Source organism: Meles meles, chromosome X, assembly GCF_922984935.1.
Source record: "Meles meles chromosome X, mMelMel3.1 paternal haplotype, whole genome shotgun sequence".
Classification (NCBI taxonomy): domain Eukaryota; kingdom Metazoa; phylum Chordata; class Mammalia; order Carnivora; family Mustelidae; genus Meles; species Meles meles.
The window spans coordinates 60,556,984-60,627,134 of record NC_060087.1 but is presented as its reverse complement, the minus strand read 5'-3'; the positions used below and the strand labels follow the sequence as shown (position 1 = coordinate 60,627,134).

Here is a 70,151-nt window from a genome sequence, read left to right as displayed (position 1 = left end):
CAAGTAGGCAGAGGGACAGAGAGAGAGGGGAAAGCAGGCTCCCCACTGAGCAGAGAACCCAATGCGGGGCTCGATCCCAGGACCCTGAGACCATGACCCGAGCTGAAGGCAGAGGCTTAACCCACTGAGCCACCCAGGTGCCCCTTATGCATTATTATTAATGCAATAGTCTACCTGCACTACGAGATTGTGGGCCATATCAGAAAATGTGGAAAAGCATGGAGTCAGAGCTAGACATTGATTCAGAGGCAACCATTTCAACTCCTATTTGTGATTTCTGGCATAGTGTAGTTTGGAACACTAAAAAGGAAAAAGTGGAAGTGTCTTTCGTCTTCCCTGCACTCCATCAGCCCTGTGTATAGGAGACTCTATATTCTCTTGCAAAGAGAGGTAACTCTGGGTTGACCTGACGTAGGGATCCAAACCAGTCGCATCATGTGTTGTATTAAGTGGCTGCAACATAAAAAAAAAAAAAAAAAGTACCATTCTTTTCTAAAATGTTAGTGGTTTGGGGGCGCCTGGGTGGCTCAGCCGATTAAGCGTCTGCCTCCAGCTCAGGTCATGATCCCAGGAGTCTGGGATCGAATTTCGCATCTCCCTCTCCCTCTGCCCCTCTGCTCTGCTTGTGTTCTTCCTCTCGCTCTATCTCAAAATAAATATCTCAAATAAATAAAATCTTTAACTATAAATAAATAAAAATAATAAAAAACAAAAATAAAAAGTAAAACGTCAGTGGTTTGGGGGGCACCTGGTTGGCTCAGTCAGTTAAGCATCTGCCTTCGGCTCCCCTGCTTCACAGGGAGCCTTTTCTCCCTATGCCTGCTCCTCCCACTGCTTGTGCGTGCACTCGCACCTCTTTCTGTCAAATAAAAAAATAAAATCTTTAATAAAAATAAAATAAATAAATGCCAGTGGTTTTTGATGACATGTTAATAACCACAAAATGTACAATAAAATGATTTACTTTACCTTAACATATATTTATTCTTTTTATTAACAAAATAAATGGCTTCATTTTTAAAATTCCTTTTGTTCTTTTATAAAATTAAAAAAATATATTACCTATGGGGCACCTGGGTAGCTCAGTGGCTTAAGCCTCTGCCTTCGGCTCAGGTCATGATCTCAGGGTCCTGGGATCGAGCCCCGCATCGGGCTCTCTGCTCAGCAGGGAGCCTGCTTCCTCCTCTCTCTGCCTGCCTCTCTGACTATTTGTGATCTCTGTCAAATAAATAGATAAAATTTTAAAAATACATATATATATTACCTAAAGGTATTTTTGACAGCTTGCTGCTAATTCATCTGCAAGACCATTTTCTGTCACTTATTTTAATCTAAACCTGCATTATAGTTCATGCTCTTTATCCATAAATACATTGCAACTTTTCAAGGACTATGTGGTCAAATAAATTTGGGAAGCTCTGACCTGGTCTCTTCCAGTTTAGCCATCTATACCATAACCGTGTTTCTCAGCACTGGTTGCACATCAGAACCACCATGGGATCTTTTACAAATCCTAGTTCCTGGGCCTCATCACCCAGAAATTCTGGCTTTCCTGGTATGGGTTGGGGTCATGTGTTAGTAATTTGTTTAAGTTCCCCAAGTAATTTGGATTTGTAGCCAGGGTCTATATTTCTGGCTGTAATTAAAAAATGGGGGAAAATGCAACCAGCCAGTCTACCCAGGGAGGTGACTGAAGTTCCTGGTGGTTTGGGCATGTTGTAGACACTACCGAGTTGTGTTCATGACCTTGAGGCTGCCTGGTCATGAGATCAGGGCTTACTCACTCCGTATCCACACTGGTAAGAGACAGGCCTGTTGGACCCTCGGGCAAACTGCCAAATACATCACTGAAACCATCTTAGGCCCCGTAAGTTTCTTGTGAGGTGCTTCTTCCCCCATCAGGCAAGCTGGTTCTGCATAACTGGTGCGTAAAGCCAGGAGCCACACAGACATCCCAAGGGAAGAGGTGAACCAAACCAGCAGGACGCTTGCATAAAAGCTCTGCCCGAGGCAGGCGACACTGCCCGCACCCGTCCTCTGCTGCTTCAACAGAACCCCTCGTTGGCGTCCCAGCCTGGCGGGTCCTGTGGTCAGCCAGCACCACATATTCTCGGTGACAATAAACACTTCATAGCTGCCAGGACTCTTGGTGGTGCCTCGGCTTCAGTTCCAAAGAATGCTTTCCCCCTTTGGTTGGCAAGGCAGGGAACAGATGTCAGTGGGGGAGAATGAAGGGAGGGGTCAGAGGAAAGGAAAATCTTTGGGTTGGGAGAGATGAGCTGACAGCCTCAAAAGCTAGATGCTGCTCCTCCATGGGCACACAGGCATTCTTTACATATTCTGGAAAAGGGAAGAATGGCTGCAATTCCGAGCTGTCTAGGAAACATTCTTATTATAACTTCATCTTGACAGTACCCCCATCCATGGATTTCAAACAGCTTCATGGAACGTTAGGTCCGTAAGTTGGTATTTAGCGATCATGTGTGTGATCATGGTGTAGGCACCAGGCAATTTACCTACGTTATTTTGGATCCCCACAACAACCCTCTGAACTGGGTAGCATTAACCCCCTTTTACGGATGAGGGAGCGGGGCTCAGAGATACCAGAGTCAGCCAATAAGCGCAAGGCTAGTGGGATTTCAACCCACAGCTGCTGCTTCCAAATTCCAATATTCTCTTCCTTCACATGGCACTCACTGGGGGTTTTTTCCTGCTTATTAAAAGCAATACACATTTGGGATGACTGGATTGCTCAGTTGGTTAAGCATCTGCCTTTGGCTCAGGTCCAGGGTCCTGGGATAGAGCCCCACATCAGGTTCCCTGCTCAGCAGGGAGCCTGCTTCTCCTTCTCCCTCTGCATGCCGCTCTTCCTGCTTGTGCCCTCTCTCTCTCTGACAAATAAATACTTATAATCTTTTTAAAAACATTAACACACGCTCATATAGGACATTTGGAAAAATGTGGAAAGGTCCAAGAAAAAAAGAATCACACCCACTCTCATAATCTCATAAAGATAACCACTGTTCCTTTTGTTATCATCGTTATCACCCCGAGATAAGCATTGCTAACATGAGGGCCTACACCGCTCCAGTTTCTTTTTCATATACATGTGATTTGTTTTGGAGAATACTGTACAAGCCTATTTTGGATAATACCATACATGAGACTTTATCCCCAGCCTTCCCATTTAGCACTATCACCATACATTTGGGGTTTATTTGTTTTTTGTTTTTTTTAAGATTTATTTATTTAGGGGTGCCCGGGTGGCTCAGTTGATTAAGCGTCTGCCTTCCGCTCAGGTCCTGATCCCAGGGTCCTGGGATCGAGCCCCACATCAGGTTCCCTGCTCAGCAGGGAATGTGCTTCTCCCTCTGTCTGCTGTTCCCCCTACTTGTGCGCGTGCGCTCTCTCTCTCTCTCTTTGTGTCAAATAAATAAAAATCTTTTTTAAAAAGTATTTATTTATTTGTTTTAGAGAGAGAGAGAGCGTGCACGTACACATGCAAATTGGGGAAAGGACAGAGGCAAGAAGGAGAGAGAGAATCATAAGCAGACTCACCAGTGAGTGTGGAGCCGCCTTGGGGCCTGATCCCATGACCATGAGATCACTACCAGAGTGGAAACCCAGAGTCCAACGTTTAACCAACTGCACCACCCAGGGACCCATTGCTATACATTTGTTTTAACCCTGATTTTTCTTAGCTATCTAGTATTCTATCATACAGACCTGTCCAAATTTAGATAACCATGCCCCTATTGATGAATGTTTAAGTTACCATCATTTTTTTTCAATTGATATAAATAGCCAACAGATGCAGGGAGCATCCTCAAACATCTTTCCCAGAATATCTGAGAGCGCAAGGCCCTGGAAGTGGAATTTCTGGATCAGAAGGGATAAGAGTACAGGACACCAGTGCGGGAACTGCTGAAACTGTGATACATGGCCTCCTCCCAGAGAACAGAGAGCCCAAGGTCTGTTGATAAAGGAGACCTCACTCCCTCCTCTCACTCGGGGCCTGCTAGCTAGGGAGGATAATATGAGTTTGGCTATTTTGAAGATACTTGGAGTCTGACTGTAAATTGCCAGGAAGTTAACTATGCTTGTTCTCCGAAGCAAATTTCAGTCAAAATAAAAACAGCTGAATCATTTTTTCACCTCATATCCTCTTTGAGTCCGTTTCCCCCCAAAAAAAGTATTCTTCTGATTTTCCTCCAGATGAATCACAGGCCATTCTCAAGAACCTATGCTATTTAGAAAGAAAAAATAAAAGACACAATCAAACCTCCCATGTCCCCACTCACAAAAAAAGAAGAGGCCACGGAGACTCTAGAATTTTCTCCCTCTTTCTCACTGTGGCTTGGAGCTCCTCCTGGCCTGGACTTCTTAGGGAGGTACCCAGGATCTGGCTCTGCGAAGCAGGGCTCATCTGCCCAAGGACAGTGAAAACTTGAATGCAGATCACGAAAATCCGCAGTTACTCTTAGAACTTTGCCTTAACCTTCCCAAATCTCTCTAGTATCAGGTCCTTGGCCAGCAAACAGGATGTGAGGCCCTTTCCCACCCAACCTCCCCACTAAGGCCTCATTCTGAGTCAAGAGGCTCCTTGCACCCTTCTCCTCCTGAATCACTTGAGTTAGTTCCTCCCCCTCACTGGCCCTCTCACATCTCCTAGGCCTTGCACCGGCTACTTCCTACACCAGGAATTTCCTCCTCCTCCTCCTCCTTCAACTGGCCCGCTCCTGATCACCCTTCAGAACTCAGACATCACATCATCCCGGAAGATTTTACAAGCCTGCAGGCTGACTCAGGTGCGCATCCTTAGCATTCCCTTGACCCCCCAGACTTGCCTCCACAGCAGTACAACAATTCAATGTTCTCCATGCCGGACTGCAAGGCTGTATTCCACTTAGGCTGTATGTTCCCCAAAACCAGCATGGGGTCAGGCCCAGAATCAGGTGCTCAATAAAATGGGATGGCTCGGGGTGCCTGGGTGGCTCAGGTCATGAACCCAGGGTCCTGGGATAGAGTCCTGCACCAGGAGTCTGCACTTCCCTCTCCTTCTGCCCTCCCCCCGTGCTCATTCTCTCTCTCTCTCTCTCTCTCTCTCTCTCTCCCCCCCGTGTCTCTCTCCTTCTCTCTCAAATAAATATTTTAAAAAATAATTAAGTAAATATGTGATGGCTAGAAAAAAGGGACAAACTGAACTTAATAGGCATTTATTAAGTGCCTGTTAGAGGCCAAGTGCTATTTTAGGGGCTGGAGAAACAGCAGTAGAAACGGATGAAGATCTTGGGGCCCCTGGGTGGTTTCAGCTCGGGTCCTGGCCTCAGAGTTGTGGGATCGAGCCCCGCGTCAGGCTCTGAGCTCGGCAAGGAGTCGGCTAAAGTTTCTCTCTCCCTCTGCCCTCCCCACGTGCATGCACTCTCTCTCTCTCAAATAAATAAATGAGTTTTTAAAAAAGCAGATGGGGGCACCTGGGTGGCTCAGTGGGTTAAGCCGCTGCCTTCAGCTCGGGTCATGATCTCAGGATCCTGGGATCGAGCCCCACATGAGGCTCTCTGCTCAGCAGGGAGTCTGCTTCCCCCTCTCTCTCTGCCTACCTCTCTGCCTACTTGTGATCTCTCTTTCTCTGTCAAATAAATAAATAAAATATTTTTTAAAATTTTAAAAATTAAAAAAAAATAAAAAGCAGATGAAGATCTCTGCCCCTGAGGGGCTCACTTTCTATCGAAGAGCTTACACTTTAGAGAGGGAGGGACAGGGAGCTGCTCAATTGCTCAAACCTCCCAAGTGAAAAGACTGATGCCTAGGGTCTTGATGCATGTTCAGACCCACTGCCTCGCACACAGAGCACCCTGCTGCGAGTCTACTCATTCCAACGCTTAGTTAACACACCTCCTCTTTGTGGCGTTATTCGTGTTGCATTGTCCTTTCGGATATAACCATCCTGGGCGCTCTCACTTGAAAACTTCAGTGAGAGCTGGTCAGAGTGAAATCATGGAATTCTGTGGAGCAGGAAAGAGCTGATAGCTTGAACCATCAAGGTGAAGCTAGTGGCTTCCAATGAAAGAGAAGATGATTCTAGAAGGCCATGGCATTATCCCAAGTCTGGGAGTCTGCAGATCCACCAAGCGTTGTCCACCTACTGAATAAGCACTACTCTGCCTATGTGGAAAGATAGGTCGTCAATTTTAAATCTACAGATTAATGTGAGAGCGCTGCTGAACTCCCAGTAACGATCTGTCACTGCTTGGTTTTTATTTTTGTTTTTACCACAGGGGATTCTAAAAGTCCAAGTTCCATTCCTGGACCCCAAACCAGACCGAATGGAAAATCCTCTGGGGTGTGAACTGCGGTCCTGGTTCTGGCTATCAGCTCTCCCACACCTGGAGGAGGAGAGGACCTGATACCTGGCACCATGTGCTGGTGTGGCAGGAAATGAGATGGCACCCACCCCTGCAGTGGGAGCTTTTTTTTTTTTTTTTTTTTTTTTTGAGACAGACAGAGAGAGAGAGAGAGAGGAGGGACAGGAGGGACAGAGGGAGAGAGAGAATCTTGGGTAGATGCCACACTGAGTGTGAAGCCTGATGCAGGCCTCGATCTCACAACCCTGAGATCATGGCCTGAGCCAAAATCAAGAGTCGGAAGCTTCACCGACCGAGCCACCCAGGTGCCTCCAGTGGGAGCTCTTTGAACAGAGAGACTAGGTCTCATTTGCCTCAGAGTCTTAGCACTCAGCACAAGGGTGACAGGGGGAAAGGTAAGGGGACCCAGACAAAGTTGTGTCCTCTTTGCAGGGCCAGAAGGTAATGACCTGAGGATAGGTTGATTTGAGGCCTCCAGAAAGGGTATATAGAGCAGCAAAGCTAGTAAGCTGTTAAGTTTCTTAAGCTTTGAAGAATAATAAATCCATACCTTGGAAACATGTATGCTAAATACATTTTTGGTAATAATTTTACTTTCTCATTCCTTGGTTTTTAATAAAAGTGCCTTTGGAAATGCCAACCAGTCTCCGCTATAATAACAGAAAATAGTCATGATGTGGGTGTGTGACAAGGAGTGTCCACAATTGGATTAAAAGCTGTAAGGGAAAATAGCGAGTATAAAGAGGACAGAAGGATTACGAGTGAAAGACCCCCACTGGAAAGGTGACCTTCAGAAGTCCATGTCGGGGTCACAGGTCCAGCTGCCCCTTCCCACCTGAAGGGTCTCTTTCTAAGCTATCTCCCACTCAAAGCTTAAAGGAGACTACGTTTTAACAAGGGAGCCTGTTGCCTCACATCTATCCCCTACATGATGCAAGGCTGACCTTCCTTCCTCTTCTCCACCTCAGCTCACCCACCAAGTCCCAACTACAGAAACCATAGTGAACTCATTCTTTAGAACATCCCTCAGTTGGCAAAGGTAGCAGGAGTCATTCATTATCCTGGACAAATTCCAGCTGGAAAAACTGCCAGGGTGGTGACTCTCAGGGAACAATTGATTTTAAACTTAGCAGCACAGAGCACTGGCTTCGATGTCAGGAGGCCTGGCTTCTAGATCAAGGCTTCCTGCCATTTATCTGCTGTGTGACCTAACAGGTGCCACATTCCTCAAAGGGCAGATTAAGTATATGCTTAGGTCCCTGACAACAGGAGTACAAAAGAGAGAATGAAAAAAATCTATAAGCCATTTAATCTCAACATACCTGTAGAACTCTGAGTAATCTCAAAAATAACATTTTATTTATTTTTTTTAAGTAGGCTCCACGCCCGACATGGGGCTCAAACTCACAACCTTGAGATCAAGGCCTGAGCCGAGATCAAGAGTCGGGCACTCAACCAACTGAGCCACCCAGGCGCTTCCCCCAATAACACTTTATCTGAAGGTTTAGCACTGCTTTCATTTGGAATTACATATGGGGAGACATTATAATCTTTGCAGCACTTAGGGTTATTAATGGGCTTGACCCAGCTGGGTACCTTTGGACAGGTCCCTTCCTTTTTCTGGGCCTCAGCGGTCAAGTGTCGGGACACCGACAATGGTTAATGACCGAGTTTTTGGTGCCACACCGTATAAATCCACTCCACCCAAACCAGAGAAGTGTGTGGCAGACGATGCAAATTCACCCCTCTCCTCCTGACACGTAGTCAACTGCATAAAGGTCAAAGTTGAGCCCAAAAGCCGGAACTTGAATTTTCTCCTCTACTCCACTATTCCGTCATCCTGACGCTTTTATCACCTTAGCTGCTCATTTGTCCAACAACAAAAAAAGGAGAAGATTAAATTTCTTGTTTCGGAGGTGGAGGAAATTCTAGTAGACATTTTGGTGTCCAAATTTCCAGGCAAGACGTTTTCAACACATGGAAATACCACGTGGGCAGACCAGGAATTTCATGGTATTTAAAAGAAAATGGGCTTGCTTGCTTGCCTGCCCCACCCTGTCAAGCCACTGTCCCAAGGGTCTCTGGGGATGACAGGTAGAACAGAGACAAAGAGAGCTCTGGCAAGTGCCTGTTCCAAGTCCTGGAATTTCCCCCTGCTCCGTTGAACTCAAGAAGGCCCCATCCCTGCCTCAGTAGCGGTGACGGTCAGGTTCAGGGTCCATTACACTTCATCGAATGGGAAATCTGGCTGCAGTCTAAAGGTGCAGCTCTCATTTTCCTCATCTCCATGTAGATTTACAACTGTCTCCTCCTGCCCTTGAATGATGATTTAAACATAAATAAGCCAGCTGTCCTTTCTGATTTGGAGCCAAAGTTGCCACAAAGCTGAAAAACTAAGAGGTGGGAATTTTACATAAAGATGAAGAGGGAGTTTCCACCATTGACCCAACTCTCCGTATTCAAGCCAAAATAATTGCAAGAAGGAACAGAGCATCTTTCCCCATAGCAAGTTCATAGGCTAGTGTAACACAAGAGCTCCCCAGCGTTGTTAAACATACCTCCATGTATCTAGTGCTTTGGTGACTTCCTTCTTCGCTCCGGAGATATTATACCCCTAGGCCAACAGGTTGATTGCTTTTGTAATGATCATCTAAGCACCTACAAACATTAACTAGATCTCTGAGGGAGGAATTGGAAAGCTTGGATTGACTCAGCATCCGACAGCAGGCATGGAGATATTTCCCTCTGGCTTTGACCATGCCATCCTTGAGATGAAGACCCGAATGCAATAAAACAGGTCACATTCAAAGCCAGTTTCGAGGAGAGACTCCAGTTATAGGCAGGGCCATGCCAAGGGTGTGGCAAAAGCCACAGATCCATAACCTCAGGAGGCTGGTGCAATCCTTCAGCATGCCCTCTCCTCCTTCCACCTCCCATCCCCCACCTCGGGCCGGTTACAAGAGCTTCTAGGGCAGTCTCAAAGGGGTTCAAGTTACCGAAGTTCCTTCAGTGGAAGAGGTGGTGTTGCCAAGCAACCCGCCCAGCCCAGTCCCACCCTTGTAACCTTGAAGATGGCAGGGCTGTGACCCCTGGCTGTAGAGAGGAGCACCTCAGACTCCCTCAGCATCAACTTTCTCCTCCTCTTCCTCCATCTCCCTCCACCCCCCCTCGCTGCCTCCCAGGGGCTGGGTAGAAGCATGTGGTCTGGTCTCTGCAAGCCTGAAGGCTCTGGGCCAGTCTGACTTGCCATTGCTCCTGCAGGTGGCGGCCAAGCTGACCCCTGCAGGGAGGCTACAAGCTGCTGGCCTGTCAGGTGTCATTCACTCCAGTTATGTGGCTTCCAAACCTTCTTTCCTCCTACCCAGTTCTTGCCTGCCCCCGTGATCAAAGAAACAGCTAAAGGAAGAAGGGGGTGGGGGAATCCAGCCAGATGGAGGATACATAGGGTAAAATGTTGACTGAGGAGTGCTGACCACGGGCAAGATGGTCAGTAAAGGAGTAGGAGGGCTAGGAGAAAAGGCACTGGGAAGAAAAAAAGAACAAGACCTGACAACAGTAAAAAAAATTTTTAAAGGCGGGCTGGATATTTATTTGGGGTCAAAATATAATATGTAGCCTGCTGAACACCTTCTTGGTGCGTCTGAGTGATGAGGGGCTGGCCAGATGGTGCACTGACTGCTCCCTATCTCTCCTTGCATTTGGCACTTAATGCTCAGATCATTGCCGGGAAGGCCTAATTTAAGTGATACGCAGTCAAAGCACCTGAAGAGAAAAGTGTGCCATGGGATCCTTGAGGGGAATCTAGGGTAGGGCATTAGACCAGAAATGGAAAGCCAGAAGTTCTTGCCAGATTAAGGGAGCTGGCTTCCATTGGTGCAGAGACCCCTCAGAAACATGGACCTCTCAGAGGCGAGTGGACACGTCAGAGACGAGAGACGGCCACTCTCCCGGCTCCCACGAACTTCAAAGAAACCAAACCAATGCCGTTTCTCCTCAGAATTGTTCCCTTCCTTGAAAAGATATCCATTGCTTCACCAAGTCACCGTTGGGACCTAGACCTCTTCAGTAATCTCTTCTAAACCAGCAGATTACTGAAGAGGTCTAGGTCCCAACGGTGACTTGGTGAAGCCATGCCTTCCCTCAGGTGGAAAAGGCTCTCTGATTCAGGGGATGAAAGGTCCAAGCTGGAAAAGCAGAGCCTCCTTTCTGTCCTTACCTTACCCTGCTGAACTCAGTAGGTGGCTCTCTGTAAGCTATGTGGGCATTCTGAAAACTACTCCCTGACCTGACTTATCAAATTTCTCCTAGGCTAATCCTGGTAGTCAATGGAACCCAGGCAAAAAAAAAAAAAAAAAGAGAGAGAGAGAGAGAAAAGGGGGGGGGGGGAGGGAGGAAGAAGAGAAGAGAAAAGAAAAGAAATCAACAGTGACCTTCTTACCCTCTTTGTCAACTGAGAACTAATCAGACCCAGGGCCCCAGCTCTCTTGGTCCCCCGCCATGCAGAGGTTTCTCGTCCTATGTCTACATTCCATCTGGCAGTCATCTGTGTCTTCCACCTTCCTGCTCACCCAGGACTCAGTTCATTTTTCTCCACTAGTGACCTCCACCATCTACCTCAGAAGTCCCACGCCTCTCTGAAGAGGGGTCGCAGGGCCTCTGACTCCCGTCCTGCCAGAAAGGGTCAGGACAACGTGGTGCCTGCAACTGAGAGGGGCTGGCCCAGCCAATCCTTCCCCAAGGCAGGGGAGTCTTGCACTCAAAAGTCAGCCCGTAGCCACCTTCTGCCTCCATCTGAAACTTTCTGGTTACATTGCGCCTTCTCGCCCCTTTTTGGTGGTGCCAGTTGGCCTTGGTACCTGGCATGCCCCAGCTGTGGTCGCCTTTCCCAGCATATTCAGTCCCCCTTGCTTTCAGCACGAGTTCCACACTCTAAGGGAGCAGTGCATTTCCACCAAGTGAGGATTCCCCATTCGAAATACCGGAGTCCAAAGTAGTAAGGGTCAAAGGCTCGCACAGCCCTGGCACCATCTCCAGGGTGCTGCGTTCTCAGCCAGGGCACCTCTGAGTTTCTCAGGCATGGCTAATTCCTAAACAAATCATGAAACTAATGACAGTCACTTTAAGTGCTCCTCTCAAGCAAATCTGTGCAGCCAGAGACCCTAGGCACACGGATCAGCGAAGCCGAAGCTGGAGGCAGTCCCTCCTTTCCACACTCCTTTCCTCCTTTCCTCCTCCCGCCACTCCTGGAGCAACGACCCTGAAATCGCCGGGAGAAGCAGGCGGGAGGGCGCTCCGATCCTCCTCTGAGTGCGAGCGGCGAACACGCTATGGCGCGAAGTTGCACAGGTTTAAATCCAGCGGGCACCGCCGATAAGGTCCGGGGCCGCGTAGGTGGCCCGCGGGCCGGGCGCGCTTTCCGAAGCCGCCGAGCTCCAAGACCGGTGCAAAGACACCGGCGGCGCGGCCATTTGGTTCCCGACGCCGCGGAGACGGGGACGCCCCGGGCCTGGGGACCGCGCCGAAGCTGTTCCGGACCCAGTGGCTCCTAGGAACCCCGCGGGTCCCCCCCACCCCCGCCTTCTTCCCCTAGGTCCCCAGAAAACGGGTCCCCAGAAGGCACCGGGTCCCTCGGGACGGCGCGGCCGGCTCCAGCAGCAGGAAGTCCCAGAGGGAGAGCAGCGGATGGGGAGTCAGGGAATCGGGATCCCCTCACCCCCGGAGGAGAAGGGAGGGAAGGGAGGAGGAGGGGCAAGGAGGGCCGGGAGGGGTAGTGGGCGCCGAGCCGGGAGCCCACTGGCGCCCCCAGAGGCGGGGTAGACGCGGGGCCGCGAGCCGCCCGGGCGCGGTTTACCTCGCTCTTCGTCGTCGTCCTCCGGGCCGAGCAGGCGGCAGGGGAGGCGGCGGCGGAGACGCACGGTGCGCCGGCACAGGCTGTCGGTGCGGCGCCCCAAGGCCAGCAGGTGCCCCTCCAGGTCCTCGAGCAGAGCCAGAGAGTGGCCGCAGAGGTCGGCGAGCTGCCGGAGCAGGCTGAGCGCGGCCAGGTGGCTCACGTCGCGGAGCTCGGCGAGCGGCTGCGGCGGATTGCGCGGGCACAGGCGCTGAGGCACCACCGTGCGCCTGTAGAACGGCATTCCGGGTGCTAGCGCGGGGAACCAGCCCGGCGGCGCGGCCCGCTCACCCGGAGGGGCGCCCCTGGCCCGAGCGCCCCTGAGCAGCGGCCCCACCTCCGGGTGTAGCAGGCCCCGGGCGCAGGCCCGCAAGCGGGCGGGCGCCGAAGACGCCTGGTGGGTGGGCGGGCTAACGGGTTCCCAGCCTGGAGCGCCGCTCCCCACCCCCCCGGGGCTGCACACTCGCCGGAGCCACCAGTCCCTCTGACTCTGGTTCGCAGGGCTCCTCCTCCTCCTCTCCGCCTTTCTCCACCTCCTCCTCCCTTGCTCTGCTACTTCGGGATCCCCCCACCCACCTTTTTTTTTTTCTCTTGCGGTCAGAGATTCGCAGATTAACGCTTGATCCGGGAGAGGAGGGAAAGGGAAGTAGGAGTAAAAAGAGCGAGCTGGAGCGTGAAAGAAGGAATGTTTGCGTGAGGGGTGTGTGTGTGTGTGTGTGTGTGTGTTTGTGTGTGTGTGATGTTCTGTACAATCTGTGTGCCCGCGTCCTCCTGCGGAACTCGAGTCTTAGTACTGATGGTTAAAAGTTGTGTTCTGCTTTGTTTCTGCAACTTAAACTTTCCCTTCATAAATAATAAAAATTCAAGCGCACCGGCACCCGCACCCACACCAGCAAGTAATCGGTGGAGACTCACCGAATAGTTTGGTTTCCTTCATCTAGCTTTCCTTTCCCAAACATGGGCTCGGTGCCACGCTCGGGCTGGGCTAGGCTGTGAGTCCAGCTTTCTAGCGCCCAGGAGCTTGGAAACGAGGAGGAAAGAACCAATTATCTTATTGGACTGCCAGGAGTGCAGTGCCTCTAGGTACTCTCACGGTGCCTGGACTGATGTAAAAGACTGTGGAATGAATGAATAGAAAAGAAACCCATTCTCTGGAACAATAGATTCAGTTCAGATGGAGGAATGCTGCACCATATTTTATGCAGAAATAGAGCCCAGGGCCACCTCCATCTCTGTCCCCACTGGGCTCCTGAGATGCCTGAGGAACAGGCTGGGGTAGGTATGCTTACATCGCAGGAAACCCTGTAGTCACGTCCTGATATCTCTCTGTTGTAGAAGTTAGAAGAGAGAGAGACACTGACGGACGTCCTCAGGAAAGCAGAGTGCCTAAGTGTGTGTGTCCCTGTGCACTTGGGAAGTTTCCACTCCAACCACTTAATTTCAACACACTGAGCTCCCATCTGATTCTGCTCTAAACCACTTTGACTTTGGTGTTGTTCCATTTCTTTCCTCTAGTAATTCTCTCATCTCTCCTCCTAAAAAATGCTCCCATCCTTATAATCCTTTGTAATCTACGAGTAAAACACCTTGTACAGACTATGTGTGTCTGCACAAATGATCCTGAGCGTGGCCTGTTTGCATTTACTCCTTTACAGAATTGTCCCTTAAGCAGTCCAAGAAGGCTCTACAACCAGTTAAGAGTAATCTGATTACCTTTCTCAGCAAGTATCTGTTCCCTATTTCCAAAATTGGAACATGGATACCAAAAAAGTTGGGTTCTATTACAGTAAGAAACTAAATGGTCAAAAGACCACTCCTCTTCTGAGCTGTTAAATCCGATTGCAGAACGGGGACCCAAAAGTCTGTATTTGGCAAACTCAAACCTGAGCCAAGAGAGTGACTGGCAGGAAGTAGGGACTTGGCCAGACTCTCCAGGGGTACTTGTCCTTGACCTATGGGCTGTTTAGACTGATCTTCATTTGGGAGAAAAAGAAATGAGGTACAAACAGATTGAAAGAGACTGTGTGGGCAGAGCTTCCCTGCCTGAGGGTGGCAGGCCTGGGCTGGGCCTGGCGTCTGAGCTGACCTCACGACTTTGATTCCGGAAGCTGATGAATCTTTCAGGGCTCTATAATAACAAGCTCAACTCCAAGCAAATCAGCACTGGCCCCACACCCTTCCCCCCCAACCCAGCCAAGTCTGTTCATTCCAGCCTCTTCAATGTGCTGGACCTGGCTTTCATCAAGGAAACATCAAGGACTTACAACGGGGCCACCTCAGAACAGAGCCCCTCCTTTCTTCCCAGGACCAGAGCTGGACTGCACGTACTGTAGACGAAGTCAAGGGAATGTAAGTTTTCACCTTCCTTCTTATGTCCAGTATCTTCCCAACAGGAAATCAGAGACCTTGAGCGAGACGCAAGGCTGGATGTAGCGAGCCCCCGGGAAGGAGCTCAGGGGCCCACCTCTGGTCCGTGGATGGAGAGCTGGGGTTCTAGAAGTGCCACATTCCAGCCACACTGGCCGGGGCAGGTAAGCGGCTAAGACCAAGTGTCCCATCCCATACTCCCACATCACCCTCCAGCACAGGATTCCCACGATCATCCTTGCTTAATAGTAATCATAATGCTTTTGTAATAATATCATCTTCTCCGGTTAGACTGTTAGCTCCATGGGGGCAGGAACCATGTCTGTCTCACCCACTTCATATGTCCAGTGCCAAGGCCAGTCACTAGCGCACCGTAGGTACTCAGAAAATGTATGTTGATAAATGAATAAATAAAGCTGGATTATAGGAAGAGCCCAATATGAAGAGCTTTACTAAAGGATCTCACCTGGCCCAAGGCCCCATAGAGAGTCATTGTGGATTCTGGAGCAGAACACTGCCTGATGTGGGGAAGGAGATGCTCAAGAACTTTTCATCTGGAGGCAGTGAGAAGAGGCACGTGTTAAGGGCAAGACTGCTGTGTCCCACCTGTACCCACATCCCCAGAGCCAAGGAGCCAGAAAGTGCTCTGTGAATTCAGTGTTTGCCTTGATTTGCCTATAAATCCTGGCACTGCACATTCTGAAGGAAAACGAGGGAAGGGGCCAAGAGAAGAAAGGAGAGGACCCTAACAACCAAGCCAGACCTGAAAATGCTGGGTGCTTCCTACCCACCCAACAATTCCCAGACTCCAGACCTATAGCTGTTCATCTGTCACTGTGCTCAGAGTTCTAAACTGAGCCTAAGCTGGGCTCACTTGTACAACTGGACACAGGCCTGGCCTCGAAGTAGTGACTGGAAAAAGAGTGGCTAGAGGGCACCTGAGTGGCTCAGTTGGTTGAGCAACTGCCTTTGGCTCAGGTCGTGATCCTGGAGGACCAGGATCGAGTCCCGCATCGGGCTCCCAGCTCCTCAGGGAGTCTGCTTCTCCCTCTGACCCTCTCCTCTCTCTCTCACTGTCTCTTTCTCAAATAAATAAATAAAATCTAGAGGGGGATTAAATAAATTAAATAAATAAGAGCTAGAGAGGGAGAAGGGAAATGGGAGAGTAGACCACCCACAACCAGCAAGGCCCCTGCTTTCCTTCCCACCCTCTGTCCTCCCTAACTAACTGCTCCTAAGAACCTGGAATTTCAATAAAAACTGGATTTTGAGTGGTGCCTGGGTGGCTCAGTCGGTGAAGTGTCTGCCTTCAGCTCAGGTCATGATTCCAGATTCCCAGGATCAAGCCGCACATTGGGCTCCTTGCTCAGAGGGGAGCCTGCTTCTCCCTCTGCCCTTCCCCCTGCTTATGCTCTCTCTCTCTCTCAAATAAATAAATAAAATCTTTTAAAAAACTTTTTTTAAAACTGGAGTTTGAAGGCATAAATAAGTAACCTAGGCTACGCCATTTCTCTTCCTCCAAGTGGGCAATCTCCACAGCAGCAAAATGAAAATTCATGAGCACACATGCCACCTCCCCAGTTTCCCAGCATAGCCCTCGGTCTTATTTCAGGATGAGAACCAAGAAAGGTACCCCCATGTTGCTACCTCTCAAATTTGCCCAGATGGTAGCATCTTGGAAGCCAAGCAGCAATGCCATTTTTTTTCCTTGCCATTCCTCTATAGTCAGACAACAGTTTTATCGAAGTTATAAAAACAGGGGCGCCTGTGTGGCTCAGCGCGTTAAAGCCTCTGCCTTCTGCTTGGGTCATGGTCCCAGGGTCCTGGGATCGAGCCCCACATCGGCGCTCTCTGCTCAGCAGGGGGCCTGCTTCCTCCTCTCTCTCTGCCTGCCTCTCTGCCTACTTATGAGCTCTGTCTGTCAAATAAATAAATAAAATCTTTTTAAAAAAAAAGAAAAGAAGCTGTAAGAACATACATTCTACCCTCAACACCCTCTTGCCATGAGACTCAATGCAGATACTTTCCCTACGAATGAAAAAATATGTATACAGCCAGTACGGGATAAAAAGGCTGCTCCTCAGTCCCAATGTCAACATCGCCTTGTTCCCTGGTGCTAAGTGTCTGCACCAAGAGAAACTGACAAGAATCGGTAAATACTAGATTGAATCTATTTTTTTTTATGTCATTTATCCTTTTCAGTATTTTAATGCTTGGCTCTACAGTTAAGAACACAAATAACCTACCTCCTCAGACAGGCCCTAAGAAAGTAGCTGAAGAAAAACTGGTGGCTTTTAGCCTTTAATCAGAAGGAATCCCAGGATGCAATCAACAATGCAGATAAAACTCAATGCTTATCGGGTGCTTATCAGCACCTTACTCGGAACCCAGTGGGACCAGTCAGTGCCTCCAGTCAGTGCCTCGATTTGAGAAGAGAAAGCAGACTTCTGCCCTTGAGGCAGCCTTCAGAGTGGGGAGGGGAATGCCCCAGAGCTGGGCCTCCAGGGCTGGACTGGAAACTTACACAGCCATCAATCACCTCCTAGGGCAATAGGCGTGTAAGCCGAAGACGGCTCAAGGTCCTAAAATAAATTCCTTTCAGCCCAGACTCAATGCTTCACAGACATGCAGGGCAAACCCTTCAAGAATTCCATGAGGAAATAAACCTTTATTTCAAAAATAAACTTTGATGTTGTTTGAACTTTGGCCCTGACTCTGAGCCCCGGCTGAAACTGCAAGAAGACATTTGTGGTATTTTGAAAGAAACTACAGGAGATTTAAGCAGAACATGAACAGATCCTTTTTCAGCCCCTCATCCTCATGTTGGATATGGATTCCCCCGACAACACCACCCCCTACCCCACTACCACGCTTTCCCTCATTCCCTCCCTATCTTGTCTGCATGAGACTGTAATTAGGAACACTCAAATGCTGCTGCATTCGATGTGTAATTTTATTCTAACATGCTTGCTTTCCCCGCAAGAAATCATTTTGGGACACTCCCTGACTGTCCTACTCCTGACCTGACAACCACCACCCCTCCCCTGCAAATTCCTCTCCCCACAAAATCCTAAAGCAGTAAGGAAAGTCCTTAATCTCTCCAGGACGCGCGCTATGTCCACCACACGATGACAGGAACCTGAATAAGGAACATTTCACCTTTGGATGAACATGGGGTCCACCTTCCCTCTCTACTAGGAAGCTATGCAGCCCAGCATAGTGGTCACAGCCAAAGGCAGGCTGTGGGGACCCACTGATCGGCATTTAAGTTGCCAGCTCCCCAACTGTGTGTCTTGGGCAAGTTACTTAACATTGGCTGTGCCTCAATTTCCACATCCATAAAATGGACAAGATCCATACTCAATCGATGTGCATGAGTATGGCTGTACCGATGGTCTCCAGGTGGCCATTCTGTTTGATCAGGGCCTATTCCATTCTGGCTATTCAATATTGACCTTGCGGGATTGCTCTGAGCACTACGTGAGATAACGTACAGAAAATGCTGGGCACAGAAGAAACACTCAAGAAATGTTATTAACAGTATACATAGTAGTTTCCTGACTATAAAAAGGGAGGCACGGGGGCACCTGGGTGGCTCAGTGGGTAAAGCCTCTGCCTTCGGCTCAGGTCATGATCTCAGGGTCCTGGGATCGAGCCCCACATCGGACTCTCTGCTCAGTGGGGAGCCTGCTTCCCCTCCTCTCTCTCTGCCTGCCTCTCTGCGTACTTGTGATCTCTGTCTATCAAATAAATAAAATTTAAAAAATCTTAAAAAAAAAGGGGAGGCACTTTTTTTCTCTCTTCTACATTCTAAGTTACCATAGCCTCATGCTCTTGAGTCAAAGTTTCTGTAGTTACAAAGAATATATCGGGATGCCTGGGTGGCTCAGTCCGTTAAGCCACTGCCTTCGGCTCAGGTCGTGATCCCAGGGTCCTGGGATCGAGTCCTGCATCAGGCTCCTTGCTCAGCGGGAGCAAGAAGAAGAAGAAGCTTGCTTGCTTCTCTCTCTCTGCCTCTGCCTTCCACTCTGCCTGCTTACGCTCACTCTCTCTCTCTCTCTCTCTGATAAATAAATAAATAAAATCTTACAAAGACTATATCATGATCAGGAATAGTTGAAATCTTGTCTCTTATCCAATTGCCTTTTAACTGCCCAAACGCTTCCTGACATTCAGGTGTCTTAACTTCTTTATCAAGCCCTTTCTCAGCCAATAAATGAGTAAGGGATTTATTGGATTAAACTAGGTTCCAAACCTGTGGCAATAACCAATGCCAGCTCTCATCTGCCACTTTTTGTATGGGTTACTCCATTTCCCAATCATCTCAGCTGTATCTTAAATAAGTAGGAGTCTACATTGCTATCTAGCCCCAAATCATCACTTCGAGCAATCAAAATGGACATTAGCTCAACTTCTTAGTAAGTCCAGATCCTGGAGTGACCTGGAGAAGTCTCCAAGCATCCCAGGTGAATTTCCATATTTACATTAAGAATGGCCATCCCAGGGGTGCTTGTGTGGTGTAGTTGGCTAAGGGGCCAGCTCTTGTTTCGGCTAAGGTCATGATCTCTGGGTTGTGGGATAACGTCCTAAGTCGGGCTCCTTACTCAGCGCAGAGTCTGCTTCAGACTCTCTCCCCTCTCTTTCTGCCCTTCTGCTTATGCACGCTTGTGTGCTCTCTCTCCTTCAAATACATAAATTATTTTTTAAAAAGATTCTCTGGGGTGCCTGGGTAGCTCCGTCATGATCCCAGAGTCCTGGGATTGAGCCCCATATTGGGCTCTCTACTCAGTGGGGAGTCTGCTTCTCCCTCTGCCTTTGCTGCTTTCCCTGCTTGTACTTGCTCTCTCTCTCTCTCTCTCTCTCTCTGTCAAATAAAATAAATAAAATCTTTAAAGAAAAGTTAAAAAAGATTCTCCCTCTCCCTCTGCCCTCCCTCTAAATAAACTGCTATCTCATCACCTTTTTCAATTGCAAGATCATGCATTCCAAACAAAGTACAGTTGACCTTGAAACAATGCAGGGGTTAGGGTTCTGAGCCCCCAGGCAGCTGAGAATCTGTGTATAATTTTTGACTCCCCCAAAACTTAACGAATAGCCTCCTCTTGACGAGAAGGCTTAACAATAACGTAAACAGTCAATTCATCCATATTTTGTATGTTATATGTATTACATATTGTCTTCTTGTAATAAAGTAAGTTAGAGAAAAGAAAATGTTATTTTAAGATCATTAAGGAAGAGAAAATATATTTACACAACTATGCTGTACTTATGGAAAAATAATTGTGTGTAAGTAGACCCATACATTTCAAACACGTGTTCAGGTTTCAACTGTATATACCACAATCACATAAACCAATTATATACATCCTATTGGTTCTGCTTCTCTGGCTGAACCGTGACTGATACAGACCACTACCTCTCACTCCCGAGGGCCTCACCATCACTATTTTTCTGGAAACCATCACAAATAATCTCAACATGGCTTTTCCCTATTTGTGTCAGTAGCCTAAGACTCCCAAGTCATGTTTCTCTTTGAGTGTAGCCAGACAGCTCGGTATATTGCTTTTATGACTCCGTATCCCTCCTCCCCAACTTCTGAAACCCTTCCACCATCTGTAGAATTTGGGGACAGTTATCAAATTCCCCTATATCTGCAGCTGCATCTTTGTATATCCCCTCATCTTCTCCCTTAAGTGAAATCAAACTCTGAGGTCCTTAGTGTCCCAAAACCCTCTTAAATGCTGCTGTCTTCTCTCCCACACTTCTAGCACCACAGGGCCTGGAAGTGGGAAAGTTGTCCTCCTAGTTGTCCCTTCCAGGACATTCTCCTCCCTCCTCAAAAACAACCCCCAGCTTTGAATCTCCTGTCCTCAAATTATATCATTCACTTTTTGTCCTCAGGGAGATCACTGACCCCTGGATTAGTTTTATCCACTAATCCACTAACCCGCACGGCCATACCACTGACCTTATAATTACTAACACAAAACAAAACAAACCAAAAAACTACTCCTCTCTTTTCTCAACTTCAGGCATCCCACTTTTCAACTAACACTTTCTCCTTTCTAATTCTAAAATTCTAATTCTAAAAGTTTATTGTGCCTCTACCCTAACAGTACTTTGGCCCCACTCATTAAACCTCCTACTCCAACTTCCTTTTATGCCCTCAGTTCCCTCCCTCCCCAGCTTAAATTTCATGGTCAATCATTGTATTAATTCCACTACATGTGCTCTCAGTGATTTGAGATTTTCTTTTCTAATAAATATTTAATGCTATAAATTTCCTGCTAAGCACTGCTTTTGCTACATCCCACAAATTTCAATATGTTTTCTTTTCATTTTTATTTAATTAAAAGTATTATTAAATTTGCCTCAAGAACTTCCTTTGACCCCTGGGTTATTTAGAAGTATACTTTTCAAGTTCCAAAAACTTGGGGATTTTCCAGATATCTTTCTGGTAGTAATTTCTAGTTTAATTCCAATATGGTCTGATTTGTATGATTTCTACTATCTTAAATCTGTCAAGCGTTGCTCATGGCCCAGAGTACGGTCTAACTTCATGGTTGTTCTGCGTGCACTTAAGATCTGTATTGTGTTGAGGCGCCTGGGTGGCTCACTTCGTTAAGTGTCTGCCTTCGACTCAGGCCATGATCCCAGAGTTCTGGGATCCAGCCCTGCGTCCGGCTCCCTACTCAGCAGGGAGCCTGCTTCTCTCTCCCTCTCCCACTCCCCCTGCTTGTGTTCTCTCTCTAGCTGTCTCTCTCTGCCAAATAAATAAATAAATAAAATCTTCCCCAAAAAAAGATTTGTCTTGTGTTGGGTGGAGGGTTCTCTAAGTGTCAGCAGGGTCAATTTGGTTGCTAGTGTTCTTCAAGTTACCTATAAGCTTTTATTTATTTATTTGACAGAGAGATCACAAGTAGGCAGAAAGAGAGGGGAAGCAGGCTCCCTGCTGAGTAGAGAGCCAGATGCAGGACTCGATCCCAGGACCCTGAGATCATGACCTGAGCGGAAGGCAGAGGCTTAACCCTCTGAGTCACCCAGGCGCCCCTTCGCTGGCGTTCTGCCTACTTGTTCTCTCAATTATTGAGAGAGGAATGGTGGATTCTCCAACTATAATGGTAGATTTGTCTATTTCTCCTTTAAGTTCTATGAGGTTTTGCCTCATGAATTTTTAAGCTATTTTGTTAAGTACATACATATTTAGGATGGTTATATCATCTTGAAAATTGATAATCTTTATCATTACACAATGTCCCTTTTATCCCTGAACACATTCACTGCTTGGAACTTGGCTTACTCTGAAATTAACATAGCTAGTTCAAGTTTCTTTAGATAATTTCCATATGGTATATCTTTCTTCTATTTTACTTTTAATTTGTGTCTTTTTTTTATTTGACAGAGAGAAATCACAAGTAGGCAGAGAGGCAGGCAGAGAGAGGAGGAAGCAGGCTCCCCGCTGAGCAGAGAGCCTGATGTGGGGCTCCATCCCAGGACCCTGGGATCATGACCTGAGCTGAAGGCAGAGGCTTTAACCCACTGAGCTACCCAGGCGCCCCTTAATTTGTGTCTTTATAGTTAAAGTGGGTTTCTTGCAGATAGCATGTAGTTGTGTTGTGGTTTCTAATCCAGTCTGACTATCTCTTTTTTTTTTTTTTTAAAGTAAGCTCTACGCACGACGTGGGACTAGAATTCATGACCCTGAGATCAAGAGTCACATGCCCTACACATTGAGCCAGGCAGGTGCCCCTGACAATCTTGTCTTTTAACAGGTGTGTGTAGATCATCCAATTTAACATGATTATTGATATGTTGGAAATACAGTCTATCATTTTGCTAGCTGATTTCAATTTGTTATGTCTCTTCTTTGTTTTTCCCTTCTGTTTCTTTCTTCTCTCGGGTTAATTGACCACTCTTTGGAATTAGCTTTTGTAGTAAAAGATGTATGACGTAATACTTATGATTTTAACAATTCTAAGTGTACATGTCACTGGCATTGATTATATCCACAATATTTTGCAACCATTATCACTATATGTGTCCAAAACATTTTCATTACCTAAAACAAAAACCCTGTAACCATTAAGCAATAACTCCCCATTTCCACCATGCCCAAGCCCCAGGTAACCTTTAATTTACTTTCTTATCTATATGGCATTGCTAATTCTAGAGATTTCAGATAGGTGGAATCATACAATATTTGTCCTCTTGTGTCACTTAGCAGAAGGTTTTCAAGATTCATCCATGTTGTAATGTGTATCAAAACTGCATCCCTTGTTTTGGCTGAATAATATTCCATTATATTATGTATCATATTGTGTTTATCCATTCATCTGTTAATGGACAATGACTTGTCTCCACCTTTGGCTGCTGTGAATAATTCTGCAGTGAATGGTGCTATAAAAGTTTCTCTTGGATACTTTTTTTTTCCAGTTATTTTGGGCATATATCTAGGAGTGGAATTGCTGGGTCATATAGCAACTCTATGTTTTACCTTTTAAGGAACTAGCAGACTGTTTTCCACAGCAACTACACCATTTTACATGCCCACCAGCAATGTATGAGTGTCCAGTTTCATTGTACGCTTGTCAACACTTGTTATTTTCTGTTTGTTTTTTCTATGATAGCCATCCTGGTAGGTATGAAATGGGATCTCCTTGGGATTTTGATTTGCATTTCCCTACTAATGATGTTAAGTATCTTTCCATGTATTTATCTGGCCATATGTATATCTTCTTTGGAGAAATGTCTTTTCAAATGCTTTGCCCATGTTTAATAGGGCCATCTTTTCACTGTTGAGTTATAGGAGTTCTTTATATACTCTGGATATTAAACCCTTATCAGATATATGATTTGCAAATTTTTTTTCCATAGGTTTTTCTTCTATAGGTTTTCTTTTTGCTTTCTTAATAATATTCTTTGATGCTCAAAAATTGTAATTTTGGTCAAGTCCAATTTATTTTCCCTCTTGTTGCCCAAGTTTCTGTTGCCATATCTAAGAATGCATTGCCAAATCTAAGATCATAAAGACTGTTATGTTTCTTCTAAGACTTTTATAATTTTAGCACTTATATTTAGGTCTTTGATCCTTTTGGAGTTAATTTTTGTATGAGGGAGGGGTTAAATTTCATTCTTTTGCCTGTGGGTATCTAATTTTCCCATTACCATCTGTTAGAGTCTTCATTCCCCCATTCAATGGTCTTTTTTTTTCCCCATTTAATGGTCTTGACACCCTTGTTGAAAATCAATTAATCGTAGGTATGTCATTTTATAACTGGACCCTCAATTCTATTTTATGTTTCTATACACCTATCCTTATGCCAGGATTTCATTGCTTAATTACTATAGCTTTGTAATAAGCTTGAAATTGGTAACTGTGTCCTCCAACTTTATTTCTTTTTAAAGATTGTTTTGGTTATTTGGAGTCTTTTGCAGTTCCATAGGAATTTGAGGATTGGCTTTTCTATTTCTACAAAAAAGTCACTGGAATTTTGATGGAGATTGCATTCAATCCCAAGACTGCTTTAGAAAGTACTGGCATCTTAACAATATTAAGTCTTCCAATCCATGAACATAGGATGTGTTTCCATTTATTTGGGTCATAGTTATTTCAGAAATGTTTTGTAGTTTTCAGTGTGTAAGTATTTAGCTTCTTGATTAATATTTCTAGATGTTTTATTCTATTAGATGTTACTTTAAATAGAATTGTTTTCTTAATTTCCATTTTGGATTTTTCATTGCTGGCATAGAAACACAACTAATTTTTGATTGTTGATTTTGTATCTTGCGTCTCTTCTGAATTTATTAGCTCTAGCAGCTTTTTTTTCAAGATTCTTTGGGATTTTCTTTACATAGGATCATGTCACCTGCGACTAGAGATAGTTCACTTCTTCTTTTCTAATTTGTATATTTTTTATTTATTCTTCTACCTAATTGCTCTGGCTAGAATTTACAGTATAATGTTCAATAGCAGTGGTGAAAGTGGACATTCTTGTCTTTTTTTATTAAGATTTTTTATTTGTTTATTTGTCAGTGGGGGTGGGGGAAGGGAGGGAGAGCATGAGCAGGGGGAGAGCATGAGCAGGGGAGGGGCAGAGGGAGAAGCAGTCTCCACACTGAGCAAAGAGCCTGATGCAGGACTCAATCCCAGGACCCTGGGATCATGACCTGAGCCTAAGGCAGACACTTAACAACTAAGCCACCCAGGTGCCCCTGTACTGAGTCCTTTTGATGTTACTATTGCTCTGGTTCTCCCTCTTCTGACTCCCTCTTCCACTTTTCAGGATGCTTGTGATTATACTGGACCTACCCAGATAATCCAGAGTAATCTCTCTATCTTCAAGTCAGCTGATTAACAACTTTAATTCCACCTGCTACCTCAGTTCACTTCAGCCACATGACCAGACACTGTCGTAAGTTCCCCAGATTAGAACATGGACGTATTTACCTGGCCACCAGTCTGTCTACCACACAACCAGACCCACAGTCCTGTATACAGTAAGATTCCATGTACATAAAGTTTTTAATTTAAATTCAATTAATTGGGGTGCCTGAGTGGCTCAGTCGGTTAAATGTCTGCCTTAAGCTCAGGTCATGATCTCAGGGTCTTGGGATGGAGCCCCATGTCAGGCTCCCTGCACAGTAGGGAGTCTGCTTCTCCCTCTGCCTCTCCCCCTGCTTGTGCACTCGCTCGCTCTTTCTCTCTTTCTGACAAATAAATAAATAACATCTTTTAAAAATTTTTTAATTCAATTAACTAACATATAGTATATTATTAGGTCAGTGATTCATCAGTCTTATATAATACCCAGTGCTCCTTAGTTCCCGTGCTTTCCTTAATGTCCACCTCCCCCCAGTTATCCCATCGTCCAGCCCCCCATAACATTTTTTAAAAAGGGGAAAAGAGTAACGTTTAACAGTGTTCCTTATAACTGCACGTAAGACTCTAATAAAAACAAAGAAGTGATTACCATGAAAGTTAAGATAGTTGTTACTTTTTGGAAAGGGAAAAGGCAAACTGATTGAGAAGGGACACAGGGAAAGCCTCTGAGTAGTGGTAACGTTCTATTTCTTGACTTGTGTGGTGGGTCCAAATGTGTTTGCTTTATGATCATCCATTGAGTCTGGTGATCATCTTATGTACTTTACTTTTCACAATAAAAAAGCTTAGAAGGGGGGGCGCCTGGGTGGCTCAGTGGGTTAAAGCCTCTGCCTTCGGCTCGGGTCATGATCCCAGGGTCCTGGGATCGAGCCCCGCATGGGCTCTCTGCTCAGCAGGGAGCCTCCTTCCTCCCTCTCTCTCTCTGCCTGCCTCTCTGCCTACTTGTGATCTCTCTCTGTCAAATGAATAGATAAAATCTTAAAAAAAAAAAAATTAAAAAAAAAAAAAAAGCTTAGAAGGGGCACCTGGGTGGCTCAGTGGTTAAGTGTCTGCCTTCGGCTCAGTTCATGATCCCAAGGTCCTGAGATGGAGCCCCTCATTGGACTGTCTGCTTCTCACTCTCTGCGCTCTCTGTACTCCCTCTCTCTCTCAAATAAATAAATAAAATATTTTTTTAAAAAGCCTAGTAAATGAAAGAAAGAGTACTTCAAATTTGAAATCACTAAACAGTGTGTGGTGGAGAGAGTATGATCAAAAACTTACACAAATACAACTTGCAGTCAGCATGTTGGTGCCTCAAAATGTACTATCAATGGACTTCCAGGGATCCTACGGCATTTGAATAAGATCTCCAATATGAGGGATACCTGAGTGGCTCAGTGGGTTAAGCCTCTGCCTTCAGCTCAGGTCATGATCTCAGGGTCCTAGGATCGAGTCCTGCATCAGGCTCTCTGCTCAGCAGGGAGCCTGCTTCCCCCTCTCTCTCTGCCTGCCTCTCAGCCTACTTGTGATCTCTGTCAAATAAATAAATAAAATCTTAAAAAAAATCTCCAATATGAGATGGACCAAAACAAATAGCAAAGTAGACTCCAGAGGAAGCAGATATAATATGAGGAACAGAAAAAAAATGCTTTTTATAAAACCATAAACCCCAAGTCCTCTAAATAATATCCTAGAGAAATGAGAGAAGATACTGCATCCCTGCTTTAAAAGAGGAACAGAAAATAAAAAAACCTTGTAGAAACGAAAATAGAAGAATGGAGATTTAAAACAAACAAACCACAAACCTCAATTAAAGGCTGAAAACTAAAGCTTCAAAGGTATCCCAGAAACCATGGAAAGGGGACAGTGAAATGGATAATGGAAGAGAAGAGATAAGAAAATTTCATGATCAATCTCAAAATCCAGTCTGCTGGTCTAGGAACGGTGTTCTTGGCTCTATGGATGTATGGAGAGCTCACCAGCATGGAAATGCTAACAGTTCTAAAAGAAGAGAAAAAAAGAAAATGCTGGAGAGGAAAAATTAAGACAATGCTATAGGCTGAATGTTTGTGTCCCCCCAAATTCAAAGGTTAAAACTTAAGCCTCAGGGGCACCTGGGTGGCTCAGTGGGTTAAGCCACTGCCTTTGACTCAGGTCATGATCTCAGGGTCCTGGGATCAAGCCCCACATCGGGCTCTCTGCTCAGCAGGGAGCCTGCTTCCCCCTGCCTCTCTGTCTACTTGTGATCTCTTTTTCTCTGTCAAATAAATAAATAAAATCTTAAAAAAAAAAAAAAACTTAAGCCTCAGTGTGATAGTATTTGGAGGTGAGGCTTTTAGGAGGGGATTAGATGATGAGAGTGGAGCCCTCACAGAAGGGATTAGTGCCCTTATAAAAGAGACCCCAGTGAGCTCTCTGGCCCACCGTCACATGAGGATATTGTAAGAAGACATTGTCTGTGAACCAGGAAGTGGGCCCTTACTAGTTACCAAAACTGCTGGTGCCTTGACCTTGGACAATCCAGCCTCCAGAACTGTGGGAAATCAATCTGTGTCATTTATAAGCCACCCAGTTCATGGTATTCTATTACAGCAGCTCAAACTGACTGAGTAGAAAAGTTCCTGGAATGGAAAGACATACATTTCCAGTGAAAGGATATACATACTAAATACACAACAAAATGCACATCATAAAAAAGTCACCAACCAAATATTTCCAGATTCCAAGAACACAGAAAATATATTGCTATTGGTCAAATGGGGGGGAAATGGTACTATGGATAAGTCAATGCACATAAATTGAATAGCTTATAAGAAATAGACCAGTATCTTGAAAACCTCAAATTACCAAAAAAATCCAAGATTGAATAGATAACTTGGATACTCCTATAAAGAAACTGAATTCATTGCTAAATACCTTCCAAAAAAGAAAATGATAGGCCCAGACAGTTTCACTGGTGAGTTCTACCATACATTTAAAGAATTAACATCAATTTTGTAAAACTTATTCCCAAAAATAGGACAGGAGAGAAAAGCTTCCAACCCCTTTCATGAGACCAGCATTACCCTGACGCCAAAACCAAAGACAAACAAACAAACAAACAAAAAACCAAGCAAGCAAGAACCTGCAGACCAAAAATCTCATGATCATAGACACAAAAATCCTCAACAAAATCTTAAAAATTCAGGGGCACCTGGGTGGCTCAGTCGGTCTGCCTTCCGCTCCAGTCCTGGGATTGAGCCCCATGTCCGGCTCTCTCTGCTCAGCAGGGAGCCTGCTTCTCCCTCTCCTTCTGCCTGCCACTCGGCTTGCTTGTGCTGTCTCTCTCTCTGTCAAATAAACTTTTTTAAAAAAAATTTTAATTGAAAAAAATATTAACAAATCAAATCCAGCAATGTATATAAAGAAAAATATGTCTCAAACAAGTGATGCTTATTCCAGGAATATAAGGTTTGTTCAATGTTAAAACAATCAATTAAAGCCATTATTTGTTTAAAAATTTATTTATTTGAGAGAAGGAGAGTACATGTGCACACATGCGTTGGGGGAGGGGTAGAGGGAGAGAATCTCAAGTAGATTCGTCACTGAGTACGGAGACCACTGAGGGGCTCAATCTCACAACCCATGAGATGATGACCCGAGTCATCATGAGTCAGATGCTTAACCAACTGCACCACCTCAATTTAAAGCCCTCAAATTTAAGACATTATATTAATATTTTATAAAAGAAAAGTCATGCCATCATGACAAGTGATTAAGAAAACGCCTTTGACATCTATTCAAGACAAAAACTCAGCAAACTATGAATGGAAGGGAACTTCCCCAACCTACTAAAGGGCATCTATAAAAAACCTACAGGTAACATACTTGAGAGTGAAAAACTAACTGGTTTCCCTCTAAGATCAAGAATAAGGCAAGAATGTCCATATTACCATTCTTATTCAACATCATACTGAAAATCCTAGCTAGTATAATAATTCAAGAAAAATAAATAAAAGACATTCCAATAGGAAAGGAAGACATAAAACTGGCCATATTCATAGGCAATATGATTATCTAAATAGAAAATCCCATGAAATCTATTTTAAAAATTCTCATAACTAACAAATGAGTTTGGTAGGATCATAGGATACATCATACACAAAAATCAATTGTATTTCTATATACAAGAAATGTACAAATGGAAACCAAAAATTTAAAAACCAATATAATTTACAATAATTAGGGATAGAGCTAACAAAATATATACAAGATCTTTATTCTGAAAACCACAAAGTACCAGTGAGAGAAATCCAAGATTTTGTCATAACCTGGGGATATATGAATAATTCTAAGAAATAACACCAAAAACATGTAAGAAATCATAAGGAATGAGTGTTAAATTACATTTCATTAAAATTAAAAATGTTTATTCTGAGAAAGACCCTGTTAAGAGAATTAAAAAACAAATAAATAATACATAGAAATATTTCTAAATTATATATTCAACTATGATCCAGAGTATACAAAGAACTCTTAAAACCCAACAATAAGAAAATCACCAGCTTGGGGCACCTGTAAGGCTCAGTCAGTTAGGCATCTATCTGCCTTGGGCTCAGGTCTTGATCCCAGGGTCCTGGAATTGAGCCCCATATCAGACTCCCTGATCAGTGGGAAGTCTGCTACTCCCTCGGCTTGCCCCCTCCTCGTGCTCTCTTTCTCTCTCATTATCTCACAATCTATCTCTCTCTCTCTCTCAAATAAGTAATATCTTTTTAGAAAATTTAATTTAAAAAGAAAATGGATAGTTTAATTAAGAATGGACACTTCACCAAAGAGGATATGAGAATAGCAGTTGAGCACATGAAAAAGTATTATTAGCCATTAAGAAAATGCAAAGTAAAACAACAAAGAGATACCACTACATACCTATTAGAATAGCTGAATTAAAATATACTGACAAAACCAAGTGCTGGGTAAGATTGGAGGTAAATGGAATGCTCAGACATTGATGAAGGGAATGCAAAATTGTACAGCTGCTTTGTAAAGCAGTTTGCCAATTTCTTACACAAGCAGAAACGGAATAACCATAGCACCCAGGAATCTCACTTCTGAGTGCTTTCCCTAGAGCTAGAGAAAAGAAAACCTATGTTTACAAAAAAAAACTTTTCCATGAATGCTCATAGAAATTTTATTTATACTAGTTCAAAAATTAAAGAAATCAAGATGTCTTTTAACAGATGAATGAAAAGCAACCTTTGATGCATCCATACAATTGAATACTACTTAGCCAACATAAAGGAGAATACAATTGCTATTTGCAAAATTTGATGAATCACAAATACATTTTGCTAAATGAAAGGACAAGACACAAAAGATAACGCACTATCATTATGCTTGTATACAACTCTAGAAAAGGTAAAATATAAGAATGGGAAACATATCACTGGTTAGCATAGATTTAGGATGGGAAAGAGAGTTTAAATAAAGGTCAGAGTGAGGGAAATTTTAAATATAATGAAAATATTCTATATCCTAATGGTGGTGAAGATTACACAAATTTATCCATAAACAGGATTGGGACCGATAATAGCATTCAGAATCATGGCACGCTTCTCAAAAGTGATATTGGAAGATAAAGAAACAGCGGATCAAGGCCTTCAAAATCCCTGGGAGGAAATTTCAACCTGAAATTTATACATCCAGGTATCAATTAAGAATGAGATAAAGAGGGGCGCCTGGGTGCCTCAGTGGGTTAAGCCGCTGCCTTCGGCTCAGGTCATGAACTTGGGGTCCTGGGATCAAGCCCCGCGTCAGACTCTCTGCTCAGCAGGGAGTCTGCGTCCCTCTCTCTCTGCCTGCCTCTCTATCTACTTGTGATCTCTCTCTGTCAAATAAATAAATTAAAAAAAAGAATGAGATAAAGACAAACTTTGCCCAGGTAAAGTCTCAAAAGAAGTCACTTACCATGTGTCTTTTCTCAGGAAGTACCCAGAGGATGTGTCTCATCAAAAACGCTGTAGTAAACAACAAGAAAAAAGTGGGTTCCAAGAGGCCCCAGACCTCACTTGCGCACCTAGCAAAGGAATGTCCTAGATTGATGCAGCACCCTTAGCAATGAATAAAGATTGGAGCATGGTCTGGGAAGGCATACTCTAAAAACAAAGGAATGAAGTTTTTTTTAAATATTTTATTTATTTGACAGACAGAAATCAGAACTAGGCAGAGAGGCAGGCAGAGAGAGAGGAGGAAGCAGGCTCCCCGCGGAGCAGAGAGCCCGATGTGGGGCTCGATCCCAGGACCCTGAGATCATGACCTGAGCCGAAGGCAGAGGCTTTAACCCACTGAGCCACCCAGGCGCCCCAGGAATGAAGATATTTGAAGATTCGGAAGAGATGGATGGTAGGTCTATGACAGAAACGGAAGTTCCTTTAGCCCTGTTCACCGATGTAGCTCCAGGTCTTAGAACAGTGCCCAGCAGGTGGCAAGCATTCAGTAACGCTTTGCGAAATTCGAACAGAGAGGAGGACTGAACGGGAGGAGAGGAACTTGAAACAGTACGAACAACTTATTCTTTTAAGATTTATTTACCTATTAGAGAGAGAGAGAGAGAGAGAGCATGATCAGGAGGGGCAGAGGGAGAGAGAATCTCAAGCAGACTCCAGGCTCAGCGCCCAGCCCAACACAGGGCTCGATCTCACCACCCCGAGAACACGACCTGAGCCCAGATCATGAGTCGGATGCTCAAGGGACTGCGCCACCCAGGTGCCCTGATACAACTCTTCAAAGGAGTTCTTCTGTAAGGCCGAGCAGGGAAATGTGGGGGCGCTCAAATGGAAAGTGGGATCAGAAGAGGGTTTTTTTAAAGTTAAGAGACATGACATGACGGTACATGGATACGAGTGATCCCAAATGGAGGGACACATTTATAAGGACAGAAGGAAGTTTTCTGCCAGTTGCCCTCTACTCTCAGGAAAATGGGAACCAGGGTCATCAGGTGGGAGTGAAGAGGGTGAGTGAACAGAAAGGACCCGAATATCCTCAACATCTCCAGATGTCCCCCAAATCGTCCTCCTCGACCCGAAAGCTGGCTGTTCCCTAAGATCATTACTTTCCTTGAAGCATTTCTTAGGTGGCACTGAGTCTCACACACTCATCTACCACGAGAGCGTTACATCCTTGCATAATTCAGATCCCTTCAAAGCTGTTGAGATCAGCTTCATGGCCCTCAGCATGTTCTGTCCCAGGAAATGAGCACGTGGACTTGAAAAGAATGTGGGATAGAAGAAACAAAACAGATGAACCTAGGGGAAGGGAAGAAAAACTAAGACAAAAACAGAGAGGGAGGCAAACCCGAGGAGACTCTTAACTCTAGGAAACAATCCCCGAGTTCTGAGAACTGCTGGAGGGGAGGTGGGTAGGGGATGGGGTACCTGGGGGAAGGGCATTAAGGAGGACACTTGATGAAATGAGCCCCCGGTGTTACATGCAGCTGATGACGAATCACTAAGTTCTACCCCCGAAAGGCGTAATGCCATATACATTAACTACGTTGAATTTAAGTACAAAATTAAAAAAAAAAGAAAAGAAAAGAAAAGGAGGTGTACACAGCAGCTCTTGAATGGAGCATCCTGTAGGTGTCCATTAGTTCAAGCTAAAACCAAGACTGTTCAGGTCTTCTATATCCTCACAGGTTTTCTGTCTAGTCCTTCTATCCATGATCGAGACAGAGTATTAAAGCCTCCGGATATCACCGTTGAATGTGCTAGTTCTGCCATCAATTTTGTCAAGTTCTGTTGTATGTATTTTGAGGCTCTGTACTTTCGCGCATCTAAGTTGACACCTGTGATGTCTCCCATACTGGTGGACCCTTTTATCATTATAAACTCTCCAATTCTGGGGGCGCCTGGGTGGCTTAGTTGGTTAAGAGAATGCCTTCAGCTGTGGTCATGGTCCCACGGTCCTCGGAACGAGCCCCACCTAGGGCTCTCTGCTCAGGGGGGGAGTCTGCTTCTCCCACTGTGCGCGCACTCTCTCTGTCTCAAATAAGTAAATAGAATTGTAGAAAAAAATGTCCAGTTCTGTCTCTGGGAACACGTTCTGCCTTACAGGGCTACTTTGTGTGTCGTGATGATGGCCACGATGGCGCACACTAGAGGCTGACCTCTCGGTAGATCGTCCTCAGTCTTTCCTTCTCAGTGGGTTTAGAGCGTTATCGGAAGTACCTCGCCTGACCAGAGCATACAGTGGAATGCACCGTGTCTTACACTGGGTTGACCCTCTCTACACCTGGCGATGAATGCATTCAAACTAGGGGTGAATTTACAGATGTTGCTTTGCTGTGACTTGTATACATTTCTTACGTCTTTTTGTGCCTCTGTTTCTCTAGGACTACCATCTTTTCGGTTAGATAGATGTGTTCTCATATACCACTTGACTCCTTGGTGCTGGGGCCCCAGCCCCTGAGGCCTCGGAGGTTTCAGGGTGGCCCTTCGCTCCCTAGCAAGACCCAGCATGTGCCCCGTGCTGATAGACGCTGCGGAGAATGCTCCCCGCCAACCGCAGGGGCCCGTCCCAGCGGAAGCCCTGATCTTCTCTCCATAACCTCGCTGGGGCTATGCCAAGCCTGAGAAGGGAGAAAAGAAATGATACACTGAGGCAGTTTCCAGAAATAGCTGCTCTGTACTGGCAGGAGCAGGGGAAATAGCCTTGGGATTGGAGTTTGAGGGTGCTGGATCACGAGGACAGGAAGAGAAGACTGGATAAGCAGGTTTTACTGAGTGGGGGGCACTTTCTCATCCCACGGGATTTCCCATACTGGCAGGGACTCCAGGAGAGGGAGCAAATTGACCGCCAGCGTGGCCCTCCAAAGCTTCAAGAAGCTGAAGGCCCACACGGAGAGAAGTGCGAGTCCCTGCCCTGGACGAGCAGGTGGCAGAGGAAGGAACAAAGAGGTTGAGCGAGGCAGGCCTGGTGGAACAGATAGAACACGTGAGGCCAGGCCCATGGCCAGATGGTTACGCGCCACGGGAGGGCCGAGAGGACACGCCATGCACCAAAGCCATCAGGAGTGTTCTGGTGGGGGAGGGGGCAGCATCACCAAGAAGTTCGGCGGTTGCTCTCCTCTGCAGGCCAGGGCAGATGACGGAAGGAAGGTGGTCCTGGCCCGGGCTCATCCCCATCCATGGGAGTGAGGGAGCGCTGACATAACAGAGGGCTGGGGTGGCTCTTGACCAAGAGACTCCAGGAGACCATGTTTCTAGCAACAGCTGGCAAGGGCGACTGGCACAGTGCTGAGAGGATGGTTCCAACAGCTTGGCTCCCTCGGGGCAACGGCGGCCCGAAAAAGGCAAGAGGAAGAGGGTGGTCGTCCTAGGAAAGAGTCACAATTTCTTGCTCAGTTCCTGGTCCTGACGCGGTTTTGAGACCGGCCCCACTGACCCAAGAGGTAGAGGAGTCCTGAGGAGGAAGGGTCTGGAAACTAGGCGGTCAGTATATATACGGTTTGTGACGCCACTGTCCTTCTCTACAGAAAAGGACTGCCATTTCTCAGGGGATGGTGCCCTGGGGAGAGAGGAATACTCAGACATGCCTGGAACCATCTGACACAGGGTCTGAGGTGACACTGATTCTGGAGCCCCGCAGTGTCACGACAGGGCCCGGCGAGACTGGGGCTGAGGAGACCCTGGTAATAAATGGAGTTGGGACTAGAGACCCAGTCATGGACCACGGCAGTGGTCACCTCTCCACTCCTCAAGCTGACGACTGGTACACGTGGCAGTTGGGGCAAAACCCCCCACACTGGGTCACCGGTCTGTGTGGTAAGAAGCTATCACGCCAGGGCGGCCAAGTGGATGCTCTGACACTGGTCCTGCCGCAGACCAAACAGGTAAGTTGAAACCGCTGTCGGAGCAGGGCGAGGCTGAAGGGAGGGAGTCAGCAGGGATTCACGGACGCCGGTGGAGACCTATAGGGTGCAAGCAAAGAAGAGACACGAGAGCCCCAGGGATGACGAGAGTGCGGAAGGTGCGAAAAGTCTCCAGGATTCTGTCTGCGGGGGACAGGGACAAGGAGGCTTCCACTGGCTCCATCGGCAATGTTCCCTACGAGGGCGGTGGGGAGAAGAGATGCTGCTGTATCCTCCGTGACCAATTTAAGCACGTCTGAAACAGCACCATGACTTCAAGAGTCAGTGGGAGAAGGGGGGGGAGGGCGTTTTCCACACACAGGCAGGGACAGCGGGGGGCACGCTGGAGGAGGAGGCTCATCGCAGAGTTAGAGTGGGCCCAGTCTCCCCTGCTCTGTGACCTTCTCCAGCACGGTAGGCTTCTCTGGTGCAGACCCAGTGACACTGGGCCTCGGAGCTCACACAGGCGAGGAGTGTTCAGGCACCCCAGGCCTCTCTTGGGGATCAGCCAGAGTAGGATGCGGGAAGGAGAGGCAAGGGGCAGACAGAAGAGCATGAATGGGAAAGAGGAAGGAAAAGCACGGAAGGAATGGAGGGCCCTTGGAGTAGGGGTTGGGTGGCAAGCAAGGGAAATTCTAATAGGCAGGGACCTCACAGAAGCCAAGGGAGAGAGGGACCACTCCGCAGATGTCAGGACTGCTCAGCTCAGAGAAGCTGGGAACCCGTAAGTGTCAGGAAAATCTGAGAGACCACTGGTGCCCCACCCCCACCCCCACTACTTGGGCCTACTTAGCTGTGCCTTGCTCCAGACCTCTGGACATTCTTGTACCTACACCTCTACCTAGTCTCAATATAGGAGTGATTGGTGGTTTTCAGTTCATTTCATTATTTACCAAGGTGTGTCCAGCTCCACTGACCTCCACATTGCTCTATTCAGTCACGAGGGTGCTTTGAAGTCTGTGAACGTGGCCTCTCGCGTTCCTTTTGACTGCCACCTTTCCCGTCTTCGGGATGCACACTTCCCGTTGCTTGCATCTCTCTCTTCACTGCTGGGAACTTGGAGTGTTCCCAGGGACTGGGAACTCATCACCAACGTCCTAGCGCACGTGTCCTTCCTTACCCCCTGCGTGAACGAGCGAGTCTCCAGAAGCAGCCGGCAGCAGATTTGCTGGATGGTAGATACGGAATGTGGGTCTTCTCCGCTTTAAGGTTTTCCGCTCAAAGCGAGCATTCTGCCCCCAAACTGCGTGCTTTTGATCCTGCCAGGGATCCCAGCAATCCTAATGACCTTGGGCCAGTGGCTCAACCTCTCAGTGCCCGTTTCCTCCCCTGTAAGAGGACGGTAATCGTGGGTACCTCAACCCTACGCGTGTCTTGTGGGTGCGTGACGAGTTAACTACAGCGCTTACGTGAGCACCGGGCACGGTAGCACCTATTGTATAAGCTGCTTTGCATCGATTCTGCCAAATACCCTCCCAAAAGGCTGCCCTGGGCCCCCACCCCCACCCCCACCCCCACCCCCAGCAGTGGGCAAAAGCACCGGTTTGCTCACAACCACTGCCACCCTTGGAATGGTTCAGCTCTTTGATCGGCCCAAGTCCAGACTGTGAACACCGATTCGAGGTTTTAGTTCACACCTCCGGCAATGGTGATGGTGAGCATCTTTTGGTGCCTGCACTGGCCGCTGGGATTCCCTCTTTTTTTGAACTGCCTCGGAGAGGAGGAGGGGCCGGCAGGAGGGGGGCAAAGCCCGGCCTGTGCACCGGACCTGCCTGCCAATACAGCTCCCGGAGCACAGAGTCACGGACCAACTTGATGGTCCATCGTGGTCGAGTGGTTGCGACAAAGACTGAAAGGCGCGTAAATATGACATCGTTTGCTCTCGGGCCCCTCGCAGGGAAAGTACGCCCGCCTCCCGCCCCCCATCCCCTGATCGGTGACTGCGGGCTTCCCGTGCCCAGTTTCCCATCGGGTCCTGAGTGCCACTGTGGAAAACAGGCCGGCGAATCCTCTGTGCGCTCCGTGCCTCACCTCCGTCCTGACCTTTCGTCCCCAAGACCCGGGAGACAGGTACCGCCGCACCCGGCTCGGTGGATGGAGAGACAGAAGCTCAGCGCGGTGACTCCAAGTGGAAAGCAGGTTCTGGCCAAGGGAGGGGGGACCCAAGCAACACCAGGACTCACGGACACCCAGCCCCCGCCCGCTGCAGGGAGAACCAACGGCGCTCGACCCCATTGGTTAGGGCCTCGAGGGGCGGGCCAACAAGGGGCGCGCTGGTTGGTGGGGGGCGGACCAATGGGGAAGCTGCCGCTGTCCCGTCTGAGGCGCGCGCAAGCCACGCGTTGTTTGAGGCGATCTCGAGCGGTTCAACGCCACACCGCGTGGCGTGGAGCCTGTGGTGAGGGCCTGCGTCGTCCCGACGCCGAGCGACTCCCGCCGCCCCTCAGGCGCCCTCGCCTCTCACCCGTCGCGCCGGGACCAGGGCGGTCGTCTCCCTCAAAGCCCGGCTGCGCGGCGTCGCCGGCATGAGCACTCCAGATGAAGGGTCTGTCTGGGGAGCGGGTTTCGGCCCCGAGGGCGGGGAGCAGGCCGGCATCCGCCCCTCCGGCCCCGGGGCCCCGCGGGCCCCGCGAGCCCCGGGACTAGGTGTGGATGTGGGCCCGCCGCGGAGCGGCGAGGGCGAGGGCGGGTTCACAGACGCCGAGGGCTTCGAGTCCGAGCGGGAAGTGCTGGAAGCGGGAGGGCCGGTGCTGTGGGGCCGCGAAGGCCGCCCCGGCTCCCCGGCCGACGACAAGGGGGACGCCCCGGACTACGCGGCCCACCTGGCTGACGAGTCCGCGGCGGACATCGTGCAGCCGCTGACAGACCGCGACGCCCTGGGCCTGCGGAGAAACCCGTCCCCCGAGAGCTGTGCGGCCGAAGCGGCGGGCGGTTGGGCGGGCCTTGACGCGGGGCCCAGTGGGCGAGGCGCGCTCGGCCTGGGCCGCGTGGAGTCGCAGCCGCCTTCCGCCGCCGCCGGGCTGCGCGTGGCTGGGCCCCAGGGCGGCCGGGCCTGGGGGAACCCGAGAAGAGGCGCTAAGAGCAGGGCGAATGCCAGGGCGGATCGCCAGCGGCCCCCCGCCACCGCCGCCGAAGGCCTGGGCACCCCGCTGCCTTCCGACCCGGAGTCCTCCTCCGATGAGTTCGGGGAGATACAGCTGATGAGGGTGAGCATTTACTCCAAAGAAGGAGGCCAGGCCAAGCCCAGCAGCCCCGAGGATCCCGGGGGCACACCCAGACACTCGAATTTCCGCGTCAGGGAGAATTTCCTGCACGTGCCGGGCCCTTTCCTGACCTCGGCTCCCCGAGGATTCACTTCGGTTGTGGAGAGGCAGGCCATCGGAGAGCTGGACATGCCCTCCTCCAAGAAAATGCAAAGTGTGGTCTGGGGGAAGGGGGAGAGCAGGCCCACCTACCGGGGAGCTACTGCTGTTGCTGCTGCCGCTGCAGGCGGCTTGCCCCGGGCCACCTCTAGGAGGAAGGTGACCCAGGAGAAGAAATCCCTAGGGGGCCCCTCCAGGGTCACCTCGGGGAAAAGCTTTCCTTCCTGGGGGCAGAGAGTCTCGGCAGCTCCCCTGGAACCGGCCACCTTCCCCCCAATCTCTGGTGTCCCGCTGCTTGGCAAGTCCAAGAAGCATTCCGTGGGCCCTTGGGGAATCAAACAGCCCAAGCACTCGGGGGCCGGCAAGAAATCGGTGGCCAGGAGGACACGGGAGGCGGAGGTGGTGGCGTCGGCAGGAGAAGGCACTGACTCAAGCAGAGACGCATTCCCAAAGGGCCAGGTGAGTAGGCCATGCTCCTTCTCTCTAGGTACCCTTCCTCTCCCCCTGCCCCTCCCACTCTGCCCACTTCCTTACCCATGCCACCACTGTTCCTACTTCATGGGTTGCCGGGGGTGCCCCCGGGGTCATTGGGATCACTGGGGTGGCAGGTCGGCTCAAGGGTCGTTTTCAGAGGGGCAGGTATTAACCTGGGGTAGCACTGCGTGTGAGCCCGGCACCGTTCTGAACCCTTGGCACGTTTCCTGCCTCGTTCCCCCAGAGACGGGTCTGCATGAAGGGAGGGAGGACTGGTAGCTGACTGGAAGCCAGGAACCCCTTCAAAGTTTGCACCACGACCCTTCAGGCTTTAGCTGCCTGGGCTTTGTCAGTGGCCTACTCGTCTCCCTGGCTCAGCCCTGCCTCCTGGCCTGGGGCTGATTGAGGGAGAAGGTGCCAGCCAGATCGGCCTCGGAGTTCCCCTGCCCCTTCCCTGCTTCACCCCAGCTCTTATACACACGTGGGTACACCTAACACACACCCCCACCCACACATCCCCCTCTCAAGTCCAGATGGGTGAGAAATTTTTCTTTTAGCTTCCAAAACAGAGGCCAGGGCCATCTTGTTTGTGCATGCATCGTGGAGAATGCAGCACTGGCGACCTCCACGCCAGAGCCCCCCAAGTTCCAGGAAGCTCGGAACCCTTGGCCCCGAGCCAGGGAGACGTCCTGCCCAGAGGGCCTGCACCCTCCGGTGAGTCTTGTGGGTGTCAGAGGAGTGCGGGGGAGAGGGGAGGAGGAGGGAAACCTCTGGCTCTGCTGGGGGCTCAGCTCTGCGCCCTGCCTCCCCGGGCAGCTTCTCGCACAGGGCATGGGGTGTGGACAGGATGGGCCTTAAGCCGCGTCCTCCCCCACGTGGGGTTTGTGCAGCAGGGGTGATGCGTGGCAGCGCCCCAAACTGTGGCCCCGGACACAGCCTTTCAGCAGCACAGAGCCTTTCTTTTGATGAGTCCTGTTTGGGCACGTTGCTCTTGCCAGGGGCTGGCTGTGGCTGCCGCTCTGGGAGAGTCCAAGCCAGAGCCACGGTCCCTGGGGCCCACCCTCAAGGATGGGCTGGCTGCCCCTGGGGGATGGGAGGGTGGTCCAGAGAGAAGGTTGGAGCCCCTGGCGGAGCAGGATCCCCTGGCCGCCAGCAGAGGGTGGTGCTGCCGCACGTTGGACCCCGCTGAGGCCCTTTGCACCTCCCTGGGGGCCTTGGAAGCTGGATTTGATGTTCTTTCCCTCTCAGGTGACCAGGAGCCACTTGACCAGGCCTCAAGGCCGGAGAGGCAGCAGCAGCAGCCGGCAGCTGGCGCACAGGACTGTCCTCGGGTAATGCTTCCTGTGGCTCCTAGAAAGGCAGGCCCAAACTAGAGGGTGGGATCCGGGTCCAGGCTAGACTGACCTGGGTGCCCCCCCACCCCGATCTGCTGGCCACAGAGGGAAGGTGCTGCCTTTCCACTGAGGAGCCTGTGGGGGTCTAGCCACTGGGCCTGGGGATGTAGTACCCGCGGGAGAGGGGGAGGTGGAGGAGAGAGGAAGCCAGAGGATACTAATGGTTTCTCTGTCTGTGTCTGCTGTCTGCCGGCGTAGTGTCTCGTGCTACAGAGAGAAATAGACGATCTGAAAGAGCAGCTTGGTATGAGGAACCTCTGGCTGGGGCCGGGCTGGGGCAGAGGCAGGCTGCGGGGGGGGGGGGTGGGGGTCCCCAGGGCAGGACCCGGGATGGGCTGCAGGTGCAGGCGGCCTCCCAGGGACCACCGTTCCTGTGGGGAGGAGACCCTGGCAGGCCTGGCCCGGGAGCCTACAGTGCGTGTACAGCTAGGTGTGCTCACAGGCGGTTCAGTCGTGCCTCGCCTGTGTGGCCGCTCTGCCGGCGGGAACAGGTGGCACAGGTCTCCCTCCTTTAGGACGTTTGCAGATGCTGCCTTGATTTCCCCTTTAACAGTTCCTTGGTATGGCTTGCAAGGCGTGTGTGTGTGTGTGTGTTTGGCCTAGTCTGACTGAGTCGGATGTGCCCCAAAGCTGGAGAAGTAGCGGCACATTCCGTTCCCTTAGAGGACATGTCCATAGTGAATGGAGGTGGTGGGTGAGTGAGTCAGGCCTGCCCTCCTGGGATAGGGGCTGGAAGGGGTTTCAGTTGCAGGGCTAGGCGGTTCCCCACAGGGACAGGGGGACGGGCTCCTCCCTCCCCACGTCTGGAGGGTCTGCTTACAGCCTGTCTCTGTTTCAGCGGCCATGCGGTCCCTGACTGACAAGTTCCAGAGCCTTTGAAGTGAGTGTTACACACTCCATCCCCCTTTGCACGGTGGCAGTCCGTGCAGCAGGGCGGGGGCTGGCCCTGGCTTGCTGCTCCTCCCTGAGCCTGCTCTGTCTGACAGGTTGAGCCCAGCATCTCTGCGCACGAGGAGCAGCTGGTGCCTTTGGAGCCAGGGAGCTGTGGCCAAGCCGGTTCCCTCCTGTTCGACCTCAGAAAAGACTTCCTCTCCCTGTTCTTTTGCCCCCCTCCCCAGCCCCGTTCCCAGCAGTTTCAAATTAAAGTACCTCTCAGGTCTGTGGTCTGCCCTCTCTGTGGGGTGAGGGGGCTGGGCCGGGCAGTGGGGAGGGGTGAGAGCGGGGAGGGGAGGGGCAGAGCAGGGAGCTGCTCCCTGTCCCAGCCTTTGCCAGAACAGGACCTCCTGGGTCCTGTGGTAGGCCTTCTCCTTGTGGGGAGAGTGGGTGGGCCTGTGCTGGGTGCCCCCTCTGCGGTCTGCGTGGGCTCTGTCTGGCCACCTGAGCATTTGCTCCCTTCCCCCCCCCCCCTGCCGCAGGTCCCCTTCAGGTTCTTCCCTCATGTCCCCCTCTCTTTGCGTTGGGGGGGGTTGGGGGGGTGGGGGGCTTCCGTTCATCCCCTGCCCCCGACCCCTCCCCCTTCAGCAGGAACTCAGGACCTCAGGACCCCTGCCAGAGCTGCAGTCCCCCTTCCCTTCCCTCCTTGGGATGGCTGTCCTGCTCCTCCCAGTCCCCCCCCCCCCCCCCCAGTCTGAGCGTCCTTGATCACTCCCGTGGCTTGTGGCTTTCCCTCGCTGGCCCTCCCTGCCCCTGTGCTTCAACAGGCATGAGAAAGCACAGCTGAGCTCCTCTTGGCCTTTCCTGGGCCCAGTGCCCTCTGTGGAGTCCTTCCCTCCCTCTGGTGCCACCGCGCACAAGGACCACTGGCGCGGGAACTGGCGCACCCTCCCCTCTCCTCTTTAGCCCTGGGCCTTGAGGCTGGGTTTCCAACCCTGTCGCTTCACCCTCCTTGGGTTCAGTGGTGGGTTGGAGGCAGAAGCCAGAGCCCGGTGGGGTTGTTGAGCAGGTCCAGGGAACCCGTACAGGGAGGGGAGGTAAGGGAACCGGGCAGGAAAGCACAGGTTCGTCTCTGGGCTGGAGGTGGGCGCGATGAGGCTTGTGGGTGCTCTGGGCCGACCTGGGGCAAAGGAGCCTGCCAGCAGCCAGAAAAGGATGGGCATGCCACCAGAGCTCTCCCTTCCCTCCTGTCCAAATCACCTCACCCTCTCCTCCAGCCTGGTCGTCTCTGGTCCCTTGGTTGCAACGTGGCCATCCCCTTCTATGGCAAGGGTGGGTGAGGGGTCTCCATGTGCCCACGTAGTCCTCTTCCAATGCTGTTCGACCTCCACCATGATCCAGATTTTTCTGGAGGCGCTATTTCTGTGTCCCCGCTCAGGCTCCCCGACTGCTCCTTCAGGTCACAGGAGATTTAGTCCGGACTCCGTGTTCATATCGCCCTCGCTGATGGGCGGGGATGGCTTCCTTCCTTCAGCCGGGGCCCAGGGCTGTGCTGGCCTGAGACTCAGAGGGTCAGATCTGGGTCTGAGTGAGGTGAGGGTCGCCTCTGCCAGACCAGACACCCCTCCCGAGAGACCAGGTGTTTCGGGCACAGAAAGCGGGCTGAGGGGTTCGATGGTCATGGTTGGTGTGTGTATTGGGGTGTGTGTGTGAGAGAGAGAGAGAATAAAATTAATCAGGGATAAGATAATCTCCGTGGAGGGAGAGCGAGGTGATTCAGGGTGTTAAGGGAGGGGAGACTGTGGTCAAGGGCCTGCAAGGGATTGAACGAGCGGGAGCAAGGGGCGGCTCTACCTTTCGGGGGTGCCGTTAAATGCCTATAACTGGAGGGAAATGACGTGGAAGTCCCCAGAGCCCCGGACAGGGTGCGGGGATGCTCAGTGTCACGGGCCCCCAGAGGAGGCTGTGGATCCGACTCTGTGATCCTCTGAGGTCTGAGCCCTCCCTGGTGTGTTGAAGGAAGGACAGTGGGGGGGAAGGCTACCTGGGAGTGGCCGGGACGGGCCTCATCTTAGCAGCAGGGTGCTCGCTCCGGAGACTGCTCTGCCGGGAGCTAACGGGGACAAGGGCAGGATGGGCACAGTGAGGATGGGAAGTAGAGACAGGCTTCCCCGTGGAGAACTGGGCCGACCGACTTGGTTCCCCCCTTGCGCCCTCTTCTCAGCCTGCCTTCCCTCGCAGGTCTGTGCCACCAACTCAGGTGGCCAGACCATCCCGCACCGGGTGGGACAAGCACAGACCTCAGCCTGGGGAAGCACATCCGTGGGACTCGGTCGTGTCCTCCCAAACCCCTCACTTGAGAAGGCGGGCCTGGTTGCTGGGGCTCCGGCCTTCACCCGGACCCTGTGGTTCTCTCTTGGCGGGGTAACACGGTGCGCTGTCGTCTGCGGGAATGTGTTTGGGAGAGACCTTCTGGCTGGGGTGTCCGCGGGCCTTCGTGCGGTGAAGTGGGGAGTGGGGAGAAGTCCAACACCCACAGCGCCCCCGGGGACACAGAGCCATGGTGGCCAGCGCCAGGAAGGGGAGAGTGGGACCCTGGGAGGACCTGGTGGTTTCATATAAGCCTCATGGTAACCAGAAAGCAATGCAATACTGTGCTTTCACAAAGATGAAGAGGAGGGAATCAAAGCATTACACTAAGTAAAATCATTAATTCACAAAGGTTAGGAACAAGAGAAAAGGCATTAAGGAACTACAAAATAGGCATATAACAATAGGATGGCACCGGTAAGTCCTTACCTATTAGTTATCCTAAAGGTAAATGGATTTGCTTCTTCTATCAATGAGATAGGATAGTCTCTTCGATTAATGCTTTTGGTAAAACTGGATAAAACTATGCAGAGAATTATACTGGACTCCTATCTTATACCACTTACAAAAATTTTGAATTTATGAACTTAAATTCAAGAAACAAAAATATGCACGCCTGGCGGCTCAGTAGGTTGTGCCGCTGCTTTCAGCTCAAGTCATGATCCCAGGGTCTGGCATCAGGGCTCCTTTCACAGTGGCGAGCCTGCTTATCTCTCTCTGCCTCTACCTGTCACTCTGCCTGCTTGTGCTTTCTCTCTCTCTCTCTGACAAATAAATGAGTAGTAAGATCTTAAAAAAGAAACAAAAATGTAAAACTGTTAGAAGACAACAGGAGTATAGCAGGAGGAAATTTGAGTCAAAAAATTCAAATCCAGAGTTTTCTGAAACACAACTGAACTGGATCCTAGAACATGTCAATGTTGTGCAAGACCAAAAAAAGTCTTGAAAGTTTTTCTACTTTAAAGGATGGTAAAGACACATGGTAACTGAATGCCATGCATGGTGTTTGTTTGGAGACAGTATGTTTTGAAGTAATATGCACAAAAAACAATATTGAAATCATCAGAAATATTTTGTGAGAATCATATGATGGGTAGTTGTATTCTCTCAATGTTAAATTTTCTGAGTGTAATAATTTTCGTAAGATTTTGTAGCAATGTTTTCCTTTTCTTAAAAGCTACCGGCTGAAGTATTTAAAGACAATATACTGTAATATTTTCAACTAACTAAGCTTATTCGATGAAACAATTACACAAACACGCAGAATGAAAATGACAAAGATAACATGAAAACAGATGAATCTAGGTGAAGGATATATGTGTGTTCCTTGCAATATTCTTGCAACTAACTATCTGTAGTAGAGACATTTTCAAAAATAAAATTTGGAGAAAAAGAAGATAATTCTATACCATTTAATTTCAGTTTGAAAACAGAAAAGTGACCAATTTCTAGGAAAAAAAATAACTTACAAAACTGGCTCAAGGGGCACATGGGTGGCTCAGTGGGTTAAACCTCTGCCTTCGGCTCAGGTCATGATCTCGGGGTCCTGAGATCGAGCCCTGCATCTGGCTCTCTGCTCAGCGGTGAGCTGCTTCTCCCTCTCTCTCTGCCTGCCTGTCTATGAAATAAATAAATAAAATCTTTAAAAAAAACTGGCTCAAGAAGGAATAGCCAATCTGAATTGTTTTATAACCATACAAAAATATATGACTAGTCAAAAGCTTTTTAAAAAACCAAGCTTCTCCGCTGACTTCTAACACATCGTAGGCAAAAATATTTTCAATGTGACCTGAATTCATAGACAAACTTGAAAAAGAGGGAGATTCCCTAAAACCTTTTGTGAGGATACAATAACCTGAATACTAAATCCTCTCAAGGACAAGCTGAGAAAGGAAAATCGCTGATCAATCACACACTCATGATAAAGAAGCAAAAATCAGTAACAGAATATTAGCAAACTGAATTCTACAGGATATACGAAGGAAACCAGAATGCGCTATGACAAAACAGGATCCATCCCAGACACACAAACTTGATTTAACTTCAGAAAATAAATTGCTACAATATTCCACATTCACAAATTAGAGGAGATCATTGTGAACCTCAAATTCAGAAAAATAATTGGTAGGATACATATCCATTCGTAATGTATTTTTCACAATTTTTTCAAAGTACAAGGTTATTTTTTTATTTAGACGATTTTTAATTTCCGAGTCTTTTGAGAAAGCAAAATTAATGCAACACAAATCAGAAGATCTAGTTAATAAATTTAACAACAAGCCAAAGTAATTTTGCTACATGAAGGAACCCATTTATTATAGGCTAGCAGTGTCTCAAACGCTGGAGCTTCTACTGCTCTTTCAACTCCTTCAGTCTTATGATGGCCCACTTTACTGTGACTGCAGAAGTGGTATTGTACGTCCAGGCAACACCAGCAACGGTTTTCATGCAGGAGCCACAGTGCCAGATCCCCACAGCTCGTCTTTTCATCTTGGTTTTGCCACAAAAGGAGCAAGTGTACTTAGCATGCTGCTTTATTTCAATCTTCAGCATTTTCCCGAGGGAGGCACCGTAACAGGTCCCATATTTACCCGCAGTTCCAACCTTCTTGGTGCATTTAGCCATGTGGCTGCAAACTAGGTCTGAGCCCAGAGAGCAAAGTTCAAGATTATTGAGATAGAATTTGCGTTAAGGTCTATGAGTCCTTCCAAACTCATACTGTTAGGGAACCATGACCACAGACTACAAAATTTGCATCACCCGCCAAACCCGAAGTGCTCTGAGAGTTAAACCCCTTCCTTCAACCCCAGACACTGGCAACCACTGATCTGTTGTTGTCTGTCCCTATGGCTTGGACTTTGTAAGAATGTCACAAAGAAGGAATCCTACGGTATGCAGACTTTACACTTGTCCTTCAAGAAAGGGAGCCACGCATATGGCATGTCAGGAGGTGCCATGAACCATTCCTCACCTGGGTAGTAGTTACATGGCTTGATCACTTCCTATCCATTTGTCAAATGGCAGGCTTGCCACAATCATGTATACATATGGTGTAACAAAAATATAATTAATCCTTACCTTCCTGTAATTTATCCTATCTTTGTAAAGGTTATTTATTAAACAGCGATTGTTTTCCTTTAAAAGAAAGTGGAAAAGTCAGGACAGCAGTCACCTCAAGGAAACTGGGGAGACAAGTGACTGGCATGGGGCAAAAGGAGGGTTTCAACTTACTGTCAAAATTTCTCTAAATCTGAGCGGTAGTTACTAGGATTCCAACCTGACAGGAGCCCAGGGCCGCTGAGCACCCTCTAGTGATGCCGATGGTGCCCGCGGGGATCATGCAGGTAACAGGTCACATGACCACCCTGACACCCACAATGTGCGGGGGAGCCAAACCCAGCGAACACGGGCGAGAGTCTCCCCACCTTAAGGTCAGCTGAGTTGCGCCCAGAATTACATCTGCAACCTTCACCCCACCGCCGCCATGCAAGGTAACATATGAGCCGATTCCAGGAATCAGGACGTGGACATCGTTGGGGACCATGCCTGTGCCCTCCACACCCAGCGCCGTCTCTGGCCCTCCTTGGGTGTGCCCATCCCCCCCAAGCATTGGCAGAGAAAGGGTGGCCAGTGGTGCTGGTGCTGGAGGTGGAGAGGGAGGCATCTGCCGGGCGCCTGGGCAGGCAGCAGAACGAGGCAGGGCGGGGCCTAGGGCTCCCCAGGCCAGTCGCCACTGCCTCCCTGGCTGCAGAGGAGACGTGAAGGGGAAAGCGAAAGGGGCACGAAATAAGGGCAGGGGACCCACCTCCTCCTTTCCCCTGGGGCCCACACAGACTCCCTTAATCTGTGCCTCACCAACTGCCACTCACTTCCCCCTGGGATGGGAAGGTGCCGAGCCACAGCCTGTGATGCACGTGTTTACAGCAACATGCCTGCAGGCTACACGGTCTGAATATGGGCCAGAGATCGCGTGCTCGGACGATAGAAGGGAGGCTGGCAAAACCAGTCAGCCAGGACTGTGACCAGACCATCCTCGACCCACTCTCCCCTTCCTGGCGCTGGCCACCATGGCTCTGTGTCCCCGGGGGCGCTGTGGGTGTTGGACTTCTCCCCACTCCCCACTTGACCGCACGAAGGCCCGCGGACACCCCAGCCAGAAGGTCTCTCCCAAACACATTCCCGCAGACGACAGCGCACCGTGTTACCCCGCCAAGAGAGAACCACAGGGTCCGGGTGAAGGCCGGAGCCCCAGCAACCAGGCCCGCCTTCTCAAGTGAGGGGTTTGGGAGGACACGACCGAGTCCCACGGATGTGCTTCCCCAGGCTGAGGTCTGTGCTTGTCCCACCCGGTGCGGGATGGTCTGGCCACCTGAGTTGGTGGCACAGACCTGCGAGGGAAGGCAGGCTGAGAAGAGGGCGCAAGGGGGGAACCAAGTCGGTCGGCCCAGTTCTCCACGGGGAAGCCTGTCTCTACTTCCCATCCTCACTGTGCCCATCCTGCCCTTGTCCCCGTTAGCTCCCGGCAGAGCAGTCTCCGGAGCGAGCACCCTGCTGCTAAGATGAGGCCCGTCCCGGCCACTCCCAGGTAGCCTTCCCCCCCACTGTCCTTCCTTCAACACACCAGGGAGGGCTCAGACCTCAGAGGATCACAGAGTCGGATCCACAGCCTCCTCTGGGGGCCCGTGACACTGAGCATCCCCGCACCCTGTCCGGGGCTCTGGGGACTTCCACGTCATTTCCCTCCAGTTATAGGCATTTAACGGCACCCCCGAAAGGTAGAGCCGCCCCTTGCTCCCGCTCGTTCAATCCCTTGCAGGCCCTTGACCACAGTCTCCCCTCCCTTAACACCCTGAATCACCTCGCTCTCCCTCCACGGAGATTATCTTATCCCTGATTAATTTTATTCTCTCTCTCTCTCACACACACACCCCAATACACACACCAACCATGACCATCGAACCCCTCAGCCCGCTTTCTGTGCCCGAAACACCTGGTCTCTCGGGAGGGGTGTCTGGTCTGGCAGAGGCGACCCTCACCTCACTCAGACCCAGATCTGACCCTCTGAGTCTCAGGCCAGCACAGCCCTGGGCCCCGGCTGAAGGAAGGAAGCCATCCCCGCCCATCAGCGAGGGCGATATGAACACGGAGTCCGGACTAAATCTCCTGTGACCTGAAGGAGCAGTCGGGGAGCCTGAGCGGGGACACAGAAATAGCGCCTCCAGAAAAATCTGGATCATGGTGGAGGTCGAACAGCATTGGAAGAGGACTACGTGGGCACATGGAGACCCCTCACCCACCCTTGCCATAGAAGGGGATGGCCACGTTGCAACCAAGGGACCAGAGACGACCAGGCTGGAGGAGAGGGTGAGGTGATTTGGACAGGAGGGAAGGGAGAGCTCTGGTGGCATGCCCATCCTTTTCTGGCTGCTGGCAGGCTCCTTTGCCCCAGGTCGGCCCAGAGCACCCACAAGCCTCATCGCGCCCACCTCCAGCCCAGAGACGAACCTGTGCTTTCCTGCCCGGTTCCCTTACCTCCCCTCCCTGTACGGGTTCCCTGGACCTGCTCAACAACCCCACCGGGCTCTGGCTTCTGCCTCCAACCCACCACTGAACCCAAGGAGGGTGAAGCGACAGGGTTGGAAACCCAGCCTCAAGGCCCAGGGCTAAAGAGGAGAGGGGAGGGTGCGCCAGTTCCCGCGCCAGTGGTCCTTGTGCGCGGTGGCACCAGAGGGAGGGAAGGACTCCACAGAGGGCACTGGGCCCAGGAAAGGCCAAGAGGAGCTCAGCTGTGCTTTCTCATGCCTGTTGAAGCACAGGGGCAGGGAGGGCCAGCGAGGGAAAGCCACAAGCCACGGGAGTGATCAAGGACGCTCAGACTGGGGGGGGGGGGGGGGGACTGGGAGGAGCAGGACAGCCATCCCAAGGAGGGAAGGGAAGGGGGACTGCAGCTCTGGCAGGGGTCCTGAGGTCCTGAGTTCCTGCTGAAGGGGGAGGGGTCGGGGGCAGGGGATGAACGGAAGCCCCCCACCCCCCCAACCCCCCCCAACGCAAAGAGAGGGGGACATGAGGGAAGAACCTGAAGGGGACCTGCGGCAGGGGGGGGGGGGAAAGGGAGCAAATGCTCAGGTGGCCAGACAGAGCCCACGCAGACCGCAGAGGGGGCACCCAGCACAGGCCCACCCACTCTCCCCACAAGGAGAAGGCCTACCACAGGACCCAGGAGGTCCTGTTCTGGCAAAGGCTGGGACAGGGAGCAGCTCCCTGCTCTGCCCCTCCCCTCCCCGCTCTCACCCCTCCCCACTGCCCGGCCCAGCCCCCTCACCCCACAGAGAGGGCAGACCACAGACCTGAGAGGTACTTTAATTTGAAACTGCTGGGAACGGGGCTGGGGAGGGGGGCAAAAGAACAGGGAGAGGAAGTCTTTTCTGAGGTCGAACAGGAGGGAACCGGCTTGGCCACAGCTCCCTGGCTCCAAAGGCACCAGCTGCTCCTCGTGCGCAGAGATGCTGGGCTCAACCTGTCAGACAGAGCAGGCTCAGGGAGGAGCAGCAAGCCAGGGCCAGCCCCCGCCCTGCTGCACGGACTGCCACCGTGCAAAGGGGGATGGAGTGTGTAACACTCACTTCAAAGGCTCTGGAACTTGTCAGTCAGGGACCGCATGGCCGCTGAAACAGAGACAGGCTGTAAGCAGACCCTCCAGACGTGGGGAGGGAGGAGCCCGTCCCCCTGTCCCTGTGGGGAACCGCCTAGCCCTGCAACTGAAACCCCTTCCAGCCCCTATCCCAGGAGGGCAGGCCTGACTCACTCACCCACCACCTCCATTCACTATGGACATGTCCTCTAAGGGAACGGAATGTGCCGCTACTTCTCCAGCTTTGGGGCACATCCGACTCAGTCAGACTAGGCCAAACACACACACACACACACGCCTTGCAAGCCATACCAAGGAACTGTTAAAGGGGAAATCAAGGCAGCATCTGCAAACGTCCTAAAGGAGGGAGACCTGTGCCACCTGTTCCCGCCGGCAGAGCGGCCACACAGGCGAGGCACGACTGAACCGCCTGTGAGCACACCTAGCTGTACACGCACTGTAGGCTCCCGGGCCAGGCCTGCCAGGGTCTCCTCCCCACAGGAACGGTGGTCCCTGGGAGGCCGCCTGCACCTGCAGCCCATCCCGGGTCCTGCCCTGGGGACCCCCACCCCCCCCCCCCGCAGCCTGCCTCTGCCCCAGCCCGGCCCCAGCCAGAGGTTCCTCATACCAAGCTGCTCTTTCAGATCGTCTATTTCTCTCTGTAGCACGAGACACTACGCCGGCAGACAGCAGACACAGACAGAGAAACCATTAGTATCCTCTGGCTTCCTCTCTCCTCCACCTCCCCCTCTCCCGCGGGTACTACATCCCCAGGCCCAGTGGCTAGACCCCCACAGGCTCCTCAGTGGAAAGGCAGCACCTTCCCTCTGTGGCCAGCAGATCGGGGTGGGGGGGCACCCAGGTCAGTCTAGCCTGGACCCGGATCCCACCCTCTAGTTTGGGCCTGCCTTTCTAGGAGCCACAGGAAGCATTACCCGAGGACAGTCCTGTGCGCCAGCTGCCGGCTGCTGCTGCTGCCTCTCCGGCCTTGAGGCCTGGTCAAGTGGCTCCTGGTCACCTGAGAGGGAAAGAACATCAAATCCAGCTTCCAAGGCCCCCAGGGAGGTGCAAAGGGCCTCAGCGGGGTCCAACGTGCGGCAGCACCACCCTCTGCTGGCGGCCAGGGGATCCTGCTCCGCCAGGGGCTCCAACCTTCTCTCTGGACCACCCTCCCATCCCCCAGGGGCAGCCAGCCCATCCTTGAGGGTGGGCCCCAGGGACCGTGGCTCTGGCTTGGACTCTCCCAGAGCGGCAGCCACAGCCAGCCCCTGGCAAGAGCAACGTGCCCAAACAGGACTCATCAAAAGAAAGGCTCTGTGCTGCTGAAAGGCTGTGTCCGGGGCCACAGTTTGGGGCGCTGCCACGCATCACCCCTGCTGCACAAACCCCACGTGGGGGAGGACGCGGCTTAAGGCCCATCCTGTCCACACCCCATGCCCTGTGCGAGAAGCTGCCCGGGGAGGCAGGGCGCAGAGCTGAGCCCCCAGCAGAGCCAGAGGTTTCCCTCCTCCTCCCCTCTCCCCCGCACTCCTCTGACACCCACAAGACTCACCGGAGGGTGCAGGCCCTCTGGGCAGGACGTCTCCCTGGCTCGGGGCCAAGGGTTCCGAGCTTCCTGGAACTTGGGGGGCTCTGGCGTGGAGGTCGCCAGTGCTGCATTCTCCACGATGCATGCACAAACAAGATGGCCCTGGCCTCTGTTTTGGAAGCTAAAAGAAAAATTTCTCACCCATCTGGACTTGAGAGGGGGATGTGTGGGTGGGGGTGTGTGTTAGGTGTACCCACGTGTGTATAAGAGCTGGGGTGAAGCAGGGAAGGGGCAGGGGAACTCCGAGGCCGATCTGGCTGGCACCTTCTCCCTCAATCAGCCCCAGGCCAGGAGGCAGGGCTGAGCCAGGGAGACGAGTAGGCCACTGACAAAGCCCAGGCAGCTAAAGCCTGAAGGGTCGTGGTGCAAACTTTGAAGGGGTTCCTGGCTTCCAGTCAGCTACCAGTCCTCCCTCCCTTCATGCAGACCCGTCTCTGGGGGAACGAGGCAGGAAACGTGCCAAGGGTTCAGAACGGTGCCGGGCTCACACGCAGTGCTACCCCAGGTTAATACCTGCCCCTCTGAAAACGACCCTTGAGCCGACCTGCCACCCCAGTGATCCCAATGACCCCGGGGGCACCCCCGGCAACCCATGAAGTAGGAACAGTGGTGGCATGGGTAAGGAAGTGGGCAGAGTGGGAGGGGCAGGGGGAGAGGAAGGGTACCTAGAGAGAAGGAGCATGGCCTACTCACCTGGCCCTTTGGGAATGCGTCTCTGCTTGAGTCAGTGCCTTCTCCTGCCGACGCCACCACCTCCGCCTCCCGTGTCCTCCTGGCCACCGATTTCTTGCCGGCCCCCGAGTGCTTGGGCTGTTTGATTCCCCAAGGGCCCACGGAATGCTTCTTGGACTTGCCAAGCAGCGGGACACCAGAGATTGGGGGGAAGGTGGCCGGTTCCAGGGGAGCTGCCGAGACTCTCTGCCCCCAGGAAGGAAAGCTTTTCCCCGAGGTGACCCTGGAGGGGCCCCCTAGGGATTTCTTCTCCTGGGTCACCTTCCTCCTAGAGGTGGCCCGGGGCAAGCCGCCTGCAGCGGCAGCAGCAACAGCAGTAGCTCCCCGGTAGGTGGGCCTGCTCTCCCCCTTCCCCCAGACCACACTTTGCATTTTCTTGGAGGAGGGCATGTCCAGCTCTCCGATGGCCTGCCTCTCCACAACCGAAGTGAATCCTCGGGGAGCCGAGGTCAGGAAAGGGCCCGGCACGTGCAGGAAATTCTCCCTGACGCGGAAATTCGAGTGTCTGGGTGTGCCCCCGGGATCCTCGGGGCTGCTGGGCTTGGCCTGGCCTCCTTCTTTGGAGTAAATGCTCACCCTCATCAGCTGTATCTCCCCGAACTCATCGGAGGAGGACTCCGGGTCGGAAGGCAGCGGGGTGCCCAGGCCTTCGGCGGCGGTGGCGGGGGGCCGCTGGCGATCCGCCCTGGCATTCGCCCTGCTCTTAGCGCCTCTTCTCGGGTTCCCCCAGGCCCGGCCGCCCTGGGGCCCAGCCACGCGCAGCCCGGCGGCGGCGGAAGGCGGCTGCGACTCCACGCGGCCCAGGCCGAGCGCGCCTCGCCCACTGGGCCCCGCGTCAAGGCCCGCCCAACCGCCCGCCGCTTCGGCCGCACAGCTCTCGGGGGACGGGTTTCTCCGCAGGCCCAGGGCGTCGCGGTCTGTCAGCGGCTGCACGATGTCCGCCGCGGACTCGTCAGCCAGGTGGGCCGCGTAGTCCGGGGCGTCCCCCTTGTCGTCGGCCGGGGAGCCGGGGCGGCCTTCGCGGCCCCACAGCACCGGCCCTCCCGCTTCCAGCACTTCCCGCTCGGACTCGAAGCCCTCGGCGTCTGTGAACCCGCCCTCGCCCTCGCCGCTCCGCGGCGGGCCCACATCCACACCTAGTCCCGGGGCTCGCGGGGCCCGCGGGGCCCCGGGGCCGGAGGGGCGGATGCCGGCCTGCTCCCCGCCCTCGGGGCCGAAACCCGCTCCCCAGACAGACCCTTCATCTGGAGTGCTCATGCCGGCGACGCCGCGCAGCCGGGCTTTGAGGGAGACGACCGCCCTGGTCCCGGCGCGACGGGTGAGAGGCGAGGGCGCCTGAGGGGCGGCGGGAGTCGCTCGGCGTCGGGACGACGCAGGCCCTCACCACAGGCTCCACGCCACGCGGTGTGGCGTTGAACCGCTCGAGATCGCCTCAAACAACGCGTGGCTTGCGCGCGCCTCAGACGGGACAGCGGCAGCTTCCCCATTGGTCCGCCCCCCACCAACCAGCGCGCCCCTTGTTGGCCCGCCCCTCGAGGCCCTAACCAATGGGGTCGAGCGCCGTTGGTTCTCCCTGCAGCGGGCGGGGGCTGGGTGTCCGTGAGTCCTGGTGTTGCTTGGGTCCCCCCTCCCTTGGCCAGAACCTGCTTTCCACTTGGAGTCACCGCGCTGAGCTTCTGTCTCTCCATCCACCGAGCCGGGTGCGGCGGTACCTGTCTCCCGGGTCTTGGGGACGAAAGGTCAGGACGGAGGTGAGGCACGGAGCGCACAGAGGATTCGCCGGCCTGTTTTCCACAGTGGCACTCAGGACCCGATGGGAAACTGGGCACGGGAAGCCCGCAGTCACCGATCAGGGGATGGGGGGCGGGAGGCGGGCGTACTTTCCCTGCGAGGGGCCCGAGAGCAAACGATGTCATATTTACGCGCCTTTCAGTCTTTGTCGCAACCACTCGACCACGATGGACCATCAAGTTGGTCCGTGACTCTGTGCTCCGGGAGCTGTATTGGCAGGCAGGTCCGGTGCACAGGCCGGGCTTTGCCCCCCTCCTGCCGGCCCCTCCTCCTCTCCGAGGCAGTTCAAAAAAAGAGGGAATCCCAGCGGCCAGTGCAGGCACCAAAAGATGCTCACCATCACCATTGCCGGAGGTGTGAACTAAAACCTCGAATCGGTGTTCACAGTCTGGACTTGGGCCGATCAAAGAGCTGAACCATTCCAAGGGTGGCAGTGGTTGTGAGCAAACCGGTGCTTTTGCCCACTGCTGGGGGTGGGGGTGGGGGTGGGGGTGGGGGCCCAGGGCAGCCTTTTGGGAGGGTATTTGGCAGAATCGATGCAAAGCAGCTTATACAATAGGTGCTACCGTGCCCGGTGCTCACGTAAGCGCTGTAGTTAACTCGTCACGCACCCACAAGACACGCGTAGGGTTGAGGTACCCACGATTACCGTCCTCTTACAGGGGAGGAAACGGGCACTGAGAGGTTGAGCCACTGGCCCAAGGTCATTAGGATTGCTGGGATCCCTGGCAGGATCAAAAGCACGCAGTTTGGGGGCAGAATGCTCGCTTTGAGCGGAAAACCTTAAAGCGGAGAAGACCCACATTCCGTATCTACCATCCAGCAAATCTGCTGCCGGCTGCTTCTGGAGACTCGCTCGTTCACGCAGGGGGTAAGGAAGGACACGTGCGCTAGGACGTTGGTGATGAGTTCCCAGTCCCTGGGAACACTCCAAGTTCCCAGCAGTGAAGAGAGAGATGCAAGCAACGGGAAGTGTGCATCCCGAAGACGGGAAAGGTGGCAGTCAAAAGGAACGCGAGAGGCCACGTTCACAGACTTCAAAGCACCCTCGTGACTGAATAGAGCAATGTGGAGGTCAGTGGAGCTGGACACACCTTGGTAAATAATGAAATGAACTGAAAACCACCAATCACTCCTATATTGAGACTAGGTAGAGGTGTAGGTACAAGAATGTCCAGAGGTCTGGAGCAAGGCACAGCTAAGTAGGCCCAAGTAGTGGGGGTGGGGGTGGGGCACCAGTGGTCTCTCAGATTTTCCTGACACTTACGGGTTCCCAGCTTCTCTGAGCTGAGCAGTCCTGACATCTGCGGAGTGGTCCCTCTCTCCCTTGGCTTCTGTGAGGTCCCTGCCTATTAGAATTTCCCTTGCTTGCCACCCAACCCCTACTCCAAGGGCCCTCCATTCCTTCCGTGCTTTTCCTTCCTCTTTCCCATTCATGCTCTTCTGTCTGCCCCTTGCCTCTCCTTCCCGCATCCTACTCTGGCTGATCCCCAAGAGAGGCCTGGGGTGCCTGAACACTCCTCGCCTGTGTGAGCTCCGAGGCCCAGTGTCACTGGGTCTGCACCAGAGAAGCCTACCGTGCTGGAGAAGGTCACAGAGCAGGGGAGACTGGGCCCACTCTAACTCTGCGATGAGCCTCCTCCTCCAGCGTGCCCCCCGCTGTCCCTGCCTGTGTGTGGAAAACGCCCTCCCCCCCCTTCTCCCACTGACTCTTGAAGTCATGGTGCTGTTTCAGACGTGCTTAAATTGGTCACGGAGGATACAGCAGCATCTCTTCTCCCCACCGCCCTCGTAGGGAACATTGCCGATGGAGCCAGTGGAAGCCTCCTTGTCCCTGTCCCCCGCAGACAGAATCCTGGAGACTTTTCGCACCTTCCGCACTCTCGTCATCCCTGGGGCTCTCGTGTCTCTTCTTTGCTTGCACCCTATAGGTCTCCACCGGCGTCCGTGAATCCCTGCTGACTCCCTCCCTTCAGCCTCGCCCTGCTCCGACAGCGGTTTCAACTTACCTGTTTGGTCTGCGGCAGGACCAGTGTCAGAGCATCCACTTGGCCGCCCTGGCGTGATAGCTTCTTACCACACAGACCGGTGACCCAGTGTGGGGGGTTTTGCCCCAACTGCCACGTGTACCAGTCGTCAGCTTGAGGAGTGGAGAGGTGACCACTGCCGTGGTCCATGACTGGGTCTCTAGTCCCAACTCCATTTATTACCAGGGTCTCCTCAGCCCCAGTCTCGCCGGGCCCTGTCGTGACACTGCGGGGCTCCAGAATCAGTGTCACCTCAGACCCTGTGTCAGATGGTTCCAGGCATGTCTGAGTATTCCTCTCTCCCCAGGGCACCATCCCCTGAGAAATGGCAGTCCTTTTCTGTAGAGAAGGACAGTGGCGTCACAAACCGTATATATACTGACCGCCTAGTTTCCAGACCCTTCCTCCTCAGGACTCCTCTACCTCTTGGGTCAGTGGGGCCGGTCTCAAAACCGCGTCAGGACCAGGAACTGAGCAAGAAATTGTGACTCTTTCCTAGGACGACCACCCTCTTCCTCTTGCCTTTTTCGGGCCGCCGTTGCCCCGAGGGAGCCAAGCTGTTGGAACCATCCTCTCAGCACTGTGCCAGTCGCCCTTGCCAGCTGTTGCTAGAAACATGGTCTCCTGGAGTCTCTTGGTCAAGAGCCACCCCAGCCCTCTGTTATGTCAGCGCTCCCTCACTCCCATGGATGGGGATGAGCCCGGGCCAGGACCACCTTCCTTCCGTCATCTGCCCTGGCCTGCAGAGGAGAGCAACCGCCGAACTTCTTGGTGATGCTGCCCCCTCCCCCACCAGAACACTCCTGATGGCTTTGGTGCATGGCGTGTCCTCTCGGCCCTCCCGTGGCGCGTAACCATCTGGCCATGGGCCTGGCCTCACGTGTTCTATCTGTTCCACCAGGCCTGCCTCGCTCAACCTCTTTGTTCCTTCCTCTGCCACCTGCTCGTCCAGGGCAGGGACTCGCACTTCTCTCCGTGTGGGCCTTCAGCTTCTTGAAGCTTTGGAGGGCCACGCTGGCGGTCAATTTGCTCCCTCTCCTGGAGTCCCTGCCAGTATGGGAAATCCCGTGGGATGAGAAAGTGCCCCCCACTCAGTAAAACCTGCTTATCCAGTCTTCTCTTCCTGTCCTCGTGATCCAGCACCCTCAAACTCCAATCCCAAGGCTATTTCCCCTGCTCCTGCCAGTACAGAGCAGCTATTTCTGGAAACTGCCTCAGTGTATCATTTCTTTTCTCCCTTCTCAGGCTTGGCATAGCCCCAGCGAGGTTATGGAGAGAAGATCAGGGCTTCCGCTGGGACGGGCCCCTGCGGTTGGCGGGGAGCATTCTCCGCAGCGTCTATCAGCACGGGGCACATGCTGGGTCTTGCTAGGGAGCGAAGGGCCACCCTGAAACCTCCGAGGCCTCAGGGGCTGGGGCCCCAGCACCAAGGAGTCAAGTGGTATATGAGAACACATCTATCTAACCGAAAAGATGGTAGTCCTAGAGAAACAGAGGCACAAAAAGACGTAAGAAATGTATACAAGTCACAGCAAAGCAACATCTGTAAATTCACCCCTAGTTTGAATGCATTCATCGCCAGGTGTAGAGAGGGTCAACCCAGTGTAAGACACGGTGCATTCCACTGTATGCTCTGGTCAGGCGAGGTACTTCCGATAACGCTCTAAACCCACTGAGAAGGAAAGACTGAGGACGATCTACCGAGAGGTCAGCCTCTAGTGTGCGCCATCGTGGCCATCATCACGACACACAAAGTAGCCCTGTAAGGCAGAACGTGTTCCCAGAGACAGAACTGGACATTTTTTTCTACAATTCTATTTACTTATTTGAGACAGAGAGAGTGCGCGCACAGTGGGAGAAGCAGACTCCCCCCCTGAGCAGAGAGCCCTAGGTGGGGCTCGTTCCGAGGACCGTGGGACCATGACCACAGCTGAAGGCATTCTCTTAACCAACTAAGCCACCCAGGCGCCCCCAGAATTGGAGAGTTTATAATGATAAAAGGGTCCACCAGTATGGGAGACATCACAGGTGTCAACTTAGATGCGCGAAAGTACAGAGCCTCAAAATACATACAACAGAACTTGACAAAATTGATGGCAGAACTAGCACATTCAACGGTGATATCCGGAGGCTTTAATACTCTGTCTCGATCATGGATAGAAGGACTAGACAGAAAACCTGTGAGGATATAGAAGACCTGAACAGTCTTGGTTTTAGCTTGAACTAATGGACACCTACAGGATGCTCCATTCAAGAGCTGCTGTGTACACCTCCTTTTCTTTTCTTTTCTTTTTTTTTTAATTTTGTACTTAAATTCAACGTAGTTAATGTATATGGCATTACGCCTTTCGGGGGTAGAACTTAGTGATTCGTCATCAGCTGCATGTAACACCGGGGGCTCATTTCATCAAGTGTCCTCCTTAATGCCCTTCCCCCAGGTACCCCATCCCCTACCCACCTCCCCTCCAGCAGTTCTCAGAACTCGGGGATTGTTTCCTAGAGTTAAGAGTCTCCTCGGGTTTGCCTCCCTCTCTGTTTTTGTCTTAGTTTTTCTTCCCTTCCCCTAGGTTCATCTGTTTTGTTTCTTCTATCCCACATTCTTTTCAAGTCCACGTGCTCATTTCCTGGGACAGAACATGCTGAGGGCCATGAAGCTGATCTCAACAGCTTTGAAGGGATCTGAATTATGCAAGGATGTAACGCTCTCGTGGTAGATGAGTGTGTGAGACTCAGTGCCACCTAAGAAATGCTTCAAGGAAAGTAATGATCTTAGGGAACAGCCAGCTTTCGGGTCGAGGAGGACGATTTGGGGGACATCTGGAGATGTTGAGGATATTCGGGTCCTTTCTGTTCACTCACCCTCTTCACTCCCACCTGATGACCCTGGTTCCCATTTTCCTGAGAGTAGAGGGCAACTGGCAGAAAACTTCCTTCTGTCCTTATAAATGTGTCCCTCCATTTGGGATCACTCGTATCCATGTACCGTCATGTCATGTCTCTTAACTTTAAAAAAACCCTCTTCTGATCCCACTTTCCATTTGAGCGCCCCCACATTTCCCTGCTCGGCCTTACAGAAGAACTCCTTTGAAGAGTTGTATCAGGGCACCTGGGTGGCGCAGTCCCTTGAGCATCCGACTCATGATCTGGGCTCAGGTCGTGTTCTCGGGGTGGTGAGATCGAGCCCTGTGTTGGGCTGGGCGCTGAGCCTGGAGTCTGCTTGAGATTCTCTCTCCCTCTGCCCCTCCTGATCATGCTCTCTCTCTCTCTCTCTCTCTAATAGGTAAATAAATCTTAAAAGAATAAGTTGTTCGTACTGTTTCAAGTTCCTCTCCTCCCGTTCAGTCCTCCTCTCTGTTCGAATTTCGCAAAGCGTTACTGAATGCTTGCCACCTGCTGGGCACTGTTCTAAGACCTGGAGCTACATCGGTGAACAGGGCTAAAGGAACTTCCGTTTCTGTCATAGACCTACCATCCATCTCTTCCGAATCTTCAAATATCTTCATTCCTGGGGCGCCTGGGTGGCTCAGTGGGTTAAAGCCTCTGCCTTCGGCTCAGGTCATGATCTCAGGGTCCTGGGATCGAGCCCCACATCGGGCTCTCTGCTCCGCGGGGAGCCTGCTTCCTCCTCTCTCTCTGCCTGCCTCTCTGCCTAGTTCTGATTTCTCTCTGTCAAATAAATAAAATATTAAAAAAAAAACTTCATTCCTTTGTTTTTGGAGTATGCCTTCCCAGACCATGCTCCAATCTTTATTCATTGCTAAGGGTGCTGCATCAATCTAGGACATTCCTTTGCTAGGTGCGCAAGTGAGGTCTGGGGCCTCTTGGAACCCACTTTTTTCTTGTTGTTTACTACAGCGTTTTTGATGAGACACATCCTCTGGGTACTTCCTGAGAAAAGACACATGGTAAGTAACTTCTTTTGAGACTTTACCTGGGCAAAGTTTGTCTTTATCTCATTCTTAATTGATACCTGGATTTAGAAATTTCAGGCTGAAATTTCCCCCCAGGGATTTTGAAGGCCTTGATCCGCTGTTTCTTTATCTTCCAATATCACTTTTGAGAAGCGTGCCATGATTTTGAATGGTATTTTGTGTCCCATTGTTTATATGTCGTGCATTAAAAAAATTTAAATAATAAATTTTGAATTGTTATGGTTAAATTAAGCATTTTTCCTTTATTGGTTTTCAGTACCCTGACTTTTAATATATGGGTAAAACACGTAACTATTGCCTTAATCAAGATACAAAACTGTTTTTGCTGTTTTGCAAAACCAGCTTCCTTGGGGACATGTATGGGACATACCCTGGCCAGAGTTAAGAATCTGGCCTTTTTCCAAAGAGGACCCTCAACTTCCTATAACAGGCCTGTGTTGGTTGAGGATGTAACCCCCTCTGAAGTTTTACCTGTATTGCTACCATGTCCTCTGTGGGGTCCTCGGTGTGTCTCCTGTTTCTCTGCTGTCTGAAAGGGCCTTTTTATAAGTTACCAAGGAAGCTCTGTGTGTCTCACGCTTAGCCCTTAACTCCTTGATAATGTTCCTTAGTTACAATTATGTCTCTTCAGGGCATCAGTACAACTTAGTGATGACTGCCACTTTTGGCCTTCCTTGGACTTTGTGCCCTTCATACCATTCAAAGGCCTGAATCATCTCACAAGCTAGGGTAAAACCCTCCACCGTGATGTTTCCCCAGGTATGTAAGTGAAACCTTAAGCAATCAGGAGTTAACCTTGTGCTATTAATTATCCATGCCACACAGAATATTCAGGATGGTCCTGTTGTTGCCATTTGGGTAACAAGGAAGCCAGTTCATAAACCCCATCTTCCAGCCTGTTGCCAAGACCACTCCTGACTACCACTGTCGTTAGTTTGGTTTCTACAAAAATATGGATACCAAGACATGATTGATTGTGAAAGATCATTATGGGGGAATGGCATGTGAAGAATAAAGGAGAAGCCGCGGGGGTAAGCAGGAAGACTATTTAAAATGTGATGCATGTCTGACGTCTTTAAGAGAGATGTGGGAGAATGGGGGGTGGGGGAGTCAAATAGGAAGAATTTCAGAAGCTGTTTAGTTCTAAAACTGAAGTGTAGACTTTAGTTTATTCAGGCTCACACGGATTCCCCACCCCACAGCCAACAGTAAGTGGATTCCTGTCCCCCAGCAGTATGTCCCTGCCATGCTTAGTCATTGGCTGGGAATTTCCCAGAGATGTGTAGTCTTGTGTAGTGGTGGAGCCAAAAAGTGACAGCTAGGGCTTGTCATTCCACAATGCTCCCTCTAGCAAGAGATCTGACAGGCACATTTTGGGGGTCCCTGCAGGCCAAAGATGATGCAGAAGTCAAAGATGACCAAAATTCCTGTTTCTGAGTTATTTCGTGGTAGGGAGAATTCACTAGCAGAGGGACACAGGAAGAAAGGAAGTTTGGGAAGAAAATGATGGGTTTGCACTTTGGATATGGCAAGGTTGAGGTATTTATAGGATATGCAGGTATAATTATCCAAAATGCACTTAGAAACTGGTCCTGGAGCTCCAGTGAGGCCTCAGAGCCAGAGAGGCATTTTTAAGAGTCACTTACTCCCTCAATAAACTTCTACAGCAGCGTTTTTTCAAACATCGCCATTACCTTAGAAGTTTCTTGCATGTATCCCTCGATCCCTTTCCTTTCACCCTCCTCAAGAGTAACCTCTATCCTGTGTCTTCATTGTTCCCTCTCTTTTCTTTTATTTTTTTAGATTTTTACCTATTTGTCAGAGAGAGAGAGAGAAAGAGCACAAGCAGGGGGAGCAGCAGGCAGAGGGGGAAGCAAGTTCCCCACTGAGCAAGGAGCCCAATGTGGGACTCAATCCCAGCACCCTGGGATCATGACCTGAGCTGAAGGCAAACGCCCAGCCCACTGAGCCACCCAATCACTCCCCTCCCTTTTCTTTTAGTTATTTTCTAGGTAGATTCATAATCCTAAGAACATCTTGGTTTTTGCTGCTTCGTTTGTTCTTTATACAGGGGAATAATTTGTGTAACTGAGACTCATCCCTGTGGTTGCACGTGGCAGGCAATTGTGCATTATCAGTGCCATATACTATCTCACCAAATGAATATAGAGTAAATTCTCATTATTGTGGTAGTTATGTTCTATGAAGTTGCCATGAACACAGAATTAGGCAATCCTGAAATATTGCTCCTAAGGGAAGTATAATTTCAAGTTCCCATGATCCTTTGGTCACATTTCATCAACTGATCAATGCATATCCATATGTCATTTGTGTTTCTCTTTAAAGGCACTTTGTTTAATATACACTATTGATTGATTAACATTGACTTCATAGCCAACAGCGCTATAACTTACACCTGAACAGAGTTTATCTAACACAAATATTTTCTCCATAAGGCACATCACAGTCACTTTTCATTCAAGAACATTAGACAACACATTAGCACTAAGCGTGGTGATCATCTTTAATTGTGAAGTAACCAAGAAAAAGCACAAAAATGCAAAATGTGGGGTACTAACTACATCATGAAAGGACCCTTGCTTACAGTATGAGACTGAAAGAAGAAGGCAAGAAGAAGAAGGAGATGTTTGACCTCATCTGGGAACATACATGTGTTTCCAGTGACTCAGATTTTTCACTGTTCCCTCAAGTGACAAGGAAAGCAACCTGGTACTGATTTGGAGTCACAAATGAACTTTGTCAAGTAGGGAAATTTGCAAATATGAGCTCTACAAATAGCAAGAATCAACTGTATCTCAATTTATGTATCCATTTTAACATTGATGGATATTTGGTTTGTTTCTATTTGCGGGGAACCTTACAAACATTGCCGCTATAAACATTCTGGAACATAATTCCTGGTGCCCATGTGTGAGAGTCCTCCGACTTTTGGACATGAAAGGTTGAGACTCCTTTAGTCCTAGAGGGAGCCAGTCCACAGACCCTAGATCTCTTGGTTCTGGCCCTGAACAACCTTGTCATCTTACTCCTATGTGTCATACAAACAACATTTCCTATGTGGGCCAGAGAATTAAATGGCTGAGAAGCTGTGTTCTAGTGTTTATACTTAGGACTTGAATTGTCAACTCATAGAGGAGACATATTCCCAACATTACTAGATCACACCAGATTTACTTACAAAATGATTATACTAATTCACACTCCTATCAAGAGTGTTTAACTGTTCCGCTTGGTCCACATTCTTATTAACAAACTACAAAATCGTTGCCAATCTAGTGAAAGTGAAACAGTACCTCATTATAGCTTTAATTTGTAATTTCTTTTTTAATTTTTAAAAGATTTTAGTTATTTATTTGTCAGAGAGTAAGAGGGAGAGAGCACAAGCAGAGGGAGCAGCAGGCAGAGGGAGAAGCAGACTCCCCGCTGAGAAGGAGTCTGATTCTGGACTCGATCCCAGGACCCTGGGATCATGACCTGAGCCGAAGACAGATGCTTTACTGTCTGAGCCATACAGGTGTCTCTAATTTGCAATTTCTTGATTAGTAATAATATTGAGCAGTTTTTCATATATGTGGCCTTGGGGTTTTCCTTGCCTATGAGGTGTCTATTTATTGTCTTTTGCCCATTTTCCCCATGGGTTGTTTACCTATTTATTTGTGGGCATTCTCTAAGTATTCTATAATTCTTTGGTGATTTCATTAATAGACGTATCTCCTTCTGGTTTGTAGCTTGCCTTCACTCTTCTTTATGATGCCTTTTAATAGAAGCATTTCTTTTTAATTTTTCACAGCACTTTATTATGAAAAGTTCCATATAAAAAGATGAATGGAAGATCAGGCAAGTTCAGGATATTCAGCACTTGCTGACCATGAACCATCTTCACTCATACCTGTAATTTTGCTTCCCAGTCCTCTGAGAATATACAAGCAATCACAAGAAAACTTACCTCATTCTTAAATGATTTTCTCTATTTTCTCATTCCCATCAGCATACAAGTACATTGTCATTTTTCCTAATTTAAAAATACCTTCGTTTGATTCTACTTTTCCTTCAAGCTACACCATTTTTCTCTGATCACCTTTACAGAAACACTTCTTAAAACAGTACTGTATACTTGCTGTCTCAAATTCTTCTCCTCTCCTGCACTCTTCCTCTATTTTCTTTTTTATTTTTTTCTTTTTTTTCTTAAAAAAGATTTTATTTATTTATTTGTCAGAGAGAGAGACAGAGGGAGAGAGGGAGCACAGGCAGACAGAGTGGCAGACAGAGTCAGAGGGAGAAGCAGGCTCCCCGCTGAGCAAGGAGCCCGATGTGGGACTCGATCCCAGGACGCTGGGATCATGACCTGAGCCGAAGGCAGCTGCCCAACCAACTGAGCCACCCAGGCATCCCTATTTTCTTTTTTTAAAAGAATTTATTTATTCATTTGACAGAGAGAGATCACAAGTAGGCAGAGAGGCAGGTAGAGAGAGAGAAGGAAGCACATTCCCTGCCGAGCAGAGAGCCCGATACGGGGCTCGATCCCAGAACCCTGAGACCATGACCTGAGCCAAAGGCAGAGGCTTAACCCACTGAGCCACCTAGGTGCCCCTTCTTCTATTTTCTATTTAACAAATCTGTATTGAGGGCTTACCAGGTGCCAGGTACTACACTAAAATGTTCGATTGCATCGGGGCGCCTGGGTGGCTCAGTGGGTTAAAACCTCTGCCTTCAGCTCAGGTCATGGTCCCGGGGTCCTGGGATCGAGCCCCGCATCGGGCTCTCTGCTTGGCAGGGAGCCTGCTTCCTCCTCTCTCTCTATGCCTGCCTCTCTCCCTACTTGTGATCTATCTGTCAAATAAATAAATAAAATCTTTAAAAAAAATGTTCAATTACATCATTAAGAAAAACATGAGGTTTCTGCTCTCAAGAGTTCACATTTCTGTCATTAACCTACTGACAATGTTTTTCAAATCTTCAACTATATTCATTTCTTTGTTTTTGGAAATTACCTTCTGAGATCCTGCTTCAATCTTTATTGACTAAGAGTGTTGTGCTGACTTAAAACATTTCTTTACTAAGACCCTAAATGGGATATTCTATTTCCTAGAATTCATGTCTTCCGTGTTATTGGTTTGATACACTGTTTTGATGGGACTCATCCTCTATGGGTGATGATTTCTTTTAAGATTTTGCGTGAATAAACTACAAAGAGATATCACCTCATACCAGTCAGAATGGCTAAAATCAAAAACAGAAAATAACAGGTGTTGCCAAGGATGTGGAAAAGGGGATCCCTCTTGTACTGTTGGTGGGGATGCAAATTGGTGTAGCCATTGTGCAAAACAGGATGGAGGTGATTCAAAACATTTAAAATATAGAGAGAAGTTAGAAGATGACGGCAGAGTCGGAGGATCCTGGGCCCACCTCATCCCATAAATATGACTAGATAACTATCGAATCATCCTAAGTACCCCCAGAAATGGACCTGAATACTGGCAGAAAAAACTCCATAAATAAAGGTAGAGAAGAGGCCACATCAAAGAAGGCAAGAAGTGTGGAGATGTAGTTTGGGGCAAAAACAGATCGTGGCCACTGTGGTGGAGAGGGAGCCGTGATTGTGGTGAAGGGAGACAGATAGACAAGCACACAAGGGAACACACATGTTAAACTAATCCCCGTAGCAACTGGCTTGGAAAGCAAGAGGGCCTGAATTTCATTAATTCTTGCAACCAGCAGGGCTTAAAGCCTGGAGTTCTAAGTGTTAGTGGGGTTGGCTGGGAGAGAGCTGAGGGGCATTGCACTGCTCTTGCAGAGGATGAAGGCAAACAACTTGGAGACATACACCATGGAAACAGCTATCTAAAGAGCATTTGGGACACCCAGTGGAGAGCTTATTTGCTCATCTTAGAGTGTGTCCCAGAGACACAATGCTCATGGAGAGACCCCTCCAGGAATAAAGGAACTGGCCAGTGCCATTTCCCAGCCCTGACCCTCTGCATAAAGCACAGGGCCACCTGTGGGAACCAGTACATTGCTCACATTCACTACCTAACTTGTTCACACTAAGCCCTGGCCCTTACATGCTGGTGGAACTGCCCTTCCCAGGTACACTTGCCTTAGTCCCAATGCAGTGGGCTTCCTCCCCCAAAAGACAAGCCCAAACCCTGCTCAAACCACATCTCCCAACATAGGAGTTTTGCAAAGCCTCAGTTCCAACAGTGGTCCTGACAGGTGTCATTTCACAAGCAGACCAGAGCAGACCTAGTTAAAATGCATCAAATCCAGACCAAGGACCAAACACTGTCCACAACAGGCAAATTGAGCCTCTGCAGATGACTGGCTTGAAGGATAAAAAGGCCAGGACAATATATAAGAGCACATGCAGCACACATTAGAGACACTCCCAGAAGCACCAGGCCCTGCAGAATAAGGAACACTACATGGAAGGGCACCACAGAACCTCTTCTTCGAAAGGCTATTACCCTTAAGAACAGAAGGTGTAGCTGACTATCCTTCTATTCAGAATAGAAGGAGAGATACAGAGTTTCACAGACAAACAAAAATTAGAGTTCACTGTAGAACAGCCAGTAAACCAGCCCGGAAAGAAATACTAAAAGGGACTCATTGAGTGGAAAGGAAAGACCAAAAGTGAGAGTATGAAAGTAGGAAACACAAAAGCAGTATATGAATGTTTCTGTAAGAACCCAGTCAAGGAACTCACAAAATAAAGGGATGCAAACCATAAGAACATATACCTAAAACATGGAGAGGAGGGGAGTAAAGAATAGATTTAAACTCAAGTGACCATCAAAGTGCCTGGGTGGCTCAGTCAGTTGAGCATCTGCCTTTGGCTCAGGTCATAATTTCGGGGTCCTGGGATTGAGCCCCACACTGGGCTCCTTGCTCAGTGGGGAGTCTGCTTCTCCCTCTCCCTCTGACCCTCCTCCCCACTTGTGCTCTCTCTCTCTCTGTCTCTCAAATAAATAAATAATATCTTTTAAAAAAATAAATACACTTAAATGACCTTCAACTTAATATAGACTGCTATATGCAGAAGATGTTATATAAAACCCTAATGGTAACCATACATCAAAAACCACTAATAAATATGCAAAGAATAAAGAGAAAGAAATCCAGATATATCACTAAAGAAAATCAGCAAACCATGAAAAAGAGAAAGAAAAGAAAGGATCAGAGAAATCTTCAGGAACAACCACAAAAAAATAATAAAATGACAGTAAATACATATCTATCAATAATTACTTTGAATGTAAATGGCTTAAATATTCCAATCAAAAGACATAGGGAGATAAAATAGATTTTAAAAAAATTTTAAAAAGACCCTTCTATACGCAGCCTATAGGAGACTCATTTTAGACCTAAAGACACCTGCAGATTGAAAGTCAGGGGATGGAGAAACATCTATCATAAAAATGGTTGTTAAAAGAAAGCTGTAGTAGTCATACTTAAGTTGGACAAAAATAGACTTGGAAACAAACTCTGTAACAAGAGGCAAAGGACACTATAATCATAAAGGAGAAAATCCAGCAAGAAGACATAATAATTTTAAATATTTATGCACCCAAATAAGAGCACCCATATACATAAATAATAACAAACATAAGGGAACTAATTGATAATAATACAATAATAGTAGGGGACTTTAATAACTCACTTATATCAAGGGACAGATCATCTAAATAGAAAATCAAGAAACAAAAGCTTTTTATAATATTTTATTTATTTATTTGTCAGAGAGAGAGAGAGAGCGCACAAGCGAACTGTTGTCCAGAGTGGCTGTATCATTCTGCATTCCTTCCTTCAATATATAGGAGTTCCAGTTTCTCTGAAACTGATATTGCCATATTTTTTATTTCCACCATTCAAATAGGGTTAAAGCGGCATCTCATCATGGTGTTAATTTGTGTTTTTGTAATGGTTTTTAATGAGCTTATTTGCCATCTTTTATCTTTTTTGGTGAAGTGTCTTTTCATGTCCTTTGCCCATTTTAAAAATGAATAGTTTATTATCTTATAGTGGAGTTTTGAGAGTTCTTTGTATGTTCTGCATATAGTTGTGATTTACAAATATTTTCTCTCATTCTACATCTATCTTTTCATTTTCTTAAAAAGGTATTTCTCAGAGCAAAAGTATGACTTTAATGAAATCCAACTTAACAATTTTTTAGAGTTTCTTATGGATTAGCTTTTTGGTATTATTTCTTAAGAATTCTTTACTTAACCTCAGGTTAAAAAAAAAAAGCTTGACAAACTCCAGGAAGAATAAACAAAAAGAGAGCCACACCAAAACAAACTATAATCAAATTGTCAAAAGTCATAGCCAAAGAGAAACTCTTGAGAGCAGAATTAACTTGTCAAGAACAAGGTACCTTCAGCAGTGCCTGGGTGGCTCAATGGGTTAAGCCTCTGCCTTCAGCTCAGGTCATGATCTCAGGGTCCTGGGATCGAGTCCTGCTCAGGCTCTCTGCTCAGCCGGGAGCCTGCTTCCCCCCCTCTCTCTGCCTGCCTGTCTGCCTACTTGTGATCCCTCTCTGTCAAATAAATTTTTAAAAAAATTTTTTTAAAAGAACAAGTTACCTTCAATAAGAAAATCAGCAGATTTCTCATCAAAAATGATGGAGGCAAAGGTGTTGGATGACATTTTTAAAGTGCTGAAGGAAAAAAGATAAAGTGCTGAAAGAAGAAATTGTTGATATTGTCTAAATTAAACAACACTGTCATACAAAATGAAAGAAAATGTAAGACATTCCTAAATAAACAAAATCTGAGGGAGTTTATGCCTAACAGGCCTGTCCTACAGAAAATGTTAAAGGGAGCCCTTCAGATGGAAATGAAAAGACACTAGAAAGAAACTCAAGGTTATACAGAGTCATAATGAACTCTAAGAAAGGTAACCACACAGGTAAAAGCAAGAATTATTGTATTTTTTATTTATAACTCCTCTTTTTATTTCCCATATGATTTAAAAGACAAGTGTATAAAACAATAATTAAAAAACTATTTCAGCCAGAAGAAATAGTAAATATTCTTGACACTATTGGACTCCTTTTTTACAAAAATCATTTCCCTTTTTCTTTTAAACCAAACATATATCTATGATGTGACTTAAACCAAAACCAATAAGCTTTTTATAACTTAACGATGGACACAAGAGGTTTCCCCAAATAGGATATAAAATATGCAGTCTTCTCAATATCTGGAACCATTTCCAAAGATAGCCAAAAGGAAGAAAGACTTAGACAACTTTCCCTCAGAGCTGGTAATGGTAAGACGCCAGCCACATGGGATATAATTCACATTTCTGTCTAGTCATATTCCCAAACTGATGGTTGAGTGACCTGCATAGGCAAGAACTAGCAAGCTGTATGCCCCCAGGCAGGTAGAAAACCAAGCGAAGTTCTCTAGAAAGAAAATGAGACAAACAGGAAATTGATATACAGCTGTCTTTAGGAGGGAAAGGATCAGTAACCAATAGGTACCTGAAAGCAAAATCAAAGAACCAATTCTAACAATGTTTTCCCTGCTAAACTGAATTTGGAAAGGAAAAGATCAATGTGAAATTTTACCTTTCTTTCTTGACCTGGAAATACAAACAGGGATCCAGGAGAGCTGACTGGTAAAAATTCTTACTCTTTACTAGCATCCGCCAGTTTTCCAGGATCTCATCTTTGGGCAGTAGAGCAAGGGGGGGTATCCCTATGGGTTCTACCTCCTGAGTCGCCAAAACTGTAAAGGAGAAAAAACAAGTTTCCTCTATCCTTCTAAATTCTTGGCTGAGACTCCCTGTAATAAAGATGGATTAACAATAGAAAAGCAAACAGAATTGTATTTTATTTTTTAAAAGATTTTATTTATTTATTTGACAGAGATCACAAGTAGACAGAGAGGCAGACCGGGGGGCGGGAAGCAGGATCCCCGCTGAGCAGGGAGCCTGATGCGGGCTCATGACCTGAGCTGAAGGCAGAGGCTTAACCCACTGAGCCACCAGGTGCCCTTGGAATTTTATTAACATGTATATACATCATGTATGCTTGGGAGATACACAGAAAAATCGAGGAACTCCTCAAGATGGCCTAAACCACTACC

General features: G+C 49.5%; 3 protein-coding genes across 3 annotated transcripts; 1 reads left to right on the top strand and 2 right to left on the bottom strand.

The window, feature by feature from the left end:
* Positions 1 to 37,393: 37,393 nt before the first annotated feature.
* Positions 37,394 to 41,172, top strand: LOC123935569 (uncharacterized protein CXorf49 homolog). Its single transcript, XM_045996506.1, has 6 exons — positions 37,394 to 38,689; positions 39,262 to 39,418; positions 39,953 to 40,035; positions 40,297 to 40,342; positions 40,937 to 40,978; positions 41,085 to 41,172. Exons 1-5 carry the CDS (start codon positions 37,394 to 37,396, stop codon positions 40,975 to 40,977), a joined length of 1,623 nt encoding a protein of 540 aa, XP_045852462.1. The 3' UTR covers position 40,978; positions 41,085 to 41,172.
* A 4,518-nt stretch (positions 41,173 to 45,690) lies between these two features.
* Positions 45,691 to 45,966, bottom strand: LOC123935344 (60S ribosomal protein L37a-like). Its single transcript, XM_045996072.1, has one exon. It carries the CDS (start codon positions 45,964 to 45,966, stop codon positions 45,691 to 45,693), a length of 276 nt encoding a protein of 91 aa, XP_045852028.1.
* Positions 45,967 to 49,770: 3,804 nt separating this feature from the next.
* Positions 49,771 to 53,549, bottom strand: LOC123935567 (uncharacterized protein CXorf49 homolog). Its single transcript, XM_045996504.1, has 6 exons — positions 52,254 to 53,549; positions 51,525 to 51,681; positions 50,908 to 50,990; positions 50,601 to 50,646; positions 49,965 to 50,006; positions 49,771 to 49,858 (listed from the first exon to the last, which is right to left on the bottom strand). Exons 1-5 carry the CDS (start codon positions 53,547 to 53,549, stop codon positions 49,966 to 49,968), a joined length of 1,623 nt encoding a protein of 540 aa, XP_045852460.1. The 3' UTR covers positions 49,771 to 49,858; position 49,965.
* Positions 53,550 to 70,151: the final 16,602 nt, after the last annotated feature.

Bases quoted from the DNA above. Each gene is read 5' to 3' on its own strand.
- LOC123935569 (XM_045996506.1), top strand. From the start codon at position 37,394: ATGAGCACTCCAGATGAAGGGTCTGTCTGGGGAGCGGGTTTCGGCCCC. The intron at 40,036-40,296 runs GTAATGCTTCCT...CTGCCGGCGTAG, and splicing joins GCGCACAGGACTGTCCTCGG to TGTCTCGTGCTACAGAGAGA. The intron at 40,343-40,936 runs GTATGAGGAACC...TCTCTGTTTCAG, and splicing joins CGATCTGAAAGAGCAGCTTG to CGGCCATGCGGTCCCTGACT.
- LOC123935344 (XM_045996072.1), bottom strand. From the start codon at position 45,966: ATGGCTAAATGCACCAAGAAGGTTGGAACTGCGGGTAAATATGGGACC.
- LOC123935567 (XM_045996504.1), bottom strand. From the start codon at position 53,549: ATGAGCACTCCAGATGAAGGGTCTGTCTGGGGAGCGGGTTTCGGCCCC. The intron at 50,991-51,524 runs GTGAGTCTTGTG...TTTCCCTCTCAG, and splicing joins CAGAGGGCCTGCACCCTCCG to GTGACCAGGAGCCACTTGAC. The intron at 50,647-50,907 runs GTAATGCTTCCT...CTGCCGGCGTAG, and splicing joins GCGCACAGGACTGTCCTCGG to TGTCTCGTGCTACAGAGAGA.